The sequence below is a fragment of the Callithrix jacchus genome, chromosome 1 (genome assembly GCF_049354715.1).
Source record: "Callithrix jacchus isolate 240 chromosome 1, calJac240_pri, whole genome shotgun sequence".
Lineage (NCBI taxonomy): Eukaryota > Metazoa > Chordata > Mammalia > Primates > Cebidae > Callithrix > Callithrix jacchus.
The window spans coordinates 155139864-155211952 of NC_133502.1; the positions used below are offsets into that span (position 1 = coordinate 155139864).

Sequence of the window (72089 nt, forward strand, 5' to 3'; positions counted from 1 at the left end):
TAAAATTTCAAGACACCAGAGATAAAAAGAAAATACAAAAACTTTCAGAAATAAATTGCAGATCACAGATAAGGAACTGATATAAGAGGCATTCAAATTCTCATCACCTGAATGGATTTTTAGTGAAGCATGGTCTTAAACATTTGAAGATAACTTTTTAAACGTAGAATTTTATATCAAACTCCATTATCATTAGGGTTAGAGGGAAAATGGAAAAATTTTCATACTTGGAAACCCTCAAAAAATCTTCTTAGGCAAATTTCTCTAGAAGCTACTAAAGGATGTACCTCAGCAAAAGAAAAACTGTCAAGAAAATTCAAGTCAAAAGATTTAGGAATTAAAGACTTCAACACTGGAGAATGGCAAATAGAATTTTCTGATGTGCACCAGCCCTAGATAGAAACTGTAAGAAAGAAATCTCTAGGGAAAAAAGATATACAATTGATAGATTTTTAACAATGTATTTAAGCATTTGCAAGAATTACTGCTGGTTAACCTGTTTGACATACCTGTTGGCGTGTTTAGAAAATTGTTAATGTGATAAGTAAGTAGAAAATTGAATAAATAAAATATGAGGCAATAGCCATATAAAAAAACAAAAAGTTGAATGAGAAAGAATTCATATCGTGCTTGGCTAAGCAGTAAACTATTCATGATAGTGTTATTCTTTCTAGAGATTTGGGCCAAAAAATGTTATATAATTGTATTGTGAGGCTAGAGGATGAGAAAAAGAAGACATGGGTTTATAAAAGATATAAATCCTCAAGTAGCATAATAGAAGTTTAATAGGTAATTTGTAAAAAGTTGACATTTGAAGGCAAATGTCAGAAGAAACTGCTAAAAAATTTGAAGTAGCTCCCTCTGAGGATTAGAATGGGTAGGGAAAGGGTTGGGGCAAGGAGCTGTCATATTTTATTTATGGCTTTAGTACTACTTTATGTTTAAGCTATGTATATCACACTCATGATTTTTATTGTAAAAGAATAAAATATTACAAGTAATATTACAAGGCCCTGTTACATCCATTGTCTCATCTGGTTTTTCATAAGAGTTCTCTGAGATATAATTTATTGTTAGCCCTATATGATAACTGAAGGCATTGAGAATCATGGAAATGAAGTGAATTGTGGCAAGTCTACTGATTGTCAATCCTTACCTTTCCTCCATTCAAAAGGCTAAAGAACAATATTGTAACGTTATTCTATTTACAACTCTGCCTGGCTCCAAAAGGTACTTAAGGTAAATTATGAAGATGAATATAACATTGTTCCTTAAATTGAATTAAAAATAATTCTCTCAGAAGCACATAGGAGAAGAAATGTGGATAGTTGATTCAAAGAGAAGGTTAGTTTAGCAAATACAGGACAGAAAATCCTATGTATCACAAGAAAAGTGATTCTCAAATTTGATCCTGAGCCTCCTAGCAGCCAATGCTAAAAAGGAAGCAAGAACAACAAACTGGACCAGTCACTATATCCACAATCTAAGACTATACTGGATTATCAGATTTTTTAAAAAACAATTTTATCTGTTTCTGATGTTGAAATCAGACTTTATTTTCACCTACTAATCTTCATTAAGAAGAAATGATAACATGTAATGAGCGATGTCCTCAACATTGTTCTTAACATATGTCAGTGATAAGTATAATCTGTGTTCTTCAATGCAGGGCAATTTCATTACGCCAATAACAATTTGACTAAAAATAAATTAACAGAGGCAGGAGAAGGGGCATTAAAATACGACATGCCCTAGGTATAAGAATAAAAAAAGACTCAAAGCAGGTATATAGTAATGTTCCTATTAGCCATATATACACAAATACATATGCATACACATATGCATACACACAGAGGTGACACCTATAAAGGGTTTTGAAACAACTCACCTTCCTGGTCCACTTGCCAAGAGTAACTAACTATAAAACGTACAAAACCTAAGAGATTATGCCATAAATGATTCATGAAAAATGAGATTAAAATTGATTTATGTATCCAAAATAGTAACATTTGGATTGATCAACAGTTATTCTTTCTATTATAGACAATTTCCTTTTAAATCCATTCCTGATCCTTAATAATAAAGTCACATTGTCTGTTAAATGCTGACTCTAGATGAAGGAGATTGAAATTATCTCTCCTTTTAATGACTTCAATTCTATTCCAAGGGAAAGAGTTACTCAAATTCCTTGACATTTCACTGGGCCACAGTACCAGGCAGTGTTGGTTTAACTGAGCCAGCATGAAAAAAACTCTTAGTCTCGGAGAGAAGGAATTAAATATTCCCACTGTATTGGTTTGCTAGGGCTGCCCTAACAACTTATCACAAACCAAATGGCTAAAAACAATAGAAATTTATTGTTCCACAGTTTGGGAGGAACCATACTTTCAAAACAAAATTTTGGCAGGGCTGTTCACTCTGTCACTCCCTCTGAAGGTTGTAGGAAATAATCTCTCTTTCCCTTTTCCTAGTTCCTGGTGGTTGCCAGTAATCCTTTACAGTCTTTGTAGCTGTATCACTTCAATGTCTGTCTCTGTCTTTCTAGAGCCTTATTATAAGGATACCAGTTATTGGATTTAAGGCCCACTCTAATCCAGTGTGACTCCATTTAACTAATTCTCTCTGCAAAACCCTATTATTTCCAAATAAGGTCATATTCGGAGGTTCCTACTGGACATGAATTTGGAGGAAACACTACTCAAACACACACACATTCAACAAAACTCAACAAGTGCCTGATAGAAAAGACAGGGGGCTATGTGAGCACATGAACTGAGACCTAATTCAGACTCAGAAGAGTCAAGAAAGTTCAGAATCTAGGAAGACAGTGAGTTGGTGAATGCTCAGACCAAGAGTTTACTTGTAAAGGGTCAACTTCACCCCTTCTGCCCAAAGACACTCACCAATAGCTTCTAAACTCATTCTCTCTAACTCTTCATTCGCCAAGGTCAAGCTCCCAAACTATCTTCTTCATAAAGCCTTTTCTGATTCTTCTCTGTCCAGATTCATCACTCCTTTCTCTATTAACTACTGCTCACCAATTGTGACTTTATTTAAAGGAATAGGAATTGGCATACATTAAGTGTCTTCTGTAAACCAGGAAATATGCTAGTCAGTTTTACATACCCAGTAATTCCTGTAAAGTGAGATCCCAATTTTAGAGGGTGGTGGGGGGACTGAGACTTGGAGTTCAAAGACTCATTTAAGAACACACAGCTCCTAGTCAATCTGAACCCAGATATCATGCACTTCCTGCATTTAGGGCCTCACATTGTCCTAGACTTCTGCCTCCTCAGGTCGGCAGTGAGCTAGCTGAGAGCAGGGATTGTATTTCACTCCTGCAGCAGAGAAGGAATGCTGCTGGAACACAGTTGAATGTCCCATCACGTTGAATGCTCACGAGGGTTGGGCAGGTCTATGAGTGCACCCATAGCTCTCTGCTTCCCTCCAGCCCTTCTTTTCTCCCAGGAGAAAATCCAATCGGCTGGGAGCGTTTGCACCAAGAAAAATCCATCTCATAGCAAACATTCTTCCAGTCCCTGAGGATTCGTCATAAGAGCTTTCCACTGCACCCGCTCACAGGGCAGACAATGTGCTAAACCAGCTGTTTAACACAAGAGGCTCCCCATCCCCAGAGACCTGAGACAAGCTCCTGAGATGTGCAATACATCTCCATTATCCAAGCAACCGGCTTTGGGTGTGCTTTGTAATTCCATATTTCTGTGTTCATTAACTTAATCCTGCCAGAAACACAGGGCACCAGCTTTTCTAAGCAGAGAAGAGGGTACTATGCCTTTATATATACTCACGTAGTTTTTTTAGACCCTGTATTACAGAGGCTTATTGCCAGCATAACAAGTGCAGACTTATCTGCAGGGCCTGCTGAGATGTCCACACTGAGGCAACTGAGAAAGGTGAGTAAGCAAGGACAGATATAGCTGAGAGCAAGGGGCTGACCCAGTGGTGGGACCCGCTCCCAGGAAGAGAGCAGCCATCCAAATCCTAATGTTCAAAGTGTCAAGAGAAGGAGTACAGGACGTCAGGGAAGACCTCGACTCCAAAGTCAGATAAAACTGGTTTTGAATTCTGACATTGCCCCTTAGCAACTTTCTGACCTCGGGCAATTTACATAGCTTCTTATACCATGCCTTAGGGGTAATAAAAGAACCTCCAGATTGTTCTGCTAAAAAGAAATACTTGTAAAGTTTTTAGCACATGGCCTGGCCCATGGTAAACTATAAGTAATACTTTTTGCAGATTGATTTCAGTCTCCAAGGGAAGAAGGGGTCTGAGCTGGTGGACAGTGACCTCCCACCAGAGGTGTCATCACAGAGAATGGCAGCTCCATGACCAGGTTACAATAAGGTCCAAATTAAGCACAGTTGGGTAAGGACCTGCATTTTCCAATATGGTAGCCACCAGTCACATGTGGTTCCACATTGAGATGTGAAGTAAGTGTAAGATCCACTGGATTTGAAAGACTTAGCGTAAAAAAAGTGAAATATTTCAGTGATCTTTCTGTCTTTCTTATACTTGCTACATATTGAAGTGATAACACTTTGGTTTTATTGGGTTAAATAAAATATATTATTAAAATTTTGTTTAAAGAAATTTGATTGTGTATATTTCTGTGTATATTTGTATACAATCAAATTGTATATATATTCTGTATATATTATACATACATAATACATACAGTAAATATAGTAAAATATGTACAGTAAAATATATTTATAATAAAACAGTTACTATAGTAAAGCAAATATATCCATGAGCTCACATTGTTACCCTTTTTTTTTCTGGCAAGAACAGCTAAAATCTACTCATCTAGTAGAATTTCCAAATACAGAACAATTTTATTCCCCATCATCCTCATGTGGTACATTAGCTCTCTCGAGCTGTTCATTCTGCTTATCTGCCTCTTTATATCCTCTGGCCCATATCTCCCCATTTCCTCCCTACCACCACCAAAACTAATTTCACCTGTTCTTTTTCTAATGAGGCTACTAGAAAAATTAAAGTTACATGTGTGGCTCAGGGCCTGTAAGCCTGGCTCACGTTACATTACTGTTGGACCATAATCGTTTAGGTCAGCAAGTGTTCCAGCCAATGGGTCAGACTCAGAGGTCTATAGTTTGAATGTTCATGTCCCCTCCAAAATTCATGTTGAAACTTAATCTCCAATGCAACAACATTAAGAGCTAGGGCTTTCAGGTGGTGATTTGGTCATAAGGGCTCCTTTTTCATGAATGGGATTAAGGCCTTTCTAAATAAATCATCACACAACTTTTGGCTTTTTTTTTTTTTGAGACGGAGTTTTGCTCTTGTTACCCAGGCTGGAGTGCAATGGCGCAATCTTGGCTCACCGCAACCTCCGCCTCCTGGGTTCAGGCAATTCTCCTGCCTCAGACTCCTGAGTAGCTGGGATTACAGGCACGCACCACCACGCCCAGCTAATTTTTTGTATTTTTAGTAGAGACGAGGTTTCACCATTTTTACCAGGATGGTCTCGATCTCTTGACCTCGTGATCCACCTGCCTCGGCCTCCCAAAGTGCTGGGCCTGGCCGGCTTTTTTTTTTTTTTTTTGACACAGCATTCTTCCCCTTTGGAGGATGCAACGTTCAAAGTACCATCTTGGAAGCAGAGACAGGACCCTCACCAGACACTGAACATGCTGGCACCTTGATCTTGGGCCTCCAGCTCCCAGAACTGTGAGAACTAAATTTCTGTTCTTTATAAATCGCCCAGGGTCAGGTTTTTTTGTTTTGTTTTATTTTTTGAGATAGAGTTTCACTCTTGTCACCCAGGTTGGAGTGCAATGGTGCAATCTTGGCTCATTAAAACCTCCGCCTCCCGGGTTCAAGTGATTCTCCTACCTTAGCCTCCCAAGTAGCTGGGATTACAGGTGTCAGCCACTGCACTTGGTCAAGTATTTTGTGACAGCAGCACAAACAGACCAAATCAGGAACCTAGCTTGCATGTGTTAGAAGTGGAACATAATCAAGAAGCCAAACCAGGCAGGGTTCCAAGCTTACATACAGGCCTGCCAGTACTTGGCCTTGGCCCAGTCCTTCTGGAAACAGACATGACAATGACAGCAGCAGGACACATCTCAGACCTCACCTCCTAATGGGGAGGAGCCCCAGACAAAGGGCCAAGTCTGTGAATGGGTGAGACTAAGGCCATGAGATTCAGGACCTGCACTGGGCAGGTCTGAGTCCTCCTGAGACAGAGTCACCATGTTTGGGATTGTTTAGAAACCTGGTAGCAGATAAGCACCTCATAATATTGTGAGTTTCTCCCTCGCATGTGAGTAGCAGAGACAAGGATCAAGCCACACTTTTCAAAGAAATTCACATCCAGCTCCCACTCTTGAGTGGGAAGAGAAAGTCGGAAATATGGAGAAGATGCAGAAGTTTTAAAAGTAACTTCAAAGTGTTTCAAACTTTCAAAGTATTGAGTATGTGTGTAAGCCAAGCTAGCTATAGCCAATTTCTAACATGGACACAGAACAATTCTTAGTGAACTCTATTTCATAGTCCCTTGAAAACATGACCATAGTTAGAACCATATGTAAGACCTAACATGTTTAAGGAAACTCCTGGCTGTCCCCTTTAATCTCTCAGTCCCAAAGAGCCTCTGAAATGTGGTTAGGTAAAATCTGAGCCCAGTCTCCTCAGAAGCATGACATCAAAACCTGTTTATTAACTCCAAAAGTGAAACTTTTCCAAGACAGTGTGTTTTCTTTAAGTGAATGAGGGTAAAATAATGTCTCCAGTTTAGAAACTGAGAAATGCAGTATTTGATCTTGCCTCCACGAAGTATAAACCAATGAACTTAAACAAAGGAGGCATATGAAAAGCACGGGACATTGAAGGAAAATAAGATTTCTCAGCTGATGAGACCTCTGTGATACACTGTGCTCTGGGCTTGGATTATTTTTAGTCTTTGGCACTAAAATCAGGATTAGTATTTCACTTCTTGGCCTCTGAAGACACTCATATGACTTTGTCTTTCTGCACATTGCATGTTTTCAGATCAAGCTCTGTGAAGACCCTTACCAGATTCAGCCAGACAGTCTAATCCCTGAGTATAACAAACATTTTAAAGGGCCAATGGTCATGATAGAAACAAACAAACAAACTGACTACCTCTACAAGACATGAAGAAACCTTGGGTAATCTCTGGAAACCACTGGAAGCCACCCTAGTGGCATACCTTCAACACGTCTTAGGAAAAATCCATTACTTTTGACTGTCTTCAGCATTTTGATATTACCTGTTTATTTCAACAGCATGGATGACTCACCTTCATAACCAGGCCCAGTTCTAACAAACAAACAGGAACGTAGGCAAAGTGGGGATTCTTCTCTGCAGTCTTGAGACCCTGAGAGCTCCCCTGTGTTGCATCCTGCACCATAGGCTATCCACAGACTCCAGTGGCTGCGCAACTGGGGCCACTCTTGTTTGTGTCCACTCCATTTAACAGATCCTGGCACATACTGAGCACTTTAAAAATGTGTGTTAAGTAAGCAAGAACGAATTACTGTCTAAGCTCTGTACTTCACCTTTCCCAGTGGCACTGGCACCCTTTGCAACAAGGGGAACCAAATCACCTAGCTATTCACTGGGTTGTAAAGCTAGCTCCTAGCAAACCACTTGAGAAGACAGGCTGGGAGGAACACAGCAGCAAGAGGACACTTCATGTAGATTTCCCACTACAAGACATGCCAATCCGTTGTTTTCCACGTGAAAAAAAAAAGGATAATATAGTAGGCAATAGAAAAATTGGATCAGGCCAAGGGCTTCCAAGAGGGAGGGTTGGTTAGGTAAGTCAGACATGACCAACTTCAGGGTGAGCTTAAAAGAGGCAAACATCATACAACCTCTCCAGGGAACACTTTCTTCATCATAATATTCATGAAGATAATAATATGAAGAATATCCACTTATTCTTTAATACTGGTGCCATAAGTTCCTAAACATTCCAGACACTGCTCTGCATCTGAGGACACAGCAATAAATAAAATAGGTAAAGTCCCCACCCCCATGGAGACAGGGAGACAATATGAGGAAGTAAATATCTAATATGTCACACAAGAGTAGGCATGTCAGAGACTGTGATTTTATACAAGGTGGCCAAGGAAGGTCTCAGAAATATGGTAATATTCGAGCAAAGACCTGAAAAGAACATTCCAGAGGAAACAAGTGCAAGCACGCTCTGCACAGTCAGGGAGGTACAAGGCAGCCAGAGCACTGGAGTGAAGAGAGCCAGGAAGAACAGCAGGAAACAACGTCAGGAGGACAGATGGCAAGGACGGGCGGAGCTATGCTCCAAGATGTCCCAGTCCTCTGCTTCCCATACGAGAAGGGAAAATATAGTGTCTCACGGTCATGTCGTAAAATAGAAAAACAACCACTGCAATAACAACACTTCTCACCAAAACCAAGATCTGTAAAAGTCTCCCCTACCAAGCCCTAGACAAAATGATAATGTCAGCATAGTTTATTTTTGACTCTTGTTAATACATAGATTTCTAATGTGCATGCCTTTCTTGCAAGCAAGATACCATGTTCTACTGTTTCGTTTATATAAAGTGACACACAACTTTACAACTGGGATCCAGGTTTTGTTGGACAGTGCTGGGCTGTGTCAGGCTCTTAATTTCATGTTCATTAATTTAAGCCTTACAATAACTCTATCAGGTAGATGTTATCATTCCCATTTTGTAAGCAATAAAATAAGGCTCAGAAGACAGTTTTCCCACAAATTAGCCTGCTTATAAGTGGAAGCACCAGACTTCCCAACCAAATGTATGGCTCTATGTCTAGGGTACCTTGGCCATTCGCAAAGAAAAGAAGAGCAGTGGATCCCTGAGTGAGTGTTGAGAAAATGAGAATAAGATTAGCCCTGTGACACAGAGATTCAGAAAACTTTCAGGATGCATTTAGTCTTTAAGAGAGTGAACTTACAATAAGGAATGTGAACAACTGCTTCCTTGGATGGCCAAGAATATTTATGGGAAAAGTAAACCTTGACTGAGAACTTTTGAAAATTAGAATGAAAGAAAATCTTGTAAGATTATCAAATATCAAGAATCTGAACTAGAAAACTACATGTGTGGGAGAAAGTTTAATCTTGATGGCACTGCTGGGATGAGGGAAAGCATCAGAAACCTTGAGTGTGGCCTTGGCTGAGACTGGGTGCAAAGGCTGTGAGGCATTAATAGAATGGTAGATGTTGGAAGAACCAGATATTCCAAATCTGTAAGCACCTCTCTGTCTTGTGAGAGGTAAATATTTGAACAAACTTTCAGTGTTTTCCTTTCCTCTGGCAGAGCAGCCCACAAAAGCTGATACATTTGTGCAAATGTAATGCAAGTACCTGGGTACTGTTCTTGGAAACCCAATTTTTTAATCGCGTCATTAGCCAGCTTACAATAAAGATGCTGAAAAGTTGTAAGGTTTAAGAGCAAAACAGATTTCTATGAGCTAAGCAATCATCTATCCTGTTTTGTCAAATAATGTAAATCGGGGGTATCTTTAGGCAGAGCTGTGTTTCTGCAGTCGTTCTGCTATTTCTTTACAAGTGTTTCTTCTCTGAAGCTGGTTACCCAAACAAGAGCTTGGATGGTCCCAGATGCAAAAACAGGCAGGATCTATAAAGCCCTGACTTCAGGGCTTAAGACAGAAGTCTCCAAATGCAAGAAAACTCAAAGAAAGAGCTGATACCGACTAACTTTCCGAAAGAATTCTGAATTTCTGGCAGGTCTGTGCCATGGTGACTACTTCCTTGGAATACGTTATTTTAGGTAGCTCAAGCAGCATTTGACTGTCGTTGTCCTCACAGGGATGTGTTTGTTCTCAAGGGGTTATGCTCATAGCATAATCTAGAACCAATTCCCAGAGGAATATAAGAGATGCCACTGTGACATTTCCTTCTTAGATTGGAGAAAGAACCATAAAGATGTGCTGGCTTGGAACTAGTAGAACTCCCCAGTTTGATGTACTGATGTCCTATACAGGGTGCTGTATAAGGATGGCAAATCCTACTTTGATAAACATTAAAAATGAAAAGATCTTCCTGATGGTTGCATATATATCTGTGAATATACAAAAAAACTATTGGATGTCACACTTGGATTGGTGAATTGTATGCTCTATGGATTATATCTCAGTAATGCTGTTTGAAAAATGGAAAAGCTTACTTTTCTTTGTATAGTTAAAAACGAAGGTGACAAAAGACATCCCTGTCCACCATATGCTATATATATATATTTCTTCAATGACTCTTGGGCTTATTTTGATGTCTTTGGTAAGACTCATAAGGTAAAGTCTTAAAATATGGCAAAAGAGTCTGCCATTAAGCAGGTGACACCTCAACAGTCAGTCATCCTACAAGCAAACAGAAACAGAAAACTGGAATTTACAAGGCAGGCCTTCAGCAGACGACACACCCTTCTCTCCAGGCATCTCACTGTCTTGATTCTGGAATCTGGAGTTGAGACCTTGTGAACATACCTCTACAGTATGGACAATAGGACCTTAGCTCATGAAAACATCCTTTTGCTGGCCCCCAGTTAGAGACGAGTAAACGATGTCTTATAGACCAGGTGCCTATAGGTATGTTACTATGTTATTTTGGTTATCTCTGAACTTCCAGTAAAGTCTTGTTTGTGAATCATTCTCTTTTCGGTTGGCTGAATACTGGTACCATAAATAAGAAGTCACATTTGTTCAGCACTCACCTATTATTCACGGAAGCTTTATTAGACACTGTTAGGGTTAGTTCGCTAGTATTAGTATTAGGCTGCCATAACAAAATACTACAGATTGAAAATAGATATTTATCTTCTTACAGTTCTAGAAGCTAGAAAGTTCCAACAAAGTCAGTTTCTGATAAGGGCTCTCTTCTCAGCTTATAGATGGCCCCCTTCCTGCTATGTCCTAACTTGTCCTTTCCGCTCTGCTCCGGCAAGGAGAGCACACTCTCTAGTGTCTCTTCCTATTCTCATAAGGACACCAATCCCATCATATTAGGGCTGCACCCCTATGACCCCATTTAATCTTAATTATCTCTTTAAAGTCGCAGTGAAGGTCAGGGCTTCCACATATGGGTTGGCATCGGTCAGGGGTGCAATATCCACTATTATTTTCCCTATTGCACACCTGAGAAAACGGAAAGCTTGGGAAAGTGATTCTTGTCACAGTTAAAAAGCAAGACTGGAATCCAGGATGTCTGATGGAAGAAACATGTCTTTATGCACTTTATTTATACCATTGTAGTAAATTAATATTTGTGTACACTTTGACAAAGATGTTAATAAGGGATCAGGCTGAGTGGTGGTGGCAAAAAAAGAGATAGTGAAAAGGACAGCTTGGCAAGGCTAAAGTCATGACAACCAGGTTCTGCCAGCTTTCCCCACATGTGCTTCCCCATCCCTTGCCAGACTTGAAGGTTCTGGATCTAAATTTATTAAGAGAGATAATAGTTTTATTTACATTATTCTAAATAAGAAGAAACATTATGGTCCAGATGCTGGAGACCCCAGGAATTTGGATGATGGCCACACAAATGGTGGCAAAGCAGGTAGCGTATGGTTCAAAGTCACCTATACCTTTCAATACACACAGTATCATTTAAGCCATAGACAGCATAGTGGTTTTTTTTTTTTCGAGACGGAGTTTTGCTCTTATTACCCAGGCCGGAGTGCAATGGCGCGATCTCGGATCACCGCAACCTCCGCCTCCTGGGTTCAGGCAATTCTCCTGCCTCAGACTCCTGAGTAGCTGGGATTACAGGCACGCGCCACCACGCCCAGCTAATTTTTTGTATCTTTAGTAGAGACGGGGTTTCACCATGTTGACCAGGATGGTCTCGATCTCTTGACCTCGTGATCCACTCGCCTTGGCCTCCCAAAGTGCTGGGATAGTATTACTTATTACTACCACAAACAGATCTGCTGACCCCACATCAACCCTGCTCTGCCAGACTTTTCCTTTTCTCCCCTAACATCTCAATGTATTTGTCCCATTCCTTCTGCCTGACACGTGCTGGCTAAAAAGTCTTCTAAGGGTATTTCACTTACTCATTCGTCACATGTTTATTGCTTCCCTGTTATAAATCAGATGTTATTCTAGGCACTAGCAATAGAATAATGAATAAGTAAGTAGTGTCCTCCTAGTACAAGTGTCTTCATAAGGAACTTCGTATATTAGTGTGAGGATCTTAACATTCCTAGGACATGTGAGCAGAGAACGCTCAGAGATGGCCTTAGGAAGAGCATTTCTACTGCCAAGTCAATCACAATCGGTGTGCATAAAATGTAGTGTGATCTGCAGTCATGATTAAATGATTTCAAGCCCTAGCTTCATGTCTTTCAGTTTCTCATGCAGCATCCACAATATACTAGGAATTATGCTTCATTCTAGTGATACAGAAATTACTAGGGAAGAGAGACAGGCAATTACAATGCAACATGCTAAGTGCTATAAAAGAATCACCATCAAAGTGCTTTGGATTACAGAGGAGGGAGCTGTTTGGTCTCTTTGACAAAATGTAGAGACCTTCATACAAAATACAAAATTTGAGTTAAGTAATTGAGGAACAAGTATTTTCTAGGTAGAGAAAATGAACTAGTCTATGTCTCTGTATTAATAGGGACATATAGCAGTTGAAGACAAAGAAAAAAAAATCAGCAAGGCTGATGAAAGTTTCAGGCAAGTAGGAAAAGTTTAATGACCACATGTCTAGTCTGTCTTTGTATTTCTAAGATCCTTCCATAAACTCAACTCCCACACCTTCATAATTTAATGGCACAGAAAACCATAAATAAAATTTACCTTTATAAATGCTTCTCTTCTCAAAATATACATACATACATGTATACAGATACATATTTTAGCTTGTAAGATACCATAATGATACATAAAAGTGCTGAGTTGCTTTTTACTCAACATATTGGGGATTTGATTTTTCATAGTTACCCAAATTTGACTTGAGATATAAAACATCTTACTTCCTTTTAAATATAAGAATTCACCTCAGATGACATAAAACTGAGCACGTCAGAACTTGCATCAAAGACTGTGCACTTGTACTTTCAAAATCTTTGACTCAACTAAATGATGTTTAAACCCTATTGCTTCAAATTCATTGTGATAGATGGGTAGCAATCTTTTGCTTTGAACCAGAGGATGATGGATCACAAGAGGGTAAAGTGCTCTAAAGAAGCTTCCTAGCACTCATTCAGAAACTTGTTCAACAACTTCATAAGAAGATCAGAGAAATAATAAAGAATAAACATATTATTCTGGTAGCCTTAGCAATGTTTGATACCTATTTCTAGCTTTCTGTCTTCCAGGTACATGGTAGCTTTATATGTCCTTCAAGATGTTATTCCAGATACTTCAAAGCTTTTTTTCTCTTCCATCTTGATGGCCAGTGATAACAGCTTCTTGATCAGGATCAGCCTGGTTCCATAATGGGAACTAGACAAAGCAGTTACCAGACACTTTGTAATGAACATACAAAGTAAGTGAGAAGTAAACTTCTGTTACTATAAACCACGAAAATGTGGGAATTGTTTGTTACTAGGTATAATCTAGCTTGTGCTGACCAATAAGTTCTACATATTTGAGAATTGAATCAACAATACAGTATTTTAAAAGTATAATTAACTATACATGTGTCAAACACAAAACACATACTGTGCTACATATTTTACCTTTATTTTCATACTTCCTGGATGGTGTATTTTACAGGTATATTTTATAAATGAAAAATGATGTAGGTATATTTTATAAATGACAAAACAGGCTCTGAGCAGTAAGTTGTAGAGTCAAAATATGAACCAAGTACAAACCAAATCCTCTCATTACAAAATTGGCCTCCATTTCACTATACCCCATGACCTCTCCTACTATTTCTAGGTGAAAATGTGGTCTCATCTTTTAACATAGGTTAAAATGTAACCTAGCTGTCGCTTGAATCTAAACCTCCAAGCCCTAGACATTTGATTTGAATCTCATATTGATGTTTTGTGAAACATCAAATCTTTTTCCAAGAATTTTGCAAATGCCCAGAGGATTTATAAGCCCAAGCTCTTGCCTGCCTCCTAGAATCCTAATTCTTCATTTTAATCCATCCTGCAAAATATGAAACCAGAAGTCACACTGAGCCTCTGACAGTCATAAAACTCAACCGTATACACACACACATATACACAAAAAATATCAGTTAAGGGAGTCTCAGAACAGAGCACACTGTGGATCAAATAACTGAAAATCTCATGTTAGACATTTCTAATCTTTGAAGATCCTTTCAGACCACTTACGTCTAGAGAGGTTTGTTTTGTGATCCATGCCCCACAGAACACCTAAATTCCTGCCTGCCCCCTGGTTCCTTTTTCCCCTTGCTCCTCCCACCAACCTCCCAGATTTTCTCTACAACTCTGAATTCTTCTTCCTCAACCACTCAGAAAGAATGGTTCCTACCCTCGTTGGTAGGAATTAAGTCCCTACTTTCTGACTTGAGTAGTCAAACTTGGCGTACCTATTAACCTTCCATTTAATAAAACCTACCCTTTTTAAAAGTCAATTGTGGTTAGTACTTTTTCTGTTATATAAACTTTAAAATAGCCCTTTCAGATATGAATGCGGAACCAACATTAAGGCAATACCTATTTGATTCTCTTGCTCATCTATCATCAGACATATCCTGAGACTTCTGCCAGGCAAAGTAAGAGATGCCAAAGACTTGGCTCCTGACCTCAAGATGTTTACCTTCAAACACATGATTACATACATCAAACATCTTGAAAACCTCCCAAGGGAGTTGAAAAACTCCCTTGCCTACATAATAGGATTTATGAAGGCAACAAGAGTTAGTAAAGACTGATGTGCTGAAGTGAGGCCTCATGAAGAGACTGGGACTTCAGATAGGACTAAATTTATGTGCAGGGATTGGTAGCTGCAAAAGATAAGTTTTAATCCAGAGAGTAGATAGGGTATAAGTGATAGAAAATAAGCCAAAACCAGTTGGGAAGAGATATCTTGGTATGTGCTTCATCCTATCCTCCAATCTCTTTCTAATCTACTGTGCCTGGAGTCATGTAACAATAAAATACACAAAATATGTATTAAACCCAAGTGTTTTTAACTCAAGCCCAAGACTCTTTCATCTCCCAGTAGCTCTCCAATGGTGATATCACAAGCCAATAGTTTGTTATGTGTTGGACCGTTGGGTTCTGCCTCTACAACCTGGTCTTTTTCTAATTGTTGGGAAAAGATACTCATGAATAATATTTGCTCAATTTCAAGTTTTTCTTCTCTAAATTTTTCAATCCTTTCACACAAGTTTTCTTTGTTGATAACAAAACAAGTTGCAAATAAACACTATGGGGAAAAGGCAAAACAGTATATACTCTTAGTTTTCCTTTGCTTGTTTTTCATGAACAAGTATTAATGGAGGAGGGAGCCCAGGATTGGGAGCTGTTCTTCCTGAACTCACATCTCTGCCTGCCCTTTATAAGCTGTGTGCCCTTCATTAGGCAATCATCTAATCTTTCAGTGCCTTAATGTCCTCCTCGTAAATTGGGATATTTAAAACCACCATATCACAAGGTTAAGTGAGAATTAAGAGCATTAGAAACAACTCTATCACTAGGAACAATGATAAAAATGTATAATAATAAAAACAATGATAATAATAGCTAACACTTTGAGAATTTAGTATCAGTCACTGATTTATCAATAAATATGCTATTATTATTTTTCAGCAGTATTTCTTATTGTAAAGTTCTTCCCAATGCATATAACAGAAAGAAATACATCACTATTTTGTAGTGTTCTGAAATGAGCTGTATGACTCTCACCATGTTCTCTGCTACCTGGAAAGCATTTGAGAAGCCCTGCAATGCTCATTAAGGAGGTTGATGTCATTCTTCCCTCATTTACACTTTCACACTATTAACTTTCTGTCCAAATTTCAAAATAGAACATTTGCTTCTGGTTGGATGAAAATCTTTGTTCTGAAGCCAACAGGCCATCTAGGATTCATTGACTGTTCTGGTGTGTGCTAGATAAAGAGAAGCCCTAGAGGAAAGTGCTTAACATTTTCTACTATTATTGCTGCTTTGGGATTTCTTTATGCATGTGCTACAGACAAGGATGCAATTATGTAGTTACGTAGTTCTCAAATGTAATATATTTCAGTGTTGGAATCATGATCAGAGCTTCTAACTGTGGCTTCAAATCCTGCCACTTTGAATAATAAGATGAGTTCTTACTAAAATGGAGAAAACTGACCATGATGCATTGCAAATCCATTTTCCTATTCTCTGGGTAACCAAATTAATCCTGACATCATCTTCAAACTGAGTACATCCTGTGCTCAAATGGTTACTCTGAACCATATTGAAGACTCTTTATCAAGCATCTTTCTTCACAGAACTCATGTGCTAGGATGCTTTCATTCAATCTTCAACCAACCAGAGAACTTCTGGTTAGAAAATAATGACTAATTACCATAGGCTGTGGTAAGAATTCTCAGAGATTCTGCTTTATCTTTGGTGAAGGTATGAAATTAAATGAACAAATTATTAGTGCAACACTTATTCTCAAACCATTAGTTATTGTTTACAAACTTTTTTTTTTTACAAATAAAATCAATATCCCGGAGAAAGCAAATCTGTTTGCATCACAGAGCTACCCTTTCTTCTCCAAAACTACAAATTTTGGGATTTATTAATATGCATATTTTAAGATTATCCTGTTGGAAAAGACCATGATGAACCAACTCACTTAAGTGAAGTTATGGTCATTTTTAATGACTCTGGACAAATCTCTGCACCACCAATAGGCTGCACAACTAACTCTCTTAGAATCAAGGATGTAGCTTCCATGAGAAGCACTTTCCACAAACCATAAACAAAAATCCTTAAACAACTGACTTGTTAAATCTAGAACAGCTCTCATTCCAGAATTCCTATAGTTAACTTTAGATATAGCAAACTAAACCAAGTTGCAGAAATTAACATTAAAACTCTACTCACAAATTTACCAATGCAAAGTGCAAGTTCTCCAAAAGGAAGGATAATGTTGACAGAGCATGCTCTTCAGAATCCATTAAACGGAAATCCAGAAACGTTATTATCAGCGCCCTTAATCTGTCATCAGGAGTTCCTGATGACTCAAATACAATCACATGCCGCAGAATGACATTTCCATCAATGATAGAGTGCGTATACAAAGGTGGCCCCATAAGATTATAGTAAAGCTGAAAAATTCCTATCACCTAGTGACGTCCTGATGATCCTGACCCTGTGTAGGCATAGGCTATTGTGTGTTTGTGTCTTCATTGTTAACCAAAATATCTAAAAAGTAAAGATAACTAGAAATTTTAAAAGCAAAAGGATGCTTACAGAATAAGGATATAAAGAAAGAAAATATTTTTGACAGCTATACAATGTGTTTGTGATTTAACCTACATGTTATTACAAAAGAGTCAAAAGGATGGACAAAAATTAAGCTTTTTTACTATAATGTAAAAAAGCTACAGTAAACTTAGGTTAATTTATTTTTGAAGAAAGACAATTGTTAAAAATGAACTTAGTGTAATCCAAGTGTCCAGCGTTAATAAAGTCTACAGTAGTGTACAGTAATGTCCCAGGCCTTCACATTCACTCTCCACTCACTCAGTGACTTACCCACAGCAACTTCCAGTTCAGCAACCTTCATTATGGTAAGTGCCTTACACAGGTATAACATTTTTTATCTTTTCTACCTTATTTTTACTGTACCTTTTAGCTACACAAATACTTACTTTTAGGTTACAATTGCCTGCAGTATTCAGCACAGTAATAAGCTTTATAGGTTTGTAGCCTAGGATCAATAGGTTATACCATATAGCTTAGGTGTATACTAGGCTATACCATCTAGGTTTGTCTAAATACACTCTTACAATGTGCCAACAACGATGGAATTACCTAATGGTGCATTTCTGAGAATCTACTCTCATCTGTATAATAATTCATGACTGTATAGTAAACGGCAAGGGTTGAAGCATATTCAGAGAAGATAGGTTAAGCAGCTTTTGATAAATACTTAGCAGTGGTTACTAATTCTAAAGGCTTCATATGAAGCATTTTTACGTAAATATCCTTTTCAAACCTCATAATAACTTTGCAAGTTGAGTATCATTATCTCCATTTTATAAATGAAACAACTAAGGATCAGGAGTGTTGGGTCATCTTCTGAAAGCCTAAGAGACAGTAAATGGTTGAACCAGGAATCAAAGAAAAGTTTGCCTAACATCAAACCTGATGCATTTCCCCACATATTTAAGTACTTCATTAATGATTGCATAGTGCTTTTCTGTATATTAATTGCCTTATTTTCTCTAGTCAACAGCCCTCTGATATAGGTATTACTATTCTTGTTTTAAAAACAGGAAAACTGAGGTTTAAGACAATAAGTGGCACCAAAAGCCATACAGGGAGTGAGTGGTAATTCTCTTTCAATGACACCGCAATGAACCTCCACAGGAATTAGCAACAGAACTCCATCCTTGACCAGGAGAGTAAGATTCAAATTGAACCGAGTTGTGGTAGATCCCTAATCAGACACATTCCATTTAACTTTTTTCAAAGTCTGTTGTCATGGTTGTTAAGACCAGCATGCATTCCTTGAGATTACAACAACCTCACAGCTGACGATGCTGGAAATTGCATTTTGAGGTGTCATTACAACGGGAGTAAAACCAAAACAAAACAAAAAAAATAGTTTATGGCAATAAGCTTCGGTAGTCAAGACAACCATTCCACTTAGGATTGTATTTAAATATTGTCACTGATCTTTACTATTATTATTGTTATTTTTAAAGTACATGGTCTTTATAGAAAAATCTGTTGAGTTAAAAAGTAGAAAAAATATGAGGAGAAATGCATAGTTTTTAGCATCCAAAGTACACTACAACTGACAGGCTGGGTTTTCTTTTTCTCTTTTTAATATTTATAGTTTTATATACCTTTGTGTATTTTTTATAAAGTTGTCATCGTATTATATATATAATTTGGTCTTACTTTTTTATTGACTGTTATAACATGGGAATAACTAGTATGAGGTTACTAGCTGCCAATATTCTATGGAGCATGATTTATCATGATTTGTGTATTTTTTCTCATTACAATAGTTAGTGTTTTTGAGTATTTCCCATTAATCTCTGATAAAAAAAAACTTTGAAATGGATCTTGATGCATAAATCCTTTGTCCAATATTTAGGCTTCTTGCATTGGATAGATGCCCAGAAATAAAATTAATGATCATTTTTAAGACCCTTGGTAGATATTGTCAAATTATTTTTCTAAATGCATGTATTTCCCACTTGAAATATCATTAATACCATTTGAATATCCCAATTTCAGCAAAGTGACAGAATATTTCCCAGAGTATTCTCTGAAAACCTATATGAATCTGTGTCATTTATTCTGAATTTAACCACTTAATTAGTTCATTCTTATGTTAAAAATAATCTTTGGCTCCAAAGAACAAATTGAAGACATTTCCACAGATGATCAAAGTGTCCTGAAACCACCACTGCCTTTAACCATACTTTAGCCACTTCATTACTGCCTAACAGCTGGGACTGGGCAGAACGCAACGGCAACCACAAATGCTTAAGCAGCACCCTTACGCAGTATCTTTAGACCTTCTGACTCTGGATGACTTCACTGGTGGTGGGGACTTTGCAAAGCCTAGCCTTGTCCAAGTTGGTCAACAGCTGATCTTTGATGAAGCAACCGTCACTTGTGAAAGGTTATTTCAGGTTACAAGGCTTCCCTTTGGAAATTCTTTCCTCCGTAAAAGTTGCCAGTGTCTGGATAACTTTGAAGAAATATACCTTAAAAGAGATGAAAATAGGACTTCACTGAGTCTACAAAAAAAAGAGTGCTAATGCAGATATCTGCCAGGAGAGAGAGAACATTATTCCACCAGAATCCTGTAGAATAGGAAAGTAGGAGCATTGTCTTGACTGGGGAAAGGATGATAAGGGAGAGGGAAACACAGGGAGAGGGTCAGAGATGGAGTGAGAATCAGAGATTGGACTGGAAACAGAAAGAAGAAAACTTTTTCATGTTTTTTGATAGTTGTAAGATTGAAAAAAAATTTTAACCTATTTTGCTCAATGATATACAACAGTGTAAATTCCTGGGCTAGCTCTTTCAGAAAAGATTGTAAAGATTCACAGTTTTCCGGTCTTCTGGAGTGAAATTTGTAGAGGTTCTAGGTGGAATGTGAGATGACAGAGAGTTGTTCTTATTGGACTGTTTTATATCTTATCTCCTGGGGACAGGTCTCAAGGTGAGTCATCTATATTGAAGTTATATAAATATTTTCCAAGGAAACCATTCTGAACTGACTGAGTCTTCACCAAAGCTCATGTGGTTTATATGTTGACATGCTGCTATCAGCTTTGACCCTGGGTCCTCTCCTATCCCACTCCAACCCCACCCCAGATTCTGACTTTTACTTGTGAAATCTAGAATCTCCTTTTTCTATCTTGGTATTGACTTAAGCCCTGATCACTGTCCCCAGTCATCACCCCCTAGTTTTGCGGTTCCTTATAGTATTTTTTTTAAAGAAAGAAAAAAAAGGAGTGAAGGAGAGGAAGAAAGAGGAAGAAAAAGAGGAAGAGAGAACAGGAATGTAACTTTATTCTAAAAATGGATATTAATAATGGTCAATCAATATTTTGTGTATTTAAGGTTAAGAATGCATATTTTGTGTATTTAAAGTGGAGCGCTCTATAAATATTTATTGAGTTTCCTTATAGCATTGGCTTTGCTATCTTATCTGTCTTATACACACACCCACAGCGTTGCCAGCCCTGCCTGATTTGGCTCAGTAATGTTAGCTTAGCCTAAGCATCTAGCACTAGTCTATGCAGCAGAGAGAACATACTAATCACACAAGCAAGGGAAGATACATTCATGAAACGCTATTGATTGTCTGATATTTTCACCAATTATAAAGCAGGAAAAAAGTGAAAGTCAAGTTGGAACTTCAACGGCCGCTTATTAAGTAACGACATCATACTTTGCCCACCCCACTCCCACCACTTAGTAGTAGAGTCATATTTTATTCAAAATTTAGTTTCCAGTGTTTTTGTTTTTTTTTTTTTGGTCAAAACTGTGTATCATAAAAAATACTTTTAAAAACCACTTAAATAGCCCAAAAAGTTTTGTATAATTCTTCAATAATTCTAAAAGCCCAGCAAACCCAGTTTTTCCTCTAGTGTTAGAATATATCACTAGAGGTTTCTGTTGAGCATGGCAGAAAATTATTATGTGTTTAGAAGCCATGTTGTATAAAAAATGTAAACTATTTCTTTTGAACTCTAGATCAACATGTCAATATGTTCCCTGTAGGAGAGTCACATGGTAACTTGGAGACATAAAAGTACCATAATGACAGCTTCCAACCCACATTCACTCTGGGGTAGAAGCTCATTGAGTGGAAATATAAGCAGAAATATCTATGCATCACAGTAGCTATAATGCATCTACTCCTAAACTAAAGCAGGGGTGTTAAGTCTTCTTAGAGCTATTTATTAATTTATTTATTTCAGAAACATACACCCTAGGCTTATTCTGTACCAAACATCAGGTTGGATAGGGCAGCAATGACATAGAGCAAAAAAATGAATTTTTTATTCTCTAGGAGCTCATTGCTTGGTGAGGGAAAGACAGACATTTGGACCAATATTAACCATTTAATTCACCAACACTATATACACACCAACAGAGATGTAGGCATGAATTTATGAGAACATAGTGAGAGCCCTTATTAATCCCACCTGGATAAGTTATGGTGGAAGTTACAGAAGCCTCTGAGAAGAGGTTCACTGATGATAAATTTATAATTCTCAGTGCAAAAATCGGCCTAGCAGCTCCTATTCTTTTTTTTTTTTTTTTTTTTTTTTTTTTTGAGACAAAGTTTCGCTCTTGTTACCCAGGCTGGAGTGCAATGGCGCGATCTCGGCTCACCTCAATCTCCGCCTCCTGGGTTCAGACAATTCTCCTGCCTCAGCCTCCTGAGTAGCTGGTACTACAGGCACGTGCCATCATGCCCAGCTAATTTTTTTGTATTTTTAGTAGAGACGGGGTTTCACCATGTTGACCAGGATGGTCTCGATCTCTTGACCTTGTGATCCACCCGCCTCGGCCTCCCAAAGTGCTGGGATTACAGGTGTGAGCCACCGCGCCCGGCAGCAGCCCCTATTCTAAAGATAAGCAACATACATTTCATGCTATGTTTTTTCCCAAAACAAAGCTCTCAATCTTCTTAGTACTACTTGCTCATTCATTCACTCAATTTTTCAAGCACTAAGCTATAGAGATTAGATATGGGGTATGGAATTACTTGGCCTGGATATCCTTTGTAAATCTGACAATTACCCAAGCCTTCTAAATCTTAATTACCTTCTCTCTAAAAAAAAAAATGAATAGAACCCTATATTAGTCAGCATTCTCTAGAGGGACAGGACTAATAAGATAGATGCATATATGAATGGAAGTTTATTAAGGAGTATTGACTCACAGGATCACAAGGTGAGGTCCCACAGCAGACCATCTGCAAGCTGAGGAGCAAGGAAGCCAGTCCCAGTTCCAAAGCTAAAGAACTTGGAGTCTGATGTTCAGGGGCAGGAAGCATCCAGGACAGGAGAAAGATGTAGACCTGTAGACTAAAACAGTCTAGTCTTTCCACGTTCGTCCACCTGCTTTTATTCTGGTCATGCTGGTAGTTGATTAGATTGTACCCAGCCAGACTGAGGGTGGGTCAGTCTTTCCCAGTCCACTGACTCAAATGTTAATCTCCTTTGGCAACACCCTCACAGACACATCCAGGAGCAATACTTTGCATCCTTCAATCCGATCAAGTTGACAGTATAAACCATCACTAACCACATTGTGTGATTTTTAAAAACTGACTGAGGCCAGGCATGGTGACTCATGCCTGTAATTCCAGCACTTTGGGAGGCCAAGGCAGGCAGATCACTCGAGGTCAGGATTTCGAGACCAGCCTGACAAACATGGTGAAATCCTGTTTCTACTAAAAATACAAAAAATTAGCCTGGCATGGTGGTGGTCGCCTGTAATCCCAGCTACTCAGGAGGCTGAGGCAGAAAAATCACTTGAACCTGGGAGGCGGCGGTTGCAATGAGCCGAGATCACGCCACTGCACTTCAGCTCAGGCGACAGTGCAAGACTCTGTCTTGTGAAAAAAAGTAAAGTACTTAGTATAGTGCCTGAAGCAGAATAAATGGCCAATAAATGCAACTGTTATCAGTCATTGTGCTAAGTTTTTAAAGATGAATATGATCACTGAGGTGGCGGGGGCGTGAAGGAGTAGAGAAGGGGATTCTAGACAGACAAAAACACTTATGAAAAGAAGTAGAATTTTATTTTTTTTGGGGGGGGGAGGAAGGCAGGAAGGAAGGGAAGAAGGACGGTAGGGAGGAAGGAAGGGATGAAGGAAGGAAGGAAGGGAGGAAGCGGGGAGGGAGGAAGGGAGGGAGGGAGGGAGGGAAGGAAGGGAAGAAAGGAAATCAAGCAATGAAAGAGACATTGCCGACCTGGATCTAGAGGTTTACAAGTTGATTTCTTTTTTTTTTGAGAGAAGGAAAGAAAAAAAAAATAAGTAAAGGAGAGGAAGAAAGAGGAAGAGAAAGAGGGAGAGTAAATGGAAATATTGCTTTACTTTGAAAAAAATTGGGTATTAATAATGGCCAACCAATGTTTTATTTAAACTAACGGGTAGGTGTGATGTGGTATTGACAAGAATGTATATTTTATGTATTTGAAGTGGAGAGCTCTATAAATATTTATCAAGTTTACTTGTTCTGGATCTGAGTTCGAGTCCTTGATATCCTTATTAATTTTCGTTCTCATTGAATCTAAGTCTCCTATCTGGGTGTTAGGATCGTTAGCTCTTGTTGTTGCATTGATCCTTTTACCACTACATCTTTGTTGCTTTAAAATCTACCTTATCCGATACAAGAATTGCAACTCCTGCTTTTTATTTATTTATTATTTATTTTTGCTCTCCATTTGGTTGGCAAATCCCTCTCCATCCCTCTGTTTTGAGTCTTTGTGTATCCTTGCATGTGAAACAGGTCTGGATGTAACATGCCGTTGGGTTTTGGCTGTGATTGGGAATTTAGTCAATTTAAATTTAGGGTTACTGCCATTTGATGTTGACTGGCTGTTTTATCCATTTGTTTGTGTAAATTCTTCTTTATGTTGGTGCTCTTTACTTTTTGGTGTATTTTTAGAAAGGCTAATACTGGTTGTTTCTTTCTGTGTGTAATGCTTCTTTCAGAAGCTCTTGTAAAGCAGGCCTGGTGGTAATAAAATCTCTGAGTTCTTGCTTGTTCATAAAAGATTTTATTTTTCCTTCAGTTGTGAAGCTTAGTTTGGCTGGATATGAAATTCTGGGCTGAAGGTTCTGTTCTTTGAGGATGTTGAATATTGGCCCCCACTCTCTTCTGGCCTGTAGAGTTTCTGCCGAGAGATCTGCTGTAAGTCTGATAGGCTTGCCTTTGTGGGTTATCCGACCTTTCTCTCTGGCTGCCCTTAGTATCCTCTCCTTCATTTCAAGCCTGGTGAATCTAACGACTATGTGCCTTGGGGTTGGTCTTCTTGAGGAATATCTTTGTGGTGTTCTCTGTATTACCTGGGGTTGAATGTTGACCTGCTTTGCTAGTTTAGGAAAATTTTCCTGAATAATATCCTGAAAGGTATTTTCCAGCTTGGATTCATTCTCTCCGTCGCATTCAGATACACCTATCAAACGTAAATTTGGTCTTTTCACATAGTCCCACATTTCTTGGAGACTTTGCTCATTCCTTTTTATCCTTTTTTCTCTAATCTTTTCTTCACGTTTTATTTCATTAAGTTGGACTTTGACCTCTGATATCCCTTCTTCTGCTTGAACAATTTGAGTGTTTAAACCTGTGCATACTTCTCGGAGTTCCTGTATTGTATTCTTCAGTTCCATTAATTCACTCATACTCCTCTCTAAGTTGTCTATTCTCAATAGGATTTCATCAAACCTTTTTTCAAAGTTCCTAGTTTCTTTACGTTGGGCTACAACATGTTCTTTTAACTCACCGAAGTTTGTTATTATCCATTCCTTGAAGAGTGATTCTGTCATCAGGAGGCGCTCGTTCTCCATCAAGCCTTGTTCCATTGTTGATGTGGAACTGTGATCATCTTTAGAGGGAGAGGCGTTCTGACTTTGAGTATTCTCAGCTTTTTTACGCTGATTTCTTCCCGTCATTGTAAATTTATCCTCCTGTCGTCTTTGAAATTACCAACTTTCAGATTAGGTCTCTTGAGTGGACGTCCAGGTTGTTAGTTCCCAGGGCCAGAGCAGCGGCGTTAAAACTGATGGTGCTTTTCTGCCCAGGATTCTCCTGTCGGGCTTCCTTCTTGTTTCCGTAGTAGGTGACTCTGCCTTCCCGGGGCTCCAAACCTCGGTCAGAAGGGGAAGCGGTCCCGTTTACTCTGCTCCGAGAGCTGCCGCGCCGAGGTACCGGCGGAACCGCTGCGCCGACCACGAGAGTCGCTGGCGACCCATGTGTTTCCACCACTGGGGGATCTTCTGCTCCGTGAGCGACCAGACTGTCTGAAAGTGTGGCGTCCTCTAGTTCTCCGCGCCTTCCCTGAGAGCTGCAATCCCGGGATGTTAGCGATCGGCCATCTTGGATCGTTCAGAAGTAGAATTTTAAAAGTGTGTGATTGAAGGGAGTGGCAAGTAATGAGATTGGAAAGATAAGTTGGGTCCTGATTGTGAAAGGCCTTGTAAACCATAGGAACAAGTTTGAACTTTATCCCTCAAGCAAAGAGGAGTCAATGAAGGTCTTTAAGCAGAGAAATAATCTTATGACATTTTTTTAGGAAGAAAATCCTGGCAGAAGAGTGTATAAAAAATTGGAAAGATGCAAATCCAGAGGCAGGCATATCAGTGGGAAATGTCTGCAATAATCTTGGCAAGAAAAATCCAAGGTAGTGGTAATGAATGAGAAATGAAGTGGAAGAATTGGACTTGAGGAATATTCTAAGGTAGGATGAGAAGAACGTAATGATTGATAGAATGGGAGTAAAAAGAGAGAAGAAAGTCTGTAATCTATAATGACTCAAGCTAGGATAAGGATAAGAGAAGCAGAGGCAGAGTAGATTTTGTTGGTCAGATGAGCAGTATGTATGTGCAAGACATGCTAATAGGACTGTTAAAAAGACAGTTGGAAACTGGGTCTACAGTTCAATGCAAAGCTCTGAGCTAGAGACATAAATTTGGGAGTCATCGGAGAATAGCAAGCAATGAAAAAACTCTGGGATTGATTCCAAAAAAAAAAGGAGTTGAACATGCTTTCTTCTTGGTCTGTTGCATTACTTTTCCTGCTATTCACTCTTCCAAAATGAAGTGAAGTGCAATCCATGTCACATTGTCTCCAAAAATAATGTCTTCAAGCCATCCTAGAGCTATTCACCTTTCACATTTTTATTCCACAAAAAGCAGCCATGGTTAAGTCATCTCACTGTCTAATGCAGAAGAAGCATCCTTTGGCGCTGAATTCATCAACAGAAAACTGCTTCTTGGATTTTTGGGACTGGTTTCTTGACAGAAAGCAGTCGCTTACCATAAACAATTTTTGCCTCAACTTTGTTCAACCTCAAAATGTTGGAGGACTAAATTGCCCATTTTTTACAGAGCATACTCATTTCCAGGAAGTAGCTGCATACAAATTTACCAAAAAGCCCATAATTTTATTACCAATCAATGCACCAAAGGCTCCTCCACCTTTTACATTTTTTCTTCCTCTCAAGTCTTAGCGAGGAGATTCTTCTCTACAAATAAGGCTAAGTCCTTTACCATGTCCCAGGTCCATAATGACTTGCATGACTCTTCTAGAATAAGAAATTTTGATTCCCTAAATCAAAATTTAGAGATGTCTAAAATTTAGAGACGGAAGATGTCTTTAAAGGGCTTACAATGATCTGAAGCGTTTATGAAGCAGATATCTACCAGCAGAGAAAGAACACTTTTTCCACCAGAATCCTACTTTGAGCTGGGTTATGAGGAGGCCCTAGGGTCAGTTATTTGAAGCAAATGAATGACCAAAGATTCATTAAATTCATTAAACATGTAGATCCTGAGTCATATTAGTAGGAGACCATTCATGACCCATCTTCATATTAACCTTCAGCAAAGGCATTCTTATTTAAGTCACTAGAAAATTCAGGACTTTTAAGAAGTCTTTGCTTTTCTGATTGTGATTTTTTTTTAGGTGCTCCACAAGAGAACATACCTTTACCTCAATGCAGAAAAGCCATAAAAATATCATTTTTGACAATAGTTCACCATTTGCTTTGGTTGATTATAAGGAATTATGGGCAGGGTCGTTATTAAAGAGCCATTATATCTCACCACTCTGAAGCTTAATGTTGGCCGAAAAAGAGCTTGCAGACTAAGGATGCCTTTGAGTTGACTGATGGATATAATTAACCAGAACGGCTTGGTGGTTTCCTCATTGCTCAATATACCATGTCTTCTTAACAATAGGAACCAGCTATAACAAATCATCAATGAAAGAGCACAGAACTGAAATTAGAAACATCCCAGCTTCAACCTTGAGCAAATTAATCAAACTTTTAGGGGTTTATTATCCCTATTTGTAAAACTTTGAAAATAGTACCACTTTCTAGGGTTTTTTTTAAAGCATCAATGAAATAATATACTTGAAAACATTTATCATAGCACCAAGTAAATAAAGATTTGCCCCCAAACATCAATACTGGGCTTGGAGTCCAAATGAGATCATGGTCTGCTTATGCCAGATGTTGAGTTTTTGTTCTAATGACATAGTAGAATGAGTCTTAGCTCTAACGACACAGTCTTTGTGCTACTAAACTTACAGATTCTGAGTCGTATTAGTTGGAGACCATTCATGACCCATCTTCATATTAACCATCAGCAAATGCATTCTTATGTGAGTGACTAGAAAATTCAGGACTTTTAAGAAGTCGTTGATTTTTTTTTTTTAGGTGCTCTACAAGAGAACATACCTTTACCTCAATGTAGAAAAGCCATAAAAATCTGACCACACAACTGCTTAAATGAAAAAAAAAAAATACAGAACTTCAGACAGAGAAGGTAGAGTATCGCTCAGATTTAGTGAAGTTTTGGGTAGGGAACTAGCTGATTTTAAGACACTAGACTAGAGCTGCCTTGATATTATGACATAGTATGCATGACCAATATCTGGCAGAGTTTTCAAACATAAATCTTTCCCCATAAACTTTGACAATGTATGGCTCCCTCTCCAATATAAAATTTTGTCTTAGGAAAATTCCAAGAGTTTCACTGAACACAAAAAACTGAAGAGAGCAAACTTAACAAATAAGCCGTTTTGGAAAAGGTCAAAAGATATTTAAGAGAGCTTGCCAAGATAAACAGCATAAGTTCAAAAAAAAAATCTTATAATAAATTAATATTTTAGAATCTAATATATGTCACTCTCCTTATAGATTAGAATGAAATAAGCACACATTTAACAGGTACTCACCATGGGAAAATTGATTTTTGGGACCCACCGGACATTCACACCATAGTTTGCTACTGATACAAAGAAAGGTTAATGTACCCAGTCACATAGAGCCAGAGAAAGAGGCTTGAGATTGCACCCCAGTCATGACCAAATCATCTTCAAGCAACCAAGAGACTTCCTGGAAACATCTGTGAGAAGCTGTGGACTTTGCTATCCTGGGCCATTTATCCAGGCATGATGTTTAATTAGTGCACAGTGCATGGTTGATGTGAAAGGCTTGGCAACTCATCTTCTCACCCCTGTTGGGTTCATTGCCTCATTAGAAAAGCCCTGGATGACTAACCAGCCAGACAAAGCTAACAAGCACATTTTCCACTGTCCACAGAAATAGTAGCTAACATTTTTACAAAGATTTAAGGTTTACAAAGTGATTTTATGTATTCAACACTCTCTGTTGCAGTGTAGTAGACAGAGCACCAGACCTTGGATTTCGAAGTCCCGAGTCTGTATCTCAATCCTGCCATTATGTGGCGCTGGAAAGAGTGATAATGCTGCTTGCCTCACAGGGAGTTGTTTGGATTAACTGAGATAGTACATGGAAACATAACTACTCCTTTGCAAGTGCTGTCATGTCCCAATCTGCTGCCTTCCCACTTCTCCATCCATTTAATTTGAGAGTGAAACTGTCTAAATTGTCTGCTATACATCTGAATATGTGCTGGCCCCAGAGTGACCCTCTGGGTAGATCAGATAGTTAATAACAACAGAGGTTAACTAAGAAGATCATAATAGGAGATTCAGACAGGAAAGCTGGAATAGAAGACAATGTCAGCTAGGCTGACCCATCTTCAGATAAAATCTTATTGCCAATCCAGACTTCCTAGAAATTATTTTCTAGCTAAGCAAGATTCTTGTTAGTTGCTGAGCTAATGTGATTATGCTGTGTCCATGTGACCAATGGATATAAAACACAGAAGAACGTTAAAATTTAACTCTAGCATAGGGATTTTGTCTCTTGCCTCTTTTTCTTGTCCCATGTTTTGTTTCAAAACTCCAGGACTGAGTCCTCAGCTCCCTCAAGAAAAGGGGGCTGGGGCTCACACAGCAACTGTATCTGAAGGAAAGCAATGATTACCTCTCCTATCTTCCACAGTCAAATAAATATTTACCAAGTAAGGACACACAGCATACATTAAAATTAATGCTTCGCACAGCTTTGGAAATGTCTGTCATATCTGTCAATGTTTCAATAGCTCCATGACTGTGAATGGCTCTGCTGTCTCTCAGTGAGAGCTGCCATTTTCCTGATGGTGCTCTGCAGGAGGCTGGGCCTGATTACACACTCGGAGCCCGAGGACGGGCAGCTAAGCAGACGAAAGCTCAAGGGAGAGAGGGAGAGCTTATAACGTTATTGTTCAGTGAGGTCTGTGGCTGCTCTACAATATTTTTGGAGAGCAATTTAATGGTGATTTCAAATAAAGAAAGGAAGCTACACCTAATGGGGACATTTGTGTTTATAGACTATTAACAAAGAAAAACTGGAGAAAACTGACAATCATCTTTACTTGATTAAATAGCCTATGCAGAGGTATGTCTTCTCTGTGTCAAGTTGTCACCAGCCCAAGGGTTTCAGAAAGGACAGTTTACACTTAAAAGATATTGATGTGTGTGTTTCCCCAAGTGTCATTCACCCAATGCCTGTGCATTGTGGAGAGATTTGGACTTGGATAATTTTCTTTTAGTGCTCTTCCTTCCTCTAGGAATAGTGTCAACTCCTGACACTAATCTGGCTGCTGAAATGATGGCTTCCAGTTTCATTAATGATATATTTATGATCCTTTTAAAATGCCAGTGATCTACTCTTTTTGGAAAATATACACAGCCATTAAGAAAGCCATATTTTTCAGCTGTTGCTCCTTCCATTGGCACCTCAGTCTTACTGCAACTACAGTCACCAGAGGATGGAAGGAAATTTGATGGGCTACTTTTGGGACAGTGAGAGAAACAGATCTGGAAAGATATAGAAATAGACAAAGCAAGAGGTGAAATGGGAAATAGCAAACAGAGAGGTATGTGTTGCACGGTTGACTACATTTTCCCAAGTATTCAGAAATAAATTAGTGACATTCCTGAATGTGCTGGAATGTCTTGCTTCATTCCAGCTGTGTTTTTTCTGTGACTCATATGTTAGGATCCCATCTCATCAGCTCTAGCATATGAGTGTTCTCATTTAACATCAGTGCTGGCTTCCTGGTTTTTTTTTGTTTTTTGTTTTCTGTTTTTTTTTTTTTTTTTTTTTTTTTAGAAACATACAGCTCTTTTGCTAGTCTTTCCTACCAATAGTTTTATTAATGCATATGCTTTCCCATAAAATGTATTTTACATTACAGAAATGGGATCAGAAAATCATTACAGAGGTTCTAGCTCTAGTGCTTTTTGAAGTTACCTGGCTATTTGGAACATTTTTATTACCTCAGTGTAAATGGAAAAATAAATAAATAAATAAATAAATAAGCTTGCATGTAGAATCCCAGTCTTGAGAATCAACAGAGATATTTATTTGGGTTTCCCAGAAGCAGAACCTGAGATGAGGATTCTTGCATGGGTGACTTACTGAAGAAAGATTCTCTGGAGAAATTGCTAGGCATGGAGAAATCAGTATAGGAAAAAGGAAGACACTGAACATGATGTAAGATCAGGTGAAGTTCCAGGCTCAGCCTGAACCTGTGGGGAACTCTGGAGGATATATAATGTAGTTTGATCCACACTGAGGCAAGGGAGCTGGAATTTTATACTCCTGGACCAGTAAACCCCTGGCTTCAGATGCCCTCAACGGATGTAAACTGCTAAGCACTTTTGCTCTTGGAAGGTCCACGTAACAATTGTCCAGCAGCTCAAAAGCAGTCCTCTCAAGAAGGTTACTGGTATAAGCTGTTAGAGGCAAAACATCCAGAGGCTGTAGGATGGTATCTAAGGGGATTTGTGTGGATCACCAACTGCATCTACTGTGACATGTGACCTTCATTTATTCACCAAATAATCATTTAGTGCCTGCTATGTACCAGGTTCTGGGCCAAGACCTAGGCTTATTAAAATGAACAAGAAATTATTTTCTGAAAAAGTTCAACACCCAGAAGAAGGAATGGGATATAAAGAGGTCACTAAAACATAATGTGTGTGGTGCCTTCGAGGATAAAAGTACTATGAAACCATATAGCAGCCAAGAGAGGATGTCATGAAAGACTTCAGAGAGAACTTAATCTTCTCTTTTCTTTTTTTTTTTTTTTCGAGACAGAGTCTCACTCTGTCACCCAGGCAGCAGTGGCACAATCTAGGCTCATGGCAACCTTCACTGCCCAGGCCCAAGTGATTCACTGCTTTAGCCTCCCCCAAGTAGCTGGGACTACAGGTGCCCACCACCATGCCTTGCTAATTTTTATATTTTTAGTAGAGACAAGGATTCACCATACTGGCCAGGCTGGTCTCGAACTCCTGTCCTCAGATGATCCACCCTCCTCGGCCTCCCAAAGTGCTGAGATTACAGGCATGAGTCACCACACTCGGCCCAGAGAAAACATAATGTTAAGCATCAAACACTCTTGAACAAGTAAAAGAGCTCAGAAACATTGTGAAATGATGAAGGATTGCACCTCAGCTCCTCAACTCAGCTGAGTCTGCATGCATCCTGATCATTGTTGTTGTTTTTCTGAGATATTAATTAAGTATGTACCCTGGAAACATTTGCTGAGAATCTGATATGTTCTAGGGAACTGCAACAGCACTGGAGACACAAAGAAAAGGAACAGTCCCAACAACCTTTACAGGAGCTCACATCCTGAGCTCATTATTTCCCATTCTGGAAATTCAGATCCTTCATCTGAAAAAGAAAATGTATAAACCCTTGGTACCTGTCTATACTCAAGAATAATCCATGAAAAAATAAAATGAACTCAACAGAAATGCTCCAAACAATTAAAATCTCAGATCTCAGAAACCCCCAGAAAACAACCAACAATCAATTTTTCTTTTTTTTTCTCATCTTTGTAGAAAATGTGGGCACAGTCAGTTACAGATTTAAACTCAGAATGAATGACTATTATGCCCAGTGAAATATCTATAATGTCTTAATCTACAGTCAAAAATAAAAATAAAAAGTAAATGAATCCTAAGCTCCCTGTGATAATAGTCAAATATAAGAAAGTATCAGAATGAAGGATGGTGACACCATGGGCCAGACATGGACCTGTCAGTAGAAAAGGAAGAAAAAAGGAGAATAATGTAGAGGAAAAGCAAGACCAAGGCAGTTCTTGCCTTATATGGTCTGCCTCAGTGTACAAACTGAGATGCCCTCCCTTGGCCAGTCCAAATCTTGTCTAAACTTTCCCACCAAGCCAGGTTGTACCATTTTGTTGAAATAGTCCAAACCTTAATTTTAAACCTGATAGTTCTTGTGCTGACACCAGTCATTGAGTTCTCTACAAATCATCTGGTCCAATTTCTTAACTATCTCTTGTATCCCCTACTAGCATGTAAACACTTTGAAAGTAACAATTTTTCTGTTTCTTCTTTTCACTGTCTCCAAGCTTAGTGAAGGCAAATGGAAGACATGAGCACTCATGCTTGCTAAGGTAAAAATAGGTAAAGTCTCCTCAAGCTCTAAGTATGCCTTCAAATTCTGAAAAGCAAAGCAAAATGTGGGTCCAGGGAGAGATCACACATTGGCAACAAGGCAGATGAGTCACCAAATTTAGTAAGATCAGCATGGAAATGACAGAGAGAATGGCTGAGATCAGAATCTGACTCCTATGAAAAGATGCCAACACTAATCAAAGGGTTGAAAAGGACACAAGGCAAGAATCCATTTGAGGAATAAATTCAGAGCTAGCAAGAACTAAAAAGCAAGACAGTAGAAAAATAAAATTTGCAATGGCCATACTGTGCAGACAGCTCTGTGCTGAGATCCATGTCTTTTGATGACAAAGTCTCCTTTTGGCAATCACTGCTGAATTGTGGTGATGGACACCCAAAAGCATGAGAAGTTGCACGTCGTCAGAGTTTATATGAAATTCCATTTTGAGGGTGAAAATCTTAAAGACTACATTGACTCCCTATTCCTCTATTTAATGTACTGAAACCATCACAGAGACTATGAAATGAATATGACCGAAAGGAAAGAAGAGCCTGTCCTCCAGGCATGTGAACAATCTATGAAGATATCCCCTTTGTTTCCAATGTGTATCTTTGACTTTTTTGTAGCGATAAGGGTGAAAATGGGTAGGAATTTACTGAAAGTAGGAAAAACACTTAAGGGAGTAGAGAAATCGAATACCTGGGTCAACACTGTCTATAGAGCCTTCTGTGATGATGGAAAGCTTCTGTATCTGCCCTGTCCAATCACTGGTGGCCACTAGACACATATGGTTATGGAGCACTTGAAATGTGGCTAATGTGACTGAAGAGAAAATGATTTTCTTTCAATTTTCTCTGATTCTAATTAACTTAAATAGACACATGTGGCTCCCATATTGGACAGCAATAACCTGATCATCATCTTAGAAAGTTGAAGAGAAAACAATCAAATAATGAGGTTGAATGAAGAGAATAAAAAATAATGACTAAATTGAGAAAGTGATGAAATTGGGCAACAAAAGTAGTCAACAGAAGGAAAGAGTGAATAAGACTATCTAGGAGGTCTGTTTTTGTTTAAACAAGATTTGTTGCCAGGAGATGTATCAGCCTAAGACCAGAGTTAAAACAGCTTAGCTTGGAGAGGTGAGATTGGCAACAGGCCTTGTCAGGAAACATCAACTCGTTTCTACAATCAAAAAGAATGTTGAGCTAAGAATTTCTTCTATGTTCAATTTCTGGGCTCCTAAATAAAGCCATGTGCACTGTCTGTTTCAATTTTAGAATGGGCCAAGGAATATCCCTACGAGTCACTTTATTTGATGCTACTTTCTAAGGAAGGGTAGTTCTCATTCTTTGAAAGACAGCTCTGACTAGTTGAGTCTTAAGTCCAAAAAAGAAGACAAATAGTAACAAATGCTGGCAAGGATGTTGAGAAAAGGGACCTCTTACACACTGTTGGTGGGAATGTAAACTAGTACAGCCACTGTGAAGAACAGTATGGAGGTTCCTCAAAAAACTACAAATATTATAGGAAGACCATATGATATAGCAATCCGACTACTGGGCATTTGTCCAAAAGAAATGAAAATATATCAAAAAGACGTCTGCACTGTCCTGTTTCTTGCAGCACTATTCTCAATAGCCAAGATATGGAATCAACCTAAGTGTCTAACAACAGATGAATGGATAAAGAAAACGTGCTATATTATCTATATACAATGGAATACCATTCATCCGTAAAAAAAAAAAAGAATGCAATCCTGTCAATTGCAATGACATGGATGGTTCAAGAGAAGATTATTATTATTTTTTTTAATTGTACTTTGGATTCTGGGGTACATGTGTAGCTTATACAGGATTGTTGCACAGGTACACAAGTGGCAATGCGGTTTGCTGACTCCATCCCCCTGTCACCTATATTTAGCATTTCTCCCCATGTTATCCCCTACCCCCCCAACAGACCCCTGTGTGTTATGCTCCCCTTTCTGCATCCATGTGTTCTCATTGTTCAACACCCGCTTATAAGTGAAAACATGTAGTGTTTGATTTTCTGTTCTTGTGTCAGTTTGCTGAGAATGATAGTTTCCAGATTCATCCATGTCCCTACAAAGGACACAAGCTCATCGTCTTTTTATGGCTGCATAGTATTCCATGGTGTGTATGTGCCACATTTTCCTTGTCCAGTCTATCATCAATGGGCATTTGGGTTAGTTCCAGGTCTTTACTATTGTAAACAGTGCTGCTATGAACATACGTGTAAATATGTCTTCATAAGAGAACTATTTATAATCCTTTGGATACATATCCAGTAATGGGATTGCTGGGTCAAATGGTATTTCTATTTCTAGGTCCTTGAGGAATCGCCACACTGTCTTCCACAATGGCTGAAATAATTTACACTCCAACCAACAGTGTAAAAGTGTTCCTATTTCTCCACATCCTCTCCAGTGTCTGTTGTCTCCAGATTTTTAAATGACTGCCGTTCTAACTGGCATGAGATGGTATCTCAATGTGGTTTTGATTTGCATTTTTCTAATGACCAGTGATGATGAGCATTTTTTCATATCTGTGTTGGCCTCATATATGTCTTCTTTTGAAAATTCTCTGTTTATATACTTCTCCCACTTTTGAATGGGTTTGTTTGTTTGTTTGTTTTTCTTATAAATCTGTTTTAGTTCTTTATAGATTCTGGATATTAGCCCTTTGTCAGATGGGTAAACTGCAAAATTTTTTTCCCGTTCTGTTGGTTGCTAGTTCACGCTAAGAATTGTTTCTTTTGCTGTGCAGAAGCTCTGGAGTTTAATCAGATCCCATTTGTCTATTTTGGCTTTTGTTACCAGTACTTTTGGTGTTTTAGTCATGAAGTCCTTGCTTATGCCTACATCCTGAATTGTTTTGCCTAGGTTTTCTTCTAAGGTTTTTATGGTGCTAGGTCTTATGCTTAAGTATTTAATCCATCTGGAGTTAATTTTGGTGTAAGGTGTCAGAAAGGGGTCCACTTTCTTCTTTCTGCACATGGCTAGCCAGTTTTCCCAACACCATTTATTAAACAGTGAATCCTTTCCCCATTGCTTGTTGTTGTCTGGTTTGTCAAAGATCAGATGGTTGTAGATGTGTGGTGTTGCCTCCGAGGCCTCTGTTCTGTTCCATTGGTCTATATCTCTGTTTTGGTACCAGTACAATGCTGTTTTGATTATTGTAACCTTGTAGCATAGTTTGAAATCAAGTAGTGTAACGCCTCCAGCTTTGCTCTTTTTGCTTATGATTGTCTTGGATACGTCGGCTCTCTTTTGGTTCCATATGAAGTTTAAGGTGGTTTTTTCCAGTTCTGTGAAAAAGGTGATTGGTAATTTGATGGGGATGGTGTTGAGTCTATAAATTACTTTGGGCAGTATGGCCATTTTCACTATATTGATTGTTCGTAACTGTGAGCATCTGTCTGTGTCCTCTCTTATTTCCTTGAGCTGTGGTGCATAGTTCTCCTTGAAGATATCCTTTACATCCTTTGTTAGTTGTGTTCCTAGGTATTTTTTTCTCCTTGCAGCAATTGTGAATGGGGGTTCACTCATGATTTGGCTCTCTGTTAGTCTGTTATTGGTGTATACAAATGCTTATGATTTCTGTACATTGATTTTGTATCCTTAGACTCTGCTGAAGTTGGTTATCAGTTTCAGAAGATTCTGGGCTGAGACAATGGGGTCTTCTAAATATACAATCATGTATTCTGCAAATAGAGACAATTTGACTTCCTCCTCTCCTAACTGAATGACCTTTATTTATTTTCCTTGCCTGATTGCTCTGGCTAGAACTTCCATTACTATATTGAACAGGAGTGATGAGAGAGGGCATCCTTGTCTAGTGCCAGATTTCAAAGGGAATGCTTCCAGTTTTTGCCCATTCAGTATGATATTGGCTGTGGGTTTGTCATAGATAGCTTTTAATTAGAGAAGATCGTTTTAAGTCATATAAGCCAGGAACAAAAAGTTAAACACCACATGTTCTCATTCATATGTGGAAGCTGAAAAAGTTGATCTCATAGAAATACAAAGTAGAACAGAGATTACCATCAGGTGGGAAGGGTAGGGAAAAAAGAGGGATAGGGAGAGATTTGTTCAAAGATACAAAACTGTGGCGAAATAGGAGTAATAAGTTCAAGTGTTCTACAGCATTGTAGGATAACTATGGCTAATAATAATGTGTTGTATAGTTTCAAATAGCTAGAATGAAGATATTTAATGCTCCCAACACAAAAAAAGATAAATGTTTCAGATGATGCATATTGTAATTGGCCTGGTCTGATCACTATATATTTCATGTACTGAAACATCACTATGTATCCCATGAATATGTACAATTTGTATATATCAATTTTTTAAATTAAAAAATAAATTTTATAACAAGAAATAATATTCATCCTTGAATATTATTGTATTTCGTTGATTTACTGACTGTAGATGTTTGTGGCATTTTGTCCACACATTCTCAGAAAAGCAAATAGCTTCACTTATCCTTGATGAGATGGGAAACTCTTAACACATTGCATAAACCAAACAAACTAAACCACCTTGCTCCTGTTCAGCTAGAAACATTTTTTGAACACTGGGAGACTCCACTACAGTTATTAAAAACTTCAAGGGAGGGGAAGCATCTGCAGAAGGAGAGCAGAAGAAACATGCTTTCTTTTTTCTTTAAACATAGAAAGTTACTCCCAGACCAAGTCATTGCATTGCTTGTTTTGCACCTTCCCCTTAAGTAGGCTATGCCTATCTGACTATTAATGTTATTAAAAAAATTTAAAAAGCTGCCCTATGGAGCAAAAATAACTAGTATCTTCAATGAGTAAAAACATTTAGGAAGCCTTTCCACAGCAGTTAGCTCTGTGATCCCCAGATCCTCCTTATTTTGCCAAAAAGACAACTAAGACCCACAAGATATGGTGGTCAGCACAAGGTTGTCCAGCTGTGGAGTATGATAGACAAGGGCAGCCAGATTTCCCTTAGCCAAATCCTACATGAACACACCTAACCCAGGGTCTGACTTGTAAGGAACTGACTTTTGCCCTCCTCAAAACCATATGTATGGCAAAGTTCATACTTCTCAGGCCAAAGGAACATTCCCGCAATATAATACCTGTAAACCAGGCAGGCTAAGAAGCATCAATGTGTTTAGACACTCACTGTCAGGTTTACTCTTGTACAAGGCACACACCTCCCAAATGTTGGCAGAGAGGAAAGGAACTAGGCACAAAATGATTGTTAAAGAAAGTAGGTGCAAGAAATGCTACAAATAAAAAATAAAATCCGAAGTAGACTTTTTAGATCCAAATTAGTGACTGGTTGATAAGAAAAGCTACCATGTTCTTACTATATGCGGGACAATGAGCTCAGAGTTGCATAAGCAGTTTCTCCAAAAAATACCAAAAAAAAAATTATAAGTTGATTCTGTAGTAGCTATGGTGACTCTCCAACATTTATTTCTCTTGAGATGATTGGTCTGTGACAATCATGATAATTCTGTCCTCATTACTAATCATTACTAGTGTCACGACTTTGGGAATAAGCTGCTAAGCCAGTAGCCTTTTGTTTTGTTTTGTTTTGTTTTGTTTTAGAAACAGAGTCTTGCTCTGTCACCAGTCCTAGCTCACTGCAGCCTCAAACTCCTGGGCCCAAGTGATCCTCCCTCCCCAGTCCCCTGAGTAGATAGGACTATAGGGGCATGCACCATCACATGCAGATAATTTTATTTTTGTTTGTGGAGACAGGGTCTCACTATGTTGCCCAGGCTGGTCTCAAACATCTAGCTTCAAATGATCCTCCAACATTGGCCTCCTAAAGTGCTGGGATTACTGATGTAAGTCAACACACCCAGCCATACCAATGGTCTTAAAATAAAATGTCCTTCACTCTTAAGAGACACTGGAATATGTGGCCCTCTGAAAGTGAGAGTTTCCCTCTGAAAGAAGTTGACCCTGAAGATAATAACACTAAAATATGGAAAGAACATCACTGTGTCATTGAATCTCTCACAATCCTGGAATCCACTGTGCTTTGAACTCACTGTGTAAAATAATCAATTATTTTATTATCAGAACATCTGTTATTTATAGCCAAAATCATCTCAATTCATATATTCTATTAGCATCATTTAAAGATAAGAAAACTGAGGCTTGGAAATATTAAGCAGTCAAATCACACAGGTAGTAAATAGCCAAGTTGGGATTTGAGAACAGATCCATTTGATTTCAAAGCCCAACATCATAACCACAAAATGAACTGAACCTATTTTCTTAAGTTTCCAGAAATTCTTGGCCACTGATCATACCGAAATCTTTTTACTTCACAGTAGAAAAGTGCCAGACTTAACAAAAAATTATTTGATGAATTATGATTTCTTTGTTTTGTTTTGTTTTTTTTTGAGTTAGATTTTCACTCTTGTTTCTCAGCCTGGAGTGCAATGGTGCAATCTCGGCTCACTGCAACCTCTGCCTCCTGGGTTCAAGTGATTCTCCTGCCTCAGCCTCCCAAGTAGCTGGGACTACAGACATGAGCCGCCACACCTGGCTAATTTTGTATTTTTAGTAGAGACAGGGTTTATCCATATTGGTCAGGCTGGTCTTGAACTCCCGATCTCAGGTTATCTGCCTGCCTCAGCCTCCCAAAGTGGGGAGATTACAGTCATGAGCCACCACACCAGGCTGACTAATTATGTTTTTAGATCTATTAGCCCTCATTCTCATTTATTACTCTTTTTTATCCCATTCAAATACTGATGCACACCCTCAAGGAACTCAACATCAAGTACAGTGAATGCAACAGTTCTCAATTTCTTTTGTGTTTGTTATTTCTAAAAACAAGAATATATTTTTCAAATACTGGAAAGATTTTTAAATACTAGAAATCTGGGAAGCATCTGAAGAGTTTAGGTTTCCTCTATCAGTCACAAAGCACTGTCTCACTGTTGGGTAAAGCTCTGGCTTAACATAAATTTCTGATCTTCATCCATTTCTGGTCTGCTATTGACAATATTTAGTTCTCTTTGCAGCAACTAATACCCTGTGTTAGACCACATTGTATAACTTACTGATATGGTTTGGCTGTGGCCCCACCCAAATCTCATCTTGAATTGTAGCTTCTATAATTCACATGTGTTGTGGAAGGGACCCACTGGGAGATAACTGAATCATGGGGGTGGTACCTCCATACTGTTCTCATGGTAGTGAATTAGTCTCATGAGATCTGATGGTTTTACACGGGGGAAACCCCTTTTGCTTGGCTCTCATTTTCTCTCTTGTCTGCTGCCATGTAAGAAGTGCCTTTTGCTTTTCTACCAAGATTGTAGGTCTCCCCAGCCACATAGAATTGTGAGTCCATTAAACCTCTTTTTCTTTATAAATGACCAAGTCTTGGATATGTCTTTATCAGCAGTGTGAAATGGACTAATACACTTAGTCAACTCAATGTACTTTCTTATAGAAGTAAGAAGTACCTTCTTACACATTGTAATAAATGAGTGTGAGGCTGGGCATGGTGGCTCATGCCTGTAATCCTTGGGAGGCCAAGGCAGGGGGATCATGAGGTCAGGAGTTCAAGGCCAACCTGGCCAATATGGTGAAACCCCATCTCTACTAAAACAAAAAAAATACGAATTAGCTGGGCGTGGTGGCACGCACCTATAGTCCTAGCTACTCAGGAGGCTAAGGCAGGAGAATCACTTGAACCCAGGAAGCAGAGGTTGCAGTGAGCTGAGATTGCACCACTGAACTCCAGCTTGGGCGACAGAGTGAGACTCCTTCATACATGCATACATACATACATACATACATACATACATACATAAATGAGTGTACTCAGTTATAGCAAAAATAAACTTTACACTTGGACCAATGCCTGATAGTACACCAGAAAAGGGTTCATGGTGTAGGATGTAACTGTCAATTTTAACCCAACAGTCAAATACCTATCTGGTTAAAGTGACAGATTTGTCAACAACTAATTACAATACTGTGTAAGGAAATTCAAGATGAGGGGTCTTCTTGAAGGATTATCAAAGAAAGCTTCATGGAGGTGGGGGATTTTGAGCTGAACTATGAAAGATGAGTTGAGGTAAGCTTATCTGAGAAGGCAAGTTGCAGGGAATGTGGAGGAGGGAATTCCAGGTGGAGAGAAAAACATGGGCAAAGACACAATGACATGACTTTTCTTGTAGTCACAGATGAGAGGGTTGCCCAGCGAAGCCAGGTATTGATTCTAATAGGAGACAGCCTCAGTCAGTCCCTTCCCATCAAAGAGATGAGTGCTTTATAAGGATGTCTATAAAAATTACAGTAATTATTACTGCTTCTAGACACATAAAACATCTCACACTTTAAAAGAAATTTTATGTATATTATCTAAGTTGGCATTTGCAACAGTTCTTATTATTTACACTCTGCTGATAAGGAAACCAAATTTCAGAAAGATTGGCTGGCTTGCTAATAATTACACAGCAAATATTCAGCTAAAATTGTAAGCAAAAGGCTCTTTCCTTCAGATAACTAGCAACACCCTGTGAGTATCTGTAAACTAAAGATCATGAGGAAATTAACATGCATATTTTTATTGATGCCAATGAGCAGAGCATAATTATTGACTAAATCAAGCACTGGGGAAAATTTTACATTTTTTTCTTTCTAGCTTATATTTTCCCAAACTGGGGTCTTATAATTTAAAAACAAAAATTAGGAACATAGTCAAAGCGTCTAAGATGTAAATGGTGATATCGCTCTATATTTCAAAATTACTCGTTATTGCATATTTAAGAGTACCTATTGCTTTCTTGACTATAAAATTATTTATATTCATTCTATAAAATTGTGGGGTAAAAGCTCACTTTAATCATCTGTTAATATTTCATTAATGCATTTTTGTTTCTACACGTATATATATGTATGTATTTACCTCAGGAGCCACCAATTATTTTCTCAGATTGCTCATCCACAGAAGTGGAAGAAAAGACTAGCAAACTATCTTAGTTATATAATACACTTCATTATGAACAAGTCACAAACTAGGATTGCTAGGATTGCTCCAGATCTCACTATTGAAACAAATGGAGTATAACAAGAAGACCTTGTTCAACTGAAGATCCCTAAACATTGCGAGCATATCTAAGTTGCTGGTCTTTCTCACACCCAGGAATACCAATTGGATTTGACAAAGTGAATGGTAAGAAGGTCACTTTGAGACATGATCTAAAAGAAAGTCACAGTCTTGTGCTCCCAGCAAAGATGAACTCTCTTCATGAGTCTAAGATTTCAGAAAGTTTAACTACCACTTGCTGGTCCCCATAACCTAAACTGAATGTTAAGTCTATGCTGCCCACAACATACAGTCAGAATGCATTAAGATACAACTGTGAACAATGAAACCTAGGACCATGAAGACAGTTGTCAGCACTAAGTTGGTGGTCAGTAGGAAAATCAGAAAGCAAGAAGACATGCTTGGAATCAGCTAAAAAAGAAAGCTAACCTGCCCTCTCATCCATGTTCCCTATGAAGTGCAAAATCTTAGAGGAGGAACACCTAGGATGCTGTTCTGAAAAGTACATGATCATCACTTGGAATGAATAAGTTAGTCTATGAATTATCTTTTCTACTCCAATTGGAGTAGAAACTTATTCAATTCATGTAGGTGTGGCCACACCCCCAGCCACACCTACATGGGATGACTGCTATATATGCCCTGTCTATGTGCTTATCTAAGCATTATCTAACTTCTGCAATTAATGCAGCTTCCAGCCTCAAAATCTGGCTCCTACTCATAATGTGAAAATGTCCAATTCTTACCCTTCATAGCAAGATTTCTAGCATCAGTGGTTATAAAATAAAACAATTTTCATAGGAATGATCTGTGTTAAAAACATTCTTCATCTTTTAAAGATGTCAGTTCTGGAAATTTCTGGAGTTCATCATTTATCTTCATGTGATATTTTCAATCACTTAAAGAATATGCAGAAATGTATTGATCACTTAATATGCCAAGCATTCCATAAAGAGCTAAGAGGAACTACAATAAAAAGTACTGTTCCTGCTCTCAACGAGCTTGCAGTCTATTAAGAAAAACATAAGTTATTCAAGATACATTGGACAATGCAGTATTTGCAGTACTTGTAAGTCAGGGGAATATATAAATAAATACTATGTTATAAAAAGGTCACTCTGATATACTAAGAAGAGGGTAAGGCCCTGTGGACCACAGGCGGAGTTGTCTAATAGAAAACACACTGAAGTCAGAACCTAAGTTCAAGTCCTGACAGCATTACTTTCTGTTTGAGTGACCTTGGCAACCTCTTTGAGCCTTTAAACTAGATGGCTTTGCCCCCTTCCTGCCATGAAACTCTATAACTCTCTATAACTCATCTTGAGATACAATGAAGGCAGAATAAACTTTGTATAAATAAAGAAGAACAAAAGATCATTCAAGACAGAAACAGTGTGAATCTGAAAGAAAGTGCTAGACTGCATGTAGTGGGGAAGACCCTGAGGAGATGACAGCAATGCCTTATGGATTCAGAGTTAGCAAAAATAGACCGTGACCAAGACCAGACCTTCCATTTCCCATTTCTTCTAACCCAGAGCCTTTCATTAATACTGTCAGATCAAGACATCAGAGTCCCTACCTAGCCACTCCTAGTCAGCCATCCAGAATGGCAAAAAGTAGATGTCAGAAGGCTTCTGGTCTGAGAACTTCAGTTTGGCCAAGAATCATTTTGTTGCCTATAATAGAAACCCGCTTTTTAAGTAAAGACTATTTTTCAAAATAATACAAGAGGATCCTATGAGGTCCAATTGTAGAATATTAGAGCCAGGACTTATGGGACCTGGAAGGTCACCAGGCACCTACTCACTCCATCTAACTTTCTGAACCACATGTCTTCTTTCTGTGCATACATTTGCTTCATTCTCTCCTTCCTAAATACCAATGTGGCCATTCTTGCCCTATACATAACATGGCCATTGCATGTCTCTACCTCTTCATGAGTGTAGTGTCTCTGTGTCCTATTAGTTTTTGTGACACATTTTAAATTGTAGGGAAACTCTTAATTGACCACCAGCCAGCTGATGGAGCTATATCTCTCCTAAAATTTCTTCAATTATCAGAGGCCAATAGAACTTGTAGTACTCACTCTTCTGTCCTTTCACGACTTTAAGTTGAATAGGTTAAACTAAATATTAAATAGATGAATTTACTTATGGCAAGCAAATCAACCACAGTCTTTGCTACAGGCTACTAGGACAGCTTATATCTTATAGATTCCAAAGATATGTGAACTAACCATTTATGACATAGCTTTTAGAAGAAAACATGCCAAGTCACAAATGGCAACAAATTTTTGGAGCAGAATCGACTTAAATTGGAGGCAATCTTCATACAGTTTCTACCAACTAAACCAACATGTTAAGTAAAAAGAATTTATCAAAGCAACACAACCAATATGTTGTTAGACATTGTACGAACAAACATGCTGGTAGACATTGTATGAAGAAATTGATCACACTGTGTCTCAACTTGATTCTACAAGGTCTAACACACTTTAGCACAAACACTTGTGGAAAACAAAGTCCAATCACTTAGAAAATAATTTAAGAATGTTAGATGAGTGGCTTAGAACATCAGTCCCCAATCTTTTTGGAAGCCAATTTTTACACAGAGCAGGGTAGGGAATGGTTTCAGGATGATTCAAGCATATTACATTTATTGTGTACTTTATTTCTATTATTATATTATAACATATAATGAAATAATTATGCAATTTGCCATAATGTAGAATCAGTAGGAACCCTACTAGACAGTCCCATCTGGGGGTGCTGGAAGACAGTGACAGATCATCAGGCACTAAATTCTCATAAGGAATACTCAACGTATACCTCTTGCATGTGCAATTCACAGTACAGTTCACGCTTCTAGGAGAATCTAGTGCTGCCACTGATCTGAAAGGAGGTGTAGCTCAGGTGGCAATTTGAGTGATGGGGGGTGGCGGTAAATACAAATGAAGCTTCACTTGCTTACGCGCTGCTCAACAGCTGCTATGTGGCCCAGCTCTCAACAGACTATGGACTGGTGCTGGTCTGTGATCTGGGGATTGGGAACTCCTGGCTTAGAAGAAAGTGGGATGACCAAGCTCCCTCCATGCCACTGGAGAGAACTTTAGAAGGAGCTAACTAACCTTTGTTTGATGTCAATCACATGTCACAAACTGTACCAACTGTTGGACATGCATTTTCTTACTTAATCCTCATAAAATCCTAAGAGGAGAGTATTGTTAATTCCACTACCTAGACAAAGGAACCGAGGCTCAACAAGGACAATTAACTTGTACAAAGTTTCAACAGCTGTGACAAAACCAATATTCAAAGCAGTGTCCATCAGACTCCAAAGCACATACTCACTCATTTTCCCCCTCACTCTAGTCAGCGTAGTGGTTATGGGCATGGACTCTGAAGACCTGCTAGATTGCTAACCAGTCCTATGACAGCATACAAGTGAACCTGTGCCTCCATGTTTTCAGTAAAATAAGAGTTATTTAGAACATATCCCCAAAAGCTGTTAGAAGGGTTGAGTTAACATATGTGAAGTGCTATAAAAAAAATCGTAACACATCTTAAGCTCTTCTTCATTCACTTTGGTATGTCCAAATGGATTTCTGATTTAAGAAGGACCGCAACTTAGATTTGCTCTTCAAGTCCAGATAGCTTCAGGTGAACTGAATCAAGGTCTCTTGCCATATCCTATTTGCTCTAATAATGAGATTTGGAGCAATTCTATTTTGTGACTTTTTACCATGCAGCATTTTACATAATTCAGACGACCTTCTTGCTTTTTCATAAACTTTTGTTGATAAGCAATCCAAGAGGTGGCCAGTGATGCACATGTACACATACATCTATGCATAGAAGCAAAAAATGCATCAAAGCTATTGCTATTACTACCCCCATATTGTTTTGTATGCTATGATCCATGAGTAGATGATTAATACTGTGAAGAGGGAAAAGTCATTTGCATTGCTCTGATTACTAGCACACAATAGTATTTGCAAACTACAAGATATATCTAAATACCAAAGGAATGTAAAGAAATATAGGTGAATATACTTACCCAAAGAAACACTGAAACCCTGTCAGCACAGACAGTTTAGAATGAGGGTGGACCAAATACTGAAGGAGAAGTAGAAGAAGGAATAAAATATGCTATCAGAGTAATCTTCAGTGCTGGCCTTAGGGGGATAAACTAAGTAACCTAATAGGTGTTTTCCATCTTTGAATTCTATGACTAGAATAGCAATGAAGGTTTTAGCTCAGAATTGGGATGCTACAGACAACTGAGGAGGTCTGCAGAAAGAAGCTTTAATATTACCTACCCACACCATGTCTGGCTTAAACTAGTGCTGACTGATTTCTATTTTCATAAGTGCTCACCCACCATAACAACGTTTTTACACACTGTGTGCAATCATCGTGCACACATGCATACAATTAGGGCTCGAGATACATGAGCATTTGTGTATAGATAGATTTTGAAAGGTAATGTTCATCTCTGATGCATTGGTTCTCTCATTTACATTCAATATGTAGAGAATAAAAGCATATTTCTTTTAAAGGGGAAAGGAGGAAAAAAACAGTAGCTGATGTGGTTGGAATTTATGAATCAAATATTAATTCAGTGAGTATTTCAGTAAATGAGAATTATACTTGTAACTTGCAATGTTTATCTAAAATGATAGTATGTGTTGGGGAAAAGAAGAGGTAGGGGCAGAGGAGAAAGCTATAACTTCCTTTAGACTTCATTATCAACATCACTTGGCCTATGTATTAAAATCATTATGATTATGTCTTTAAAGGTAAAAATGTGCTCATACTGGTCACATTAACTTCCTTATGGTAGTAATGAGTTTGAATTACAATGTGAAAACATTGAAACTAAATAACCTCTAATGTTCTTGCAAAGATTATTAAGAACAGAAGATTTCTCCAGATGGTCTAGAAATTATACCGTTAAATCATAGTTAAATAATGTGTGGTTCAAATTCCATGATCTTTAAGTTCAATAAAAGTGTATTTTTTGTTATTCTACTTTTCATATAATATTATATGAGTCAATTAATATAATATTAAGTGGGCAGATCTTATAATATAAAGTGAATAGATTATAACCTAGGGCTTTTTCATCTTTTGCAAACAGGTAATTGTAGAAATGGAATCTGACCCATATAAACAAATTTATCTTTATGAATGTGAATCTGATATGGCAGAAACAGTTGAAAAACTCCATGCCACATGTTTTTTTCATTACTAGAGACTTTTCAAGGATATGCATTAAGTGCATGTAAAAGTTATTTCCATTGAATAAGGCATTAAATTCTAACATATGAATCCCAAAATGTAGTAAATTGTCATAAAATACTAACTCAAACTATTACATTTAAAAGAACTCATTGTAAAATGTATGGGTGCATGGAAAATACCTGAATGACTGTTTCAGCACTTAATTCCCTCAGACTAGATTCCCTTCATTTGCAGGAAATGATTATTGTATATTCAGCCTTTTTACTTTTTCTCCCTCTATTGTAGTGTAGTGACATTAAAAATAACTTTCCTGATTAGAGTTTCCCACCTTGGATTTTCCCCCACGTTAAGATGCTTGAGTTTACAAAAACGTCTTTTTTATTATATAGTGACTATCATGGTACAACTTATAACTAGATAACATCTCTTTTCAGGCAATAGCCAGATATTGTGTTTAGAGTTTGTGCAACCCTCATTCAATCATACATTCTTTTTTTAACTAATAGTTATTCATCATGCCAGACACTTATCTGAGTGTTTCATGTGGCTAAAGACGGAAGAGCAGTGAAATAAGGAGGAGAGAAGAAACCCTACATTCTTGAGGCAAGGTTCTGATTATACAGTACTTCCTTTGTTAACAATAATTGCTTGTTACCTTATGACACTATCCTTTAATTAGAAATGCCAGTACAGGAAAATGTTAACTAGGTCTCACATTTATTATCAAATGTAAGATATGTCAAAATTACAAGCAGTTGTAGAAATGCACACTCATAATAGTAATGATAATAATATAATAATGACATCTGTCACGAATTACTGCTTAGCATGTGTCTGACACCACAAAAGAAAACACTTTACATTTAACCATAAGACTATCACTTCTCTTAGGGCAGGAATCATGTATGTGTCTCATTCATGGTTACATCTTCAGAATCATGTGAATTGTAAATATTCAAAAATATTTTTGTCAAAGGAATGAATACACAAATGAATAAGTATATTATCCCACTGAATGTCCAAGACATATGAATTATTACCCCTCTTTACAGTTGAGTAAACTTAGTTATAGACAGATGAAGTATTCCTAGCTAAACCAGGATGTAAATCCAGTTCTGATTGACACCTAAGATCTGTGGTTGTAACTACTCTGCCCTCAAAACTTCTGGTATTGTGGGTGCCAAATCTCACTTCCTCATTAAATCAAACATATCCTTAATTAAAATAAGCATGTAATTCTCTTTCATTTGATAAGTATTTTTGTTCACCTATTGTTTTTAATTTATCATACCACACCTATAAGCACTAATTCAGTGATTATTCTGAACACTCGTAATTATCTTTCAAAATAAATGTTCCTTAAAACAACTCCTCTCCCTTTCACACCTAAAAATCAATGGTTGCATTAACAAGACAGTGAAAGCCTCTCAGAGATGCACATATGGTTTCAGTAATCCAAATCACCTTTTTATGCCTTGAAACCTGGTATAGTGAAAATAACAGGAGCTCTGAGGAAGGCAAACCTGAGCTCAAGTTCTCGCTACCCTACTTGACCAGCTGTGTGACCTTGAGGGTTTAAATACTGCAAGCCTCAATTCTTTAAATGTAAAATGGGAACAACTGGAAGACATAATGATAGAATACCTGCAAAGTTCCCAGCACAGAATAGAAGAGACTTAATCAATAACAAACCTGTTAAAAGTATGAGAGCAACTGAAATTTCCAGAAGCAGACTGAAAATCCTGTGTCTGGTAGTTATGCCACTCCTGGAGAACCTCACCAAGAAGGCAGGCAGGGATGTTAATTGGGTGACTTCTGGAGTGGCACCTGCTTCTGGCCCTGGTTTACTGGTGTGTCAAACTCATGCTCTTCTCCAGGAAAGGAGCTTAGAGTGATGGTTCCTCAGGATAAAGAGTGGAAAGGGAGAATTGCCTCCTGATGCTTGGCCTGAGTTTTAGACTTTGTGAGAAGCCAATGCCAGCTCAAGTGAAGGAAGTCTTGGAAGTAGAAACTGGTAGAGGATCTAAGGTTTGGAATGGGCTGATCTCCAGGATTTTATCCAGCAATTGCCTTTTATGATTCTAACTATTGACTAATTACAAAAATCATTTAAATGACCTCACATGTCTTGTAAATGTATAAAGGCAGAACAGAACACCATGGTGTTGAGGGAAAGAGGGATAAAATAAAAAATTTATGTGAAAAATTTATGTGAAAGTGATGTGAAAATTTTCATTCTAATGCTGGTGAAATTACTTTAAATGGAAGAAGGAAGCAAAACCGTAGACTTCAGAAAGGGCACCTGTCTCTCCTCCTCGGCACTCCAAGAAAAATGCATTCTGTGCTCCATAAATCTTCCTAATATACACAAGTGTAGTCTCAGATAGAATATTATAAAAGCATATGGGAAAAAATATACTGAATACTTGATTTGTGGCTTTTGCCAGAGAGAGATACAAAAACAAATAGAAAAGGTTTTCTACCCTCAAATATCTTGTAACTAAATGGGAAATATAGCAACCACTGTGAAAGACTAAATTGATCTCTAAATAGAGGTACAAATGATGTGTTATGAAAAAACAAATATTCAAACTGAAACACTAGAAGAAAATTCATGGAGAATACGTTTTTAATTGAGCTTTGAGGTATAAGCAGGATTTATAATGAGGGGAAAAAAAAGAAAACGTGAAAAAACAACCTCCCTAGTAAAAAAAAAAAATAAGTAGACAAAAGCCATAAAAAGCAATTTCCTCAAAATGCAATATAAATAACTGATAAACATTAAAAAGAAAGATTAACATAGCTAATACTCAGAAAATGCAAATTAAAATACTGCAATTTATTTTCTGTAACATTGGCAAACACAGGTTTTTTTTTTATAGTTCTTATGAGAGACCAAGCAATATATTTAACAAGGCCCTTAAAATGTTAATATAACCTTACTCAGTAAATTCAAATCTAATAATTTATTCTTAAGGAAAGAAAAAATCAGAGGAATACATAAAGACATAGATCAAGTCATTACTTATGAAGATCAACTATTATATTAATATAATAAAATCTAATACATCCATTATATATATTTTAGAAGAATATTAATGACATTGTAAAATGTTTATAATATACTCAATTTAAAAGAAGGGTTCTAAATATATATATATGCATGTATACATATATATAATATATATATGTACTTTGAAGCAAAGATCAGAAAATACATCTAAAGATATCATACTATTTCTGGATTGTGGGATTATGTGATTTATATTTAGTAATCTCTGTAATATCCAAAATTTATAGTCAGAAAAATAATGTTATTTTAATGTTATGTTAAATAATGTTATTTTAAATTATAATGTCATTTTTAGTGAGTTAGATTTAGTCAAGTGAAAAAGGGAAACTGTCATTTTAGCCCAAAGAACAATATAAGTAAAGGCAAAAAGATAATTCTGAAAGATACTTTCAGAAAAGATAGAGTAGATGAGTAGGAAGGATGCAGAGTAAATAAAACTGAGAAAATAGCTAAAATCAGATTATTGAAGATGTTGAATGTCAGTTCATAAATTGGTCCTATGAGTAGCGGAGCTCCCTACACAGGGTGATTATTGGTTTGCTTTGTTTTAGAGACAGGGTCTCATTTTGTCACTCAGGCTGGACTACAATGATGCAATCACTACAGTGATGCAACCCTCCCTCCTCCGCTTCCCAAGTAGCTGGGACTACAGGCATGCGCCACCAGGCCCAGTTAATTTTTAAATTACTTGTAGAGATGGGGGGATCTTGCTATGTTGCCCAGGATGGTCTCAAAGTACAGCCTTCAAACAACACTTCTGCCTTGACCTCCAGACTGCTGAGATTATAGGCACGAACCACCACACATGGCCCAACCCCACTGGTTTATAGAAACACGATCCAACTGACCATTTGAGGTATAGAGGATGGATCATAGGGGGAAAACTAGAAGCAGAAAGAATGTTGTTTATATATTCTAAACTAGCAATGTCCAAACTCTTTAGATCTTGACCCAGAGTAACAAATGTTTCATATTTTGACCAAATACACTCATACACACACATAAACCCATACATGACTACCCTCACATATGAATAAAATAAAGGCTTCATAAAAAGTTTATACCCTTAACTTATGACATCTACCCTAATACTTTCTATTCTGTTGTTTCCTATTTCTTTCCATTCTATAATGTTACTTTTTTTTTTTTTCTTAAAGGTTGGTCACAGCTTACAAAAATGATTTCGTGACACCTAATGTGACAGCACTCCTTTGGGAAAAACCCAAGTCTCCCTTTTCTCTTTCCAGCTCTACTCCTGAGTAGTAGACTAAGCTCTAGTGATGAACTGAGACCAAGAACCCAGAGCTGGGCCACGGTACTAGGAGCTGGAGCTCTCTGAGAAAGAAGCCATGGAGGAAACATCTTTGATTCCAAGTGGAAAAATATTTAGGGAGATCTTCTCCCTCGGCCTCCCTTTCTTCCACAGAGTACTTCCTGGTCCTATGAATTGTTCCCCATATAGACAGTAAGGTAAGACAGGCTTGGGTCTTGACCTCAGACCCAAGAAGACCAACAAAATATTTTTAGCTGGCATATTATCCAATTTAATTCCTAATGTAGGAATTTGAAACAAAAGCCACATCAGCTAGAAAAAGAGGGTAAATTCGTAGACTGTTGTTGACAAAACTTTTCCTTAGACACAATTTTATAGGCTGTGGCTGTGGATGAAAGTTGTATTTCTACCTATCCTGGCAGAAAAAGACTCACTAGTCCTAGTAAGAGATGGTCCAGGCTAAGTGAAGGATAGATCCAATAGACATGTCTCTGATCAGTTGAATTTGACCATAGCTAAGTTGGGGAGGGAAAGGGTGGAAGTGGTAGGGCAGAGGAGGAAGAAGAGAGAGAAAGAAAATACTCCTAACGTTTCCACTTGGGAGATTGGTATTGAAACTGGGAGTACTGTGACATCATCAACGGTTACAGGAAATATGGGAAGAGTAACAGATTTTACGGAGAAAATAATGAGTTCTTTTTTGGTAGAGTTCCAGATCAGAGAAAATTTAAAGCAAAAGGAAAAAGGTATGCTGTTTTTGCATCAAAGTATTTCTATCTTTTATGGAAGAAAGTAGAATATAAAGGTTAATTGAACCAAGTGATGAATCAGTTAATTATTACAAATTTCTGGATCTAGAGTGAACCAAGGTATAATCCCATTCACATAGCAAATGCAAACAACACCTGTTACACATTTAACCAAGTTTTCTTGTTGACAATTTCATTTACCTTCTCATAACAACAACTGGGAGATATCAGCGTCATTACTTCCACTTTACAGATGAAAAACCTGGATCCATAGAGTTTGAACAAGAGGCTTATTCAAAATCGCATTTGATCCCTGGTGGTCTGGTGGCTAGGGAAAAAAAGCAACAACAACAAAATTACATTTGGATCTGATGCATTTTGCCAGTGCCTGTTCTAGACAGCAGCCCCATTTATTAAGTAGTGAGCCTGTAAATTTGATCTGATCATGAGACGAGAGAGGAAATCTATAGCTGAGGAGGTCCAAGTGGAAGATTCATTTCTAAAAGGAATTTGGAATATTCCAGCAGCCAGGAATAAAAGGCATGCCTTACTCAGATTATAAAATAGTATCAAACTGTTGAATATAAGATCTAGCTATTCGAGAAGGTTTCCATAATTTGAGGCTAGTTGTGTTATGAAATATAGCTCAAATAAATTCAATCTTATGGCTTTATAATCACTCAGGAAAATCACTGCCGAAAGAGGACAGTAAAGGAATTAAAATGTTTTCTGCTTTGAAGATTGTTTTATATTTTCTTAGGCAGAAAGGGTTTTCAACAATTTTAAGGGTGTTAATGAACATAAATCATCTATGTTTTAGCAAATCAGAAAGGCTAATATGTATAGATTATTTTTGTATTAACAAGAGTTGAATCCTTGTGATGTAACACAATTGAGTCAGATTCTCCCTCACAGACTAGTGCAGTGGAAGGAGAGTTTTGGATTTAGAGATACCAGGGTTTTCATTCTAGTTCCACCACCTACTAGTTTGGTAACTGCAACTGGGCAAGTCACAGCAGAATTTATCTGAGCTCAGTTTCATCATCTGTTAAATAAAAATAACAACTCCTATCTTATACAATAGATGTAAGGATTAAGAGATTAAAATGCATGTAAGGCTCTGAGTCCAATCCCTGACATAGCAGAAGTTCAATGAATAGTAGCTGTGATAACGACGAGAATAAAGGGGGAAAACACTACAAGCCAGCCTTGGAAAGACACCATGATTTTATTCAGTTCACTATGATAAAATTCATTCTGGAGATTCCAAACTTTTAAACACGATATATACTTGAAAAATTATGTTTGGTTCTAACATTCATAATTCAGGTGACCATGGAAAAGACATCTTGTCTTCTTTGGTTCAGATTTTACAAAACACCAGGATAAAAACACTTACCTCTGACCTTTCCGGAAATATAGCGAATATTTGTTTTTAAAAGATCAGTCATGGTTAGAATTTTCCCATATTAGAAATCAGTCCAACTCTTGTCTTCGGACAAACACATATATATAATCACACACACAAAACTAAACCATTTCAGGCAGAGAAGAGTCAAGCCTTTTCAGTCCAGGTTTTCAGAAAGGATATGTGACCATCTTTCTAGGGAACTCATTAAGATACTTGGTCTTTTGCACTGTTGAGGATTTCTTCCTTAAATGTATGTAGAATGTCTATGTTTCAAGTGCATTTCCTCATGTTCTACCTTTAGCAGAGTTGGAGTACAATTGTTTACTACCCTCTGAATAAATAAATAAACAAACCTCTTTCAATATTAAAGGATTTATAGCAGCTTTCTCTCATTCTTCTCTTCTCCAGGACAAATCATCCTGGTGTCTTTAACTCCTGTGGAGTGTACCTTGACTCTATTAAAGTGCTTGGCACCCCAAGAACCTTAATAAAGTACTCTAGACAAACTGGCTAACTGGTTGACTTTTGCCATAGATCTTATTTGCCAAACTTCTAAACATGCCTGGAGCTTTCCTGTCCAAGTTCAAATATAGTATAACACATCACAAATGCTGAGAAGCAGGAAGTCCATCACTGAATCTGGCACCACAGTCCTGAATGGAAAATACCATTTGTTTCCTTGGTAATCTGTCCTTGGTAACTAGAAAAAGTGGGGAGCAAAGGGTTAATTAATGCTACTGGTAGAAGAGGCACACTCACCAATTCTCAGAGGAGGGGGTAGGGTGGTAAATTCTACTAACAGAGAGTGACTGGAAACAGGTTAAATTCCTGGTGCCGTTCAACAGGAAGTTGGAGAAAGGTCTAAAGCTCTAATGGCCTCATTAAGGGCTTCTTCTCCTCCACAACAAGTTTGTGATCAGAAGTTGTCCTGCAAGAAGAAAAGGGAAGGACAAGTAAGAAAGACACTTCTGCACTGAGAACTGGCTAACGCAGAGGATGGAAGGCAGAAGACCTTTCCAACATGCTAAGAGCCAAAAGAGTACCTTTTAGTGTTTGTTTTGATTATATTTGCCTGTAACCCAGCAACTGGGCCCAGATGCCAGCAGCCCAAAGAGAACACTGCTGATGACGGGTGTCCAAAAAGAAAAAGAATTCCTTTGTTTTCTCACTTTTATGGTTCTTCTCAAGGTGAGTGAAAAGAGCCGGTCAGGACCCTTTGAAACTGTTTAGAACCCTTACTCATTTTTCTAACAATAGCCAGAATGATTTATAACACCACATGTTCTCATTGGTGGTTTCCTCTTTTTTATTTTTGAAGACAAGACACAAGTGGGAAATGTGAATCTTGAGCCAGAGTTAAGATGATCTTTTAAAGCAACCAAATGAATTTTCCAGTCACTCTACCCCCAACTTGAGGTTTTCCTCCCTGAATCACTGAGTTCTCCCTGCTACAACTGCAATCATTCATATGTTCAGTGTCACTACAAACGTTTGGATTTCAAGAGCTCCACGTTGCTAGATATTTTAAGTTGTTTGTGCTTTATACATTGTCCTCCTCGGTATTGAAAAACAAAAGTAGTGTATCCAATGTATGAAATTCAGCAGATACATTACGAATCACACCAAAATGATCTCAGACAGACAACATTCTATTATTTCAAAAGATGTATCACAACAAAAGAAGACTATAAAAGTAACTCATTCTTTATCATCTTTGCAACTAGGCAGGTCTTTATTCAAGATAAATCCCTCCTCTTTTAGTGTGTGTTTATTTTCTTTGTTCTTTACAGAAATAAAGAAAAGTGTGTGAGTGTGTGTGTGTGTGTGTGTGTGTGTGTGTGTTGGTGGTGGTGGTTTGGTTTTGGTTAACCATCACCACTCAGGCATTTGAATACCAGTATTAATGCAATTATTAACCTCTTCATTTCTAGATGAATTAACCCAAATTTTTATAATTACCCTCCCTCTACCCACATCCCCTTATGTGGTGTCCTAGAAAGTAACTTTGAATTAAAATTTTTCATATTTCCTACCTCAAGACCCCTAGAATTTCCCATGATGTGTTGGTTTAAATGGAAAAATTACAAGTAAATTTTATTTGGCATTTGTTTGTGTAATCTCTGATTTACTTGAGCAGTGTTTTGTGATTCTCATTGTAGAGATCTTTTACCTCCCTGGTTAGCTGTATTCTTAGGTATTTTATTCTTTTTGTGGCCATTGTAAATGGGATTGCATTTCGCATTTGGATCTCAACTTGGATGTTGTTGGTGTATAGGAATGCTACTGATTTTTATACATTGATTTTTGTACAACTTTGCTGAAGTTGTTTATCAGATCAAGGAGCTTTGGGGCAGAGACTATAAGGTTTTCTAGATGCAGAAACATGTCATCTGCAAACAGGGATAGATTGACTTTCTATCTTCTTATTTGGATGCCTTTCTTTTTTATCTTGTCTGATTGCTCTGACCAGGACTTTCAGCACTATATTGAAAAGGAATGGTGATTGAGGGTATCCTTGTCTTGCTCTGGCTTTCAAGGATAATGCTTCCAGCTTTTACTCATTAAGTATAATGTTGGCCATGGGTTTATCACAGATACTTTGTATTATTTTGAAGTATGTTTCTTCAATGCCTAGTTTGTTGAGGGTTTTTAACATGAAGGAAAGCTGAATTATGTTAAACACCTTTCCTGCATATATCGAGATAATCATGTGGTTTTTGTTTTTAGTTTTGTTTGTGTGATGAATCATATTTATTGATTTGTGTATGTTGAACCAACCTTGCATCCCAAGGATAACACCACCTGATCATAGTGGATTAGCTTTTTGATGTGCTACTGAATTTGGTTTGCTAGTATTTTGTTGAGGATTTTTGCATCAATGTTTATCAAGGATATTGGCCTGAAGTTTTCTTTTTTTGTTGTGTCTTTACCAGGTTTTGGTATCAGAATGATGCTGGCTTCAGATAATGAGTTGTGGAGGAGTCCCTCCTCAATTTGGTGAAAGTAGAAATGGTGCCAGATCTTCTTTATACATCTGGCAGAATTTAGCTGTGAATCTGTCTGGTTCTGGGCTTTGTTTGATTGGTAGGCTTTTTATTACTGATTGATTCAATTTCAGAGCTTGTTATTGGTCAGTTCAAGAACTCATTTTCTTTCTGGTTCAGTCTTAGGAAGTTGTATGTGTCTAGATATTTATACATTTTTTCTAGATGTTTTAGTTTGTTTTCATAGTAGTCTCTGAGGATGTTTTGTATTTGTGCAGGGTCAGCGTTAATGTCTCCTTTGTCATTTCTAATTGTGTTTATTTGGAGCTTCTCTTTTTTTCTTTATTAGTCTAGCTAGTGGTATATCTATATTATTAATGTTTATAAAAAAAACCAACTCCTGACTCATTGACCTTTTGTACAGTTTTTCATGTCTCAATTTCTTTCAGTTCAGCTCTGATTTTGGTTACTTCTGAAGAATCAGTATCATTAAGATGCTCATACTACCCAAAGCAATTTACAGGTTTAATGCTATTCTTATCAAACTAACAATGACATTCTACACAGAATTAGAAAAACCTATTCTAAAATTCATATGGAACCAAAGAAGAGCTTAAACATCCAAGGCAATCCTAAGCAACAGGAACAAAACTGGAGGCATCACATTACCCAACTTTAAACTATATTATAAGACTACAGTAACCAAAACAGAAGGGTACTGGTACAAAAACAGGCACATACACCAATGGAACAGAATAGAGAGCCCAAAAATAATGCCATACACCTACAGCCATCTGATCTTTAATGAAGCTGACAAAAATAAGCAATGAAGAAAGGACTCCCTGATTAATAAATGGTACTGGAATAATTAGCTAGCCATATGCAGAAGATTAAAACTGAACCCCTTCCTTATGCCATATACAAAAATCAACTCAAGATAGATTAAATACTTACATGTAAAATCTAAAACTATAAAAACCCAAGAAGATAATCTAGGAAATACCATTCTGGACATAGGATCAGGCAAAGATTTTATGACAAAGTCACCAAAAGCAACTCTAAAATAGAAATTGACAAATGGGACTTAACTAAACTAAAAAGCTTCCACATAGCCAAAGAAACTGTCAACAGAGTAGACAGACAACCTATGGAATGGGAGAAAATATTTGCAAACTATGCATCCAACAAAGATCTAATACCTATAATCTATAAGGAACTTAGACAAATTTACAAGCAAAAACCAAACAACCTCATTGAAAAGTGGGCAAAGGACATGAACAGACACTTTTTCTGTTTCTTTTCTTTTCTTTTTTCTTTTTTAGTAGAGATGGGGTTTCACCATGTTGGCCAGGCTGGTCTCGAACTCCTGACCTCAGGTGATCTACTGGCCTCAGCCTCCCCAAGTGTTAGGATTACAGACGTGAGCCACCACGCCTGGCCTGAACAGGCACTTTTCAAAAGACACATATGCAGCTAACAAGCATGTGAAAAAATGCTCAACATCACTCATCATTAGAGAAATGCAAGTCAAAACCACACAGAGATAGTATCTCACACCAGTCAGATTGGCTATTATAAAAAAGTCAAGGCCAGCCATGATGGTTTATGCCTGTAATCCCAGCACTTTGGGAGGCTGAGGTGGGGGAACCATCTGAGGTCAGGAGTTCAAGGCTAGCCTGGCCAACATGGTGAAACCTCGTCTCTACTAAAAATACAAAAGCTAGCGGGGCATGGTGGCAGGTACCTGTAGTCCCAGCTACTTGGGAAGCTGAGGCAGGAGGATTGCTTGAACCTGGGAGGTGGAAGTTGCAGTGAGCCAAGATCCTGCCACTGTACTCCAGCCTGGGCAACAGAATGAGACTCCATCTAAAAAAATAAAACAAAATAAAATGTCAAAAAGTAATAGATGCTAGAGAGACTGTGAAGAAAAGGTAACATTTATATACTGCCAGTGGGACTCTAAGTTAGCTCAGCCATTGTGGAAAGCAGTGTTATAATTCCTCAAAGAACTTGAAACAGAATTACCCATTTAGCTAGCAACCCCATGATTGGGTATATACCCAAAGAATATAAATTGCTGTACCATAAAGACACATGCACATATATGTTCATTGCAGCTCTATTCGCAATACCAAAGCCACTAAATCAACCTAAATGTTCATTAACAGTAGATTCAATTTTTAAAAATGTAGTACATATATACCATGGAATACTATGTACCCATAAAAAAGAATGAGATCATATCCTTTACAGCAACATAGATGGAGCTAGAGGCCATTATCCTAAGCAAACTAACATAGGAACAGAAAACCAAATACCACACATTCTCACTTATAGGTGGCAGCTAAACAATGAGAAGACATGGACACAAAGAGGGAAACAACAGGCACCAGGGCCTACTTGAGGGTAGATGGTGGGAGAGGAAAGAAAATAAGAAAAAAATACTTATTGAGTACTATGCTTATTACCTGGGAAATAAAGTAATCTGTATACTAAACCCCCCTGGCACACAGTTTACCCATATAACAAACTTGCACATGTACCCCTGAACCTAAAATAAAACATAATAAAAAAATACAGAAAAAAATTACACTAAAAATTTGTTATTGGCTGACTGATTTGATGAATGGGATTTTCAGATTAATCAAACATTTTCCATATACTTAATATTTAAAATTTGTGAAATACATTTAACGACAAAACTCTGTGCTACAGAATTTATCCCGTCTGATGACCCAGATGACATTTTAGAATCCTGCTTTGCTTCAGTACCAGTGTTGAAGAGTTCACTATGCAACTTCACATTGGTAGCTTGAAATCAGGCAGGATGGGAGTCTTTATACCACGGGCAGCAGTAAGTTCTACGAGAACCAGCTGTTAAACATTTACCAGTACACCACTAACTTCTAGGTCATTATTACATGTTTAATTATAAATTTCCTATACAATTCACATTCTAAAATCTACACCCTCAAATATCTGGCAGCATATAGATCAGAGAATGAATGAATTACCAAAGTCTAAGGGTTTTACTCATGCTTAAAGTTGCAAAAATCCACCTGATTTTAATTTTCTTTGGTAATCATTTTCTGAATTTTTAGAACCAAAAAAAAAAAAAATCTACCTTAAGTTAAAAGTGAGCAAAACAATAAAACATGCCAAAATGGCAGAATGCTTTAAATCCTGTTTAAAAGGTTATAGGAAGTTTACTATGTTTCTTTATGTTTCCTCTATAATTGAATATTCAGTCCTTGAAAAACAATAAGTAAAAGACATGTACCTCAATAAAAATGTTGGTGAAAAAAATGCACTTGTGTAATTCTTCTGTTTTAGATGAAAAAATACATAGGTCTAAATTCTTCCATCCCAAAAAATGGAAAAAATCATTATTTTCACAAGATATCAAAAAAATGCATTTTTGTTATTCAGGATTTCTTCATTTTTAACATGTATTCAGTTTTTTAAAAATTAGATATTGTAAAAGAAAAAGAAAATTCAAAATAATAAGGTTCTGTTTTATCCACAAGATTGGCAAAACTTAATTTCTTAATAAAAACATCCAGCATTGGTGCAATTATGGAGAAACAAAAATTTCTACACTTCTAGTGACACAGCAACATATCAAAACTTTCGGGAGAAGTTGGCAATGTCTGTCCAAAGCCTTAGACACATGTATATCCTATAACCCAGAAATTATCACTCCAGAATTTATCACAGGAAAGTAACTAGAGTTTGGCAACAGCCAACTATTCAACAATATTAGATTGCTAAAGTAATTAGACCATTAGTTTTCCATTACAGTAGCCACATTGCATTGAGTAGTTCATACAGCAGTTCAGTTTATGCAAATAAAGTAAAGGATAAGAAATAAGTCTAATGTCAACAATTTTAAGGAACTAATTCAGGACACAGCTAAGACTAGGGTAGAGTCAATTCATCACCCCAGATTCTTCCCATAAAAATCAATATAATTCATCTTGACTGAGAGCCTTCATTATCAAGAACAAAGCAACTTGTAATTGTGTTGCTCCATTTACTAAGGCAGAAAATCACACCTTGGGTCCCAAATGTTCTTAATTCTACTCTTGACACTAATATAGTTTTTCCTTCCACAATGCTTCCAATAAGTATGTTTGTCACTCTTTTAATGTATTTTTATTAAACGTTTGTATAGATATTGCCATGGCCCTAGACAATATTGTTACCATCTTTTGCCCGTCACTGCGGTAGCCTCCTAACTTGTCTGTATTGCCCTTGGCCCTCCACAGAACAATACCAGCCATTTACCACTCATGAACGTGCAATTCTTAATATGGCCTACATGCTCCAGTTTACATGGTTGACCCCTAAATCTCTCTTGGCTTTCTCGTTCTCCATCTCTCACTCCAGTCCGGCATCCTTTCTTCAGCTTCTCCAGGACACCTTGCACAAGTTCTTTGCACAAGTATTCCTTGAGTTCCTTCTCACTGCCCTCCCCACCCACTATTGCCTTCATCCCCCAATTAATTTTTTTAAAAAAACTTTTTTCAGATCTCTTGTCCTTGGTTGTTTTCTCAAAGAAGACTTCCTTGATTTCTCTATTACAAGCTCCCATGAACATTTCCTTCAACTAACCCACCTTCCTGGGAATTTCAAAAAGGTGTCCCTTCTGATGTTTCTTGCAAGAAACTCAGCAGGGAGAGAGCTCTGACTGGTGTTCAGGCACCGTTTACACGTTGCTCTGGCGTTTTAGGTGAGGGACAGTCTGAACCACTGCAGTGGCCCTATCATCTTACACATGTATCGCAGCTGCAATTTAGCAATTTTCATAGGGAATCATTTCTCTAGCCCTCGCCTTTTTCCACTGTACCTTATTAGACTCTGACCTCCAGAAGTTCCGTGATATTGTCTGGATTTGATTACCATTGTATTCCCATTGTCTGGGATATTACCTGGCACAAAACAAGTACTTAAGAAGTCTTTACAAATCAATGAATAAATCTTTCTTTTGGTTACTGTTATTTTCCTTTCCTCCACTTACCCTTTCTATTTCCAACCTGTTGATAATCCACACACAAAGATCATTGAAACTTTCTAAGAAGGCTCCACAGGTGGCTATTTGCACCAAAATTACACCAGTAATGGTGACACATTGAAGTCCTCTAAAAATGGAAACAATCATTATTTCCACAGAATACCCAACAAATGCATTCTTATTATTCAGAGTTTCTTCATTTTAACATGTATTTAATTTTTGTTCTTTTCTGTATGTTAAATGTGCAACTAACAGGGATATTTAGAAATAGTGGGATGTTGGCCAGGTGTGGTGGCTCACGCCTGTAATCCCCGCACTTTGGGAGGCCAAGGAGGGCCGATCATGAGGTTAGGAGTTCAAGACCAGCCTGGCCAACATGGTGAAACTTATCTGTACTAAAACTACAAAAATTAGTCAGACATGGTGGCACATGCCTGTAATCCCAGGTATTGGGGAGGCTGAGGCAGGACTATCGCTTGAACCCAGGAGGTGGAGGTTGCAGTGAGCCGAGATTGCATCACTGCACTCCAGCCTGGGCAACGGAGCAATACTCTGTCTCAAAAAAAAAAAAGAAAGAAAGAAAGAAAAGAAAAGAAAAAGAAATAGTGGAATGTAAAGAAATGTCCAAATGTGTAATATATATGATGGTGCTAACACAGATGAACAGTATATGTATTTCTGCACTTGGGGGGTGTGTGTGTGTGTGTGTGTCTGTGTGTGTGTGTGTGAGGTGTGTGTAATAAAGTGGTGAGGGAAAGGATTACTAAGATCTCAGTTCTGCTTGGCAAATAATTACAAAGCATTTCTGAACTACCAAAAAAAGGGAAAGACAGGATTTACAAAAGAAAGGATTAGGTCATAACCATGCTAAGGAAAAGGAACATGCTAACAAATCAATTTAAACAATCATGTACCAACTGTACTTGATATTGAAAAGAGATTTGTGAAAGGCTGAAATCTGGTCTTAATCCCAGCAGATTTCAATCAGGTATCAAAAGAAGACCTATGTGTTTATAGACTTTTAATAAATATTTTATAATTTCCAAAATAATTTATCAGATTAAAAATGCAACATTAACTAATCATGATAGTTGGAGAACATATAAAGCAATGAGCACATATGAGTTTGGGTAGAGAAAACAAAAAAATAAGACTGTGACTTGGGCTAATTGTGTAAATACAAAATTGGTATCATTGCTCCTTCCTCTATTTCTCTTAGTCTTCTAAAAGTAGCAAATGGCTGAATGGAAATATTTAGGAAGAAGGGGCTGTTCATGAACAGAAGAATTCTGATTCTTTTCTGCTCCTAAATCCAAATTCTACTAGAAATTCAATGTACTCAGAGAAAAATTAGAATGTTCATAGAAAATGTAACCAAGTTAGGGGAAAAAAACACAAAAGACATATTGACTTAAAAGTGCTTTTAAATATGTATATATGCTTATAAAATCAACTTAAACATTCTAACAGACATACTCCAATGCATATTGAAATATGAGTTGACAGGCAACCTTAGAAGATTAACAAAAATAGTGAAAAACAAGTCTTTTGTCTGACTAAACAAATTATAGCACACCTTTTAGGCTTTTGTAGTCAACTAAGATCATGTTGTACTTGGATGAAAGAGAGATTAAAGATCTTGTAGGTCAACATCTCCTGATCTGTGGCTGGTTTATTATAACATTCACAATATATGTGTTGGGTTTCTGATTTGAACCAGAAACTATGGTGGCTGTTGGGCATACAATAGGAAATAAATCAGTCTCTCATCTCAGAGAATCCATATTCTCATTGCAGGAGAAAGGTAATATCCAAATAAAGAAATCGGTAATATGTTTGATAATGCTAGCAAAGCTGTACAGTGTGTGTATGTATGCAGTTAGGGGTATGTGTATTGACATGTGAGGTGAGAGTCATAGAGTGGTGAGGGAAAGCATCTCAATAAGTTGACATTTGAGTAGAGACCTAGTTGAAGAGAAAATGTCCCTGAAGGTATATGATTGCAGAGAATTCCAAAGAAAGGGAACAGCAGGTGCAAACAATGAAGTAAGAAAAAGGAGGCCAATAAGGCTTAAGCAGTCTGAGCAAGAAGAAGACTAGCAGGAGAAACAGTCCAAAGAATAATGATGACAAGGTCATATCAGGCCCTAAAGTCTAAGATAATCCAACTGGATGCTATACTGTACGAGTTATAATGCTATACCATATCAGTTACTTGCTCTGACTTAGTGTCTTAAAAAGGCCATTCAGAGCCAGGCATGGTGGCTCACGCCTATAATCTCAGCACTTTGGGAAGCCGAGGCAGGTGGATCACCTGAGGTCGGGAGTTCGAGACCAGCCTGGCCAACATGGTGAAACCCTGTCTATACTAAAAACACAAAAAATCAGCCAGCTGTGGTGGTGGGTGCCTATAATCCCAGCTACTCGGGAGGCTGAGACAGAAGAATTACTTGAACCTGGGAGGTGGAGGTTGTGGTGAGCTGGGATCACTCCACTACACTCCAGGGTGGGTGACAGGGAGACTCCGTCTCAAAAAATAAAAAGAAGGCCACTCAGAATTAAATTTTTTTTTTTTTGAAATGGAGTTGTGCTCTTGTTGCCCAGGCTGGAGTGTAGTGGCATGATCTTGGCTCACTGCAACCTCCACATCCCAGGTTCAAGGGATTCTCCTGCCTCAGCCTCCTGAGTAGCTGGGATTACAGGCATGCACCACCATGCCCAGCTAATTTTTGTATTTTAAGTAGAGATGGGGTTTCACCATGTTGGGCAGGCTAGTTTCGAACTCCTGACCTCAAGTGATCCACCCACCTCGGCCTCCCAAAGTGCTGGGATTAGAGGCGTGAGCCACCCAGGCCTGGCCCAGAATTAAAGTTTAAGTAGAGTCAAGGATAGAAGCAGAGAGGTCAGTTAGTAGGTTATTGAAATGACCAGTCAAGAGATAAAGGTGTCTTGGCTCAGATTAGTAACAGAGGAAGTTAAGAGTAGCTAGACTGAGAATATATTTTGAAGTAGAGGGATATAATTTGATTATTAATTGAATATTGAGCACAATACAGTAAGAAATTAAGAACAGCTCTGAGTTTTTTATTTTAAAAAATATTTGTGGGTATATAGTAGGTGTATCTATTTTGGGGGTACCTGAGAAGTGGCTCTGAGGTTTAAAAAAAATAGAACTGCCATTTGCTGTTAGAGAAGACTGGGGAAGTGGAAATCAAGGATTCAATTCTGGATATGTTCAGTTGATGCCTGTTAGGCATTCAAGCAGAGATGTTGCATAGCACTTAGACATAAGAGTTCTGTGGTTTGGAGAGATATTCAGGCTGAAGGTGTGAATTTGGGGGTCATTTTATATTGATGGTACTTAAAATACATGACTGGATGAAATCACACAGGAAGAGACGTTAAATAACTAAGGGAAGGAGTCTGGGAACTGAGCTTAGTTTTCTCCTACAAACAGAGGTAGGAAAATGAGGAGGTTCCAGCAAAGCACACTGAGAGTGTGTGGCTTGTGTGATTGGAGGAGAACCAATAGATAAGTCTTGGAGGCCAAATGAAGAGCATGTTCACGGAGGAAGCAATTGATTGAGACAAACATTGAATCTGAGTAGATTTGACCAGAGGTCATGGGTTAGATTTTTTATTTCTCATCTCCATGCTTTTTCCATCCTTGCCTGAGCCACAGGCAGGACTTCTTGGAAGCTACTCATTCATAATGAAGTCCACTGAAATGTCAACAGACCTAGTGAAGGAGAACGTCTTGGTTTGTGTTTTTCCAAAGGCAAACTTGCACAAAAGGCTTTGAGAGAGGCCAATGAAAGTTGTATTAATGAGCATGTTACTACTCTGGGCAACTGCCTCAGCTTAACAGGAATCCTCTAAGGAAATATATAGACTGTGCTCCAGCATTGTCAGGAGGAGTTATTCATAGACTCATTGGTTGTGAGCTGCCCACCTGGGGCTTTAAATACTTAGCATTTCCACATTGCCCTGTGCATGTCCTGTGGTGCTAGCAAAAGTTACCGGGCAGAGGAACTGAGAAGCATGGATGCTTGAGGTTGGAAGCTGTCTGCAAGTCCAAGAAATGCTCATCACAGCTGCAGGTGAATCCAGAGGTGGACTGAGTGGGTATGCGCATCTGCTATTGAAGACAATGCAAATCTGATTGTGGCAGAATTTGTTCATCACCACCTGGGAGCAGATGGTTGGAAGTTTATTTTTAGACTATGAACTAAGGTATTTGGGCAAATGATTAGGTAACCTTCTTTTGAGCACATGCTAGATTGAGGAAAAATATATACGGTGTGAGAGCTTTTAAAGAATATTTATCATGTCCTAAGAGTAATAAAATATGACAAATATTAGAAGATATAACATTCTGCTTGCATACTTTAATACCTAGAAATTTCTGGAAAATCTTCAAGTTTCTCCTGTGTAGAGAAAACAGAAAGAAAAGTATTGAAATATAAATGGTATTATTTCCTGTTCTTATTTTTTAAATGTATTATTTAGATCCACCTAGTATCAAAAAGGATTTCATATGGCTAAAACAAATATTAATTTTTTAATGTCTTTTAACAGTGGACATGTCTATATGAATATCTCATTAAAAGAAAATTATTTATAACTTCATCCCGTGAACTACTGCCATTGTCTCAAGAAACTGTATTTCTCCACCTGATAAACAATGGGTCTTTATTAAATAGATATTTGTCTTAGTAAGATTCCATAACTTTCTCCGGAGAGCTTATCCGCATAGATATGCCTTTAATTGGCAACACAGTTTGTCTGAACTTTATGTTCTCACTGGAGATCTAGCTATTCCAAATTAATTTTTTTTAAAAACCATAGTGGCAAGCAATGGCATTAATAGAGAATGCCTGAAACACGGCAGTATATTCTTTCCTTTAGATCCTCTGGGTCATCCTGGATAAGGTCAGATCATAACCACACCCATGCAGACTCATTGCTTGGACTCTTCTAGAACTATTCTCAATCAGAATTTGGTGTTATCCCATCGGCCTATTGAGGACCTAATTTCTGTGGATTCACAGGATTAATCCACAAAAATAATGGCTCTTTTACTTATCTGCCTCAGGAAAAGCTCTGCTTCTTTTTTAAAAAACCAAACAGGCCGGGCGTGGTGGCTCACACCTGTAATCCCAGCACTTTGGGAGGCCAGAGCAGACAGATTACAAGGTCAGGAGATGGAGACCATCCTGGCTAACACAGTGAAACCCTGTCTTTACTAAAAATACAAAACAAAAAAAGCAAACAAAACAATTAGCCAGGCATGGTGGCACCACCTGTAGTCCCAGCTACTCAGGAGGCTGAGGCAGGAGAATTGCTTGAACCTGGGAGGCGGAGGTTGCAGTGAGCTGAGATCGTGCCACTGTACTCCAGCCTGGGTGACAGAGTGAGACTCGGTCTAAAAACAAAAACAAAAACAAAACAAAAAAACTGGTTTTGCTTTTATCTTCTGAACACCATGCCACGTCACTAGTAATACGTCCTACCTGTTCTGGCTGATTCTGAAGGCATCTGTAGGACTCTATGCCAACATTTCTGTATGCCAATCTTAACATCTGCTGCTGTTATTTTTCTACTCATTTTTCCCTTTGCTCATACTTCTTTAACGATTTTTTATATTTTGTATTAAATTTATTTGTATAATTTGACTTGAACCCTTTGTAGAACTAGAAAAGAAATAAAAAGAAAGATGGTAGGTATATAAATAAAATAAATAATTTGTGAGCATTTAGAGGAAAAAAATGCAGTGATCATTGGATCCAGTATGGGTTCATTAAGAATAAACCAGACAAAATTGACAAATGCAGAAAAAAATGTATTCTAACTTCGAGAGCATGTTTTTTGTTTCTTAAAGTAGATCAGACGCTAACTTAGGTAGGCGAATTTGTCCCTAATTGAACAAGGATAACAAAGGATGATTGATTGAACAATGATAACAGAAAGGATTCAATAATGAACCTATTCCAACTTGGAAAGAGGTCATCAGTAACAGAATTCAAAACTCCTTCCTTTGCCTTGATCCTTCAAAGAGATCACAAAAACACTGGTTCTGAGGATTGAGGATTTCATACAACTGGGAGACATATATAAAATGGAAAACAATATCAAGACCAAAAGGTTTAGCAGTCTGAAATGATGGACCAAACTTTTTTTTAAAAGATTATATTTAACGTGGATAGTATTTAAAGTCTCGATTTAAGAATTTAAAATTTGATTTCACTCTTCAGCTGAGCTAAGCATAGGGGGAAAAATCGATTTTAGAAGTTCAAAGGGAAGGAGAAAAACCAAGCCCTGGATAGACCACTATTTGTAATGACAACACCATCAACAACAACAAAATTCAGAGGTTGGGGTTGCAGAGTGGTAGAGTTCTGTTACATTCATTTAATATAGGTAAATAAATAAAACTGTTAGAAAAAGCAGAGAACTATCATCACTGCGTGTATTAATTGAAGTCACTATTCACATGAAAGTCTGCTAAAGTTCCTCTGTACTACCATGACTTTGTGTTGTTTTGTTTCAAAACCCTGTCTTTTAAGGACAGTATCATGTACACATCTGAAGAAAGAAAATTGAGGTGGCAAAGGCTCTGGAAATTTAGCAACAGTTGAAGGAACTGAGGCTATTTGATGCACAACAACATCAGATATTCAGTTAGAGGTAAAGTGTTTTTTATTCGGAAAAGGGTGGAGTAGGATGTTTGCTAATCTCTGGAGAGCTCTCCTGTAGAAGGGGCAGGTGTTCCATGCTCCTCCATAGAGAAAAATCAGAATTATAAACTGTTTGAGGGTAGAAATCATGTCTAAAGCATCTTTGTACCCTTAGTGAGTCCAATTAAACAGAGGTGTCATTTGATGCTTGTTGGGTGTGGAATTGATGTTACAAGACAGATTCTAGCTCTCTATAGGGAAGAACTTTGTAAGAAGCAAAACAGCTGCCTTTTGATATATTGAGTTTCTTACCATTGGAAGTGTTCCAGCTGCGAGGACAATAGTGTATTAGTTCAGATTAAGAACTTGAGTTCTGAGATGAGGCTGACCTAGATTCAAATTTTAGCCCTGTTAATTAGCTGTCGGAACTCAGACAAGTTACTTAACCTCTCTGGATATTACTTTGTGTCTATAAATTGTGTATAATGGTAGCTGGCTTTCAGATTTTTTGTGATGTCTGAATTGAGATAATTTCTCCCTTTCAAGCACTAACCAGGCCTGACCCTGCTTAGCTTCTGAGATCAGACAAGATCGAGTGTGTTCAGGGTGATATAGCCATAGACAAAATTGAAACAATTTCTATGAGAAGTTAGTACAGCGCCTCAAACAACAGTAAATATTCAATAAATTATAGTTATTATTCTAGCAGAAAGTATTTGACAGTCTTTTAAGAATGCTATAAAAGGGATTTTTATATGGGATGGGAAGTTGAAAAAATGATCATTGATCCTGCTTAATTCAAAGATTCTGTAATTCTGTATCTTCTCAACATTATTCTTTTCTCTATCTTTAGCATTTTATAAATGATTCTAGAATTGCATTTCTCTCACGAAATTAAAAGCATTAAGTTAAAGCAATTATCAAGCTCTTCCTAAAAAAGACTATCTCTTGTTTAACTTCACACCCCCAATTGTTTAGCACACTGACTGACATATAGTAAATAATACTATAACCACCGTATACATGAATGAATGATCAAACAACTAAATATTTAATTTATCTGAAAACACAGACCATGTCTGCCATCTTTCAATGAAAATTTCAAGTAAATGCTTGATCAAATATGCTTAAACAAACTATGCTTTTCTTAAGCCTAAATAAAAAAAAGCAAATGATAAATATTATAATTTACATGTCTCTAAATAGCTATTTAAGAAACCAACATTTTTTAGCACCTACTATGAGCCAGGTGTTTTTCTTTTTTTCTTTTCTTTTCTTTTTTTTTTTATTGTACTTTAGGTTTTGGGGTACCTGTACAGATCATGCAGGATTGTTGCATAGCTACATACATGACAAGGTGGTTTGCTGCCTCCTTCCCCCCGTCACCTATATCTGGCATTTACCCCATGTTATCTCTCCCCAACCTCCCCACCCTCTGCTATCTCTCCTACAGCCCCCTCAACAGACCCCAGTGTGTGATGCTCCCATCCCTCTGTCCATGTGTTCTCATTGTTCAACACCCACCGATGAGTGAGAACATGTGGTGTTTGATTTTCTGTTCTTGTGACAGTTTGCTGAGAATGATGGTTTCCAGATTTAGCCATGTCCCTACAAAGGACACAAACTCATCATTTTTTATGGCTGCATAGTATTCCATGGTGTATATGTGCCACATTTTCCTTGTCCAGTCTATCATCATTGGGCATTTGGGTTGGTTCTAGGTCTTTGCTAATGCAAATAGTGCTGCAGTGAACACATGTGTGCATGTGTCTTTGTAATAGAAAGATTTATAATCCTTTGGGTATATATCCAGTAGTGGGATTGCTGGGTTAAATGAAATTTCTATTTCTAGATCCTTGAGGAATCACCACACTGTCTTCCACGATGGTTGCACTAATTTATACTCCCGTAACAGTGTAAAAGTGTTCCTATTTCTCCACATCCTCTCCAGCATCTGTTGTTTCCAGATTTTTTAATGATCGCCATTCTAACTGGGGTGAGATGGTATCTCAATGAGGCTTTGATTTGCATTTCTTTAATGACCAGTGATGATGAGCATTTTTTCATATGTTTGTTGGCCTCATATATGTCTTCTTTTGAAAATTATCTGTTTATATCCTTCTCCCACTTTTGAATGGGTTTGTATCTTTTTTTTTTTGTAAATCTGTTTTAGTTCTTTGTAGATTCTGGATATTAGCCTTTTGTCAGATGGGTAGACTGCAAAAATGTTTTCCCATTCCATTGGTTGCTGGTTCATGCTAATGATTTTTTCTTTTTCTGTACAGAAGCTCTGGAGTTTAATTAGGTCCCATTTGTCTATTTTGGCTTTTGTTGACAATGCTTTTGGTGTTTTAGTCAGGAAGTTCTTGCCTACTCCTATGTCCTGAATGGTTTTGCCTAGGTTTTCTGCTAGGGTTTTTATGGTGCTAGGTCTTATGTTTAAGTCTTTAATATATCTAGAGTTACTTTTACTGTAAGGTGTCAGGAAGGGGTCCAGTTTCTGCTTTCTGCACATGGTTAGCCAGTTTTCCCAACACCATTTATTAAACAGGGAATCCTTTCCCCATTGCTTGTTTTGTCAGGTTTGTCAAAGATCAGATGGTTGTAGATGTGTGGCATTGTCTCTGAGGCTTCTATTCTGTTCCATTGGCCTATATCTCTGTTTTGGTACAACTACCATGCTGTTTTGATTATTGTAGCCTTGTAGGATAGTTTGAAGTCAGGTAGTTTGATGCCTCCAGCTTTGTTCTTTTTGCTTAGGATTGTCTTGGATATGTGGGTTCTCTGTGGTTCCATATGAAGTTTAAGGTGGTTTTCTCCAGTTCTGTGAAAAAGGTGATTAGTAATTTGATGGGGATAGCATTGAATCTATAAATTACTTTGAGCAGTATGGCCATTTTTACAATCTTGATTCTTCCTAATCATAAGCATGGAATGTTTTTCCATTTGTGTCCTCTCTTATTTCCTTGAGCAGTGGTCTGCAGTTCTCCTTGAACAGGTCCTTTACATCCTTTGTTAGTTGTATTCCTAGGTATTTTATTCTCTTTGTGGCAATTGTGAATGAGAGTTTGCTCTTGATTTGGCTCTCTATTAGTTTGTTATTGGTGTATAGGAATGCTTGTGATTTCTGCACATTGATTTTTGTATCCTGAGACTTTGCTGAAGTTGCTTATCAGTTTCAGGAGACTTTGGGCTGAGATGATGGATCTTCTAAATATACAATCATGTTGTCTGCAAATAGAGACAATTTTACTTCCTCCTTTCCTAATTGAATACCCTTTATTTATTTCTCTTGCCTGATTGCTCTGGCTAGAACTTCCAATACTATATTGAATATGAGTGGTGAG

The 72089-nt window shown here is 37.8% G+C and overlaps 1 long non-coding RNA gene across 1 annotated transcript; it reads right to left on the reverse strand.

The window, feature by feature from the left end:
- Positions 1-19385: 19385 nt before the first annotated feature.
- LOC118143684 (uncharacterized) lies at positions 19386-55080 on the reverse strand. Its single transcript, XR_004728012.3, has 3 exons — positions 54827-55080; positions 52858-52984; positions 19386-19900 (listed from the first exon to the last, which is right to left on the reverse strand). It is a non-coding gene; the product is annotated as an uncharacterized LOC118143684 (long non-coding RNA).
- Between the last annotated feature and the right edge of the window lie 17009 nt (positions 55081-72089).